Genomic DNA, 72,089 nt, shown 5'->3' with positions numbered 1-72,089 from the left:
AGATTAGTTTTACTCTATCAGTAACAAAATCCCTAATAGAGTTCAAGAAAGAATTTCCTTAATTATTCATCAAAAATGTATAATATTGTCTTATACTACTGATCTTTATGTACTCCTCTTTGGAATGAAATACAAGCTTGTTTGCATGGAATACGCCGACATTATCAAAGGTAACAAAATTCGCGCTTTATGTTACACTAGCCACTTGACCTGGAGAAAAGAGTGTAGTAGTCTGTATACAACTTTATTGTCTGCAGGACACCAGATGCTAACTTCTGGCAAAGTTTACAAATTTTGTGTTTACTAGAGGAACTACGGTAATTTTACAAGTACATGATATAGTGAAATAAAATGGTATGAAGTTTATATGAACATATACGGTAATTCCATAATTCATTCATAAAAGTGTATAAAGCATGATAACAATTCCTTATGCATAAACAACCTAACACTTAATGACATCTTATGCATTATAGATAAATGTTAATACTGCATTCCTATTCAAAATGGAAAAATATAGAAAAATACAAATGGCGGGAACATGTGCTTCACATGTGCTTGACCGAAACAAGTAACTTTCATAATTCAAGTAAATAATTGTGTGACCTAACATATAATGATAATAAACATATTAACTGGATCTCAAATAATACCCTTGGTGATATACATAACATACAAGTGTGATAATCTAAAATAATTACCTGGAGAAAAGAGTGTAGTAGTCTGTATACAACTTTATTGTCTGCAGGGCACCAGATTCTAACTTCTGGCGAAAAAGAGTTCAGTGAAACAGTCGATAAAAAGAAAATAGAGTTATCGCTCTTCGCCCATAATAAAATTTGGTACCCCCCGCAATACCACACGTAACACTCTCCCCCCGAACAACAAATGTCGTCCCGACATTTAACAAAAAACACAGAAATCATTTTTCTTTTGACTAGATCAGATTGAGACTAGAACATCAATATTAATGAATGATATCTACTTGCATGCACTTGCAAAAATAAAAGTTTTCCAAGTAGGATACATGAACTATTCAGAACAATACTGTTGTTTACCACTAAATAAATCTCATCATGAGAGTACTACATACCATAAGTATACCTCACAAATCTACATACATTCCATGAATGCAAAATCTAACACATAGCTGGCCAAGCATTTGTGTTCCTTAACGAAATGTTAAGATGGTAAATATAAAGAGTTTTCATACAGTGGTTTTCAACAATGTCAAAAATAAAAATGACTAGCATTTTAATACAAAATCATACCAAACACATTACATCTACTCTGACTCCGACGAAACAACAAATCAACCTTACACCTTACATTTAACTTTGACTAACTCTTAACTTAAAACACCGTCATAACGTATAAATGCTGGCATGAGATGTACATATTTTGACATCATATTAACAAAATAGATAAGATTCATTCCTTAGAGTTTATACATATATTGGGTGTAGATATGTATTGACACTGTTCTGAACTGCACGGATCGTTGGTTCTCCAGGTTTATCATATGTCAGGGTTCTTGGAGGTCGGATGACACGAGCAGGTCGACCGGTAGGTAGATCCCCATCATCATCTGAAACCGAGATAAACTCTTCACTCGAAGGACCTTGCGAGCTCCCAATCAATATTGACGACTGTGAGGAACTTTCTGTGGCAACTGTGGATGTTTCTTGCTGAGTGATTGGCACAAACTCTTTTGCTGTAGGATTTAGTCTAGGATCGCTTCTTGCTGCTTCAGACTGATGCCCCCAACACACCTCATCAGAATCGGAGGAGTCGCTCGACAATTCTTTTGGTGACTGACCATGTGTTATCTTACTTCTTGTTTTGCGCTTCGGTTGTGGTTTTACAACCACAGGTAGGTCATTGCACGGTAATAACAAATTACGATGAAGTCGACGCAGTCGCCCTCTGTTGCCCTCTGCTTGGACTTCATAGACTGGTGAATCTCCTATTCGTCGTAGTACTGTGTGAACTTCAGATTCTCAGTAAGACCTCAGCTTTCCAGGACCACCACGTTCCAATAGATTCCTTACAAGAACACGATCCCCTTTGACTAATGCAGCACTTTGAGGTTTCTTGTCATAGTGATCCTTTGCACGCTGGCTGGCTTTGCTTGCAGTTTTAGCTGCTATTCGATAAGCTTCTTCTAATCTATTTCTCCACTCAGTCACCCAGTCTGATTTCTTCGCTGTTAACTGATCATCAAGTCCAAATATGAGGTATATTGGTAATCTTGGATGACGACCAAATACTAGATAGAAAGGAGAATATCCTGTGCTGTCATTCCTCGTACAATTGTATGCATGGGTCATCTTGTTAAGATGATTCTTCCAATTGCGCTTGTGATCTTTAGGTAGAGTTCTTAACATACCAAGCAGTGTACGGTTCAGTCTCTCTGTTTGACCATTACCTTGGGGATGGTAGGGTGTGGTTCTAGAATGTTTCACCCCAGTTAAGGTCTGTAATCTAGAAAAGAAACTGTTTTCAAACTCCCGACCCTGATCATGGTGCAATATATCAGGAAACCCAATCCGCATGAAGAAATCGTTGAACATTTTCTCGGCAGCAGTGCGTCCAGATTTGTTCCTAGTAGGGTAAGCGGCTGCAAAGCGTGTGAAATGGTTTACCACGACCAGAATATACTCGTATCCGCCACTGCACGATTCCAAATGCAGGAAGTCTATCGATACCATCTCAAAAGGGTAGGTTGTTATTATTGGCTCGAGAGATGCAACCGGCTTAACATTTGGTTTTCGATCCTTGATACATGGACACCTTTTTTGTATAAACTCTGCTATATCAGATGCCATCCGCGGCCAATAAAATCGCTCCTGGGCAAGTGCGACAACCCTGTCAGTTCCTAAATGCCCCACCTTAGCGTGGAGTTCATCATACACATAATCCCTATACCTAGGTGGGAGGACAACTTGATGTTTGATCTAGTCAGTGGGTAATTTAACACGGCGCTTTAGAAGTCCCTGATCATCAACGTAGAGTTTCTTCCAGCTCCGTAACAGTTGTTTTTCTTGAGCAGAGAAGGATTTCTTTTCTCTTGCACTAGGTTGTTTCCCTTTTGTTACTAGCTTAATCACCAATGAAATAGTTTCATCCTTTTCTTGTGCTGCTAGCAGAGCTTCATGGCTGACCTTGACATCATCAGGTACATTAGAAGTGGATTCTGGTGTTGGACATACAGGTGAAACAAATCCTTGCAGTTTGTTACTGGTACGAGCTTCCACCATTTTAACTGTAGCCTCTACTTCATCCTTTGTAGACTCCATGGTACACTCAGATTGTAGGGTGGTAAAATCTAGAGACATACGGCTCAGTCCATCTGCATCCCTATTCCTTGGCCCTGGTTTATACTTCACAGAAAAATTGAAGTCTGCTAGTTCACTAATCCACCGAATTCGAGTGGCATCTAGCCTAGGTGTGGTGAGAACATAGCACAATGGATTGTTATCACTGTACACTGTGAAGTGTGGAGCATAATACAGATAGTCACGAAAACGATCGGCTATCGCCCACTTCATGGCCAAAAACTCTAGTTTTCCTGAGTGCATGTGGTAGTTTTTCTCCGCTGGTGACAGTGTTCTTGAAGCGTAAGCAACCACTCGAGGTATCCCTTGGTCATCCCTCTGGTAGAGTATGGCCCCTAATCCTTCTCCTGATGTATCCACATGTAGATCAAATGGTTTGTCAAAAAGTGGATAAACCATGACAGGTGGGTTTGTAAGAGCATCCACAAGGTCACTCAATGCCTCTTGGTGGGCTCTCGTCCAGCTGATCTTCACCTGGGAAGATACTTGTCCATTCTTCATCTTTACCCTCGACTTTCCTCTGCCTGCAAGAGGATTCTTGATTTTTGAATTCTTTACTAAGTCATAAAGTAGTCGGGCACGACGTGCAAAGTCTGGTATATACTTCCGATAGAACCCTAGGAATCCAAGAAGTTTTCTCATATCTCCAATACAAGTCGGTTTCCTCTCTTTTAGCATCAAGACTGCTCTTTTGTCCTCTGGGTCCATAGTATAGCCCTCACCAGTAGCTAAATGACCCAAGTACCTCACCTCCTGCTTAAACAGATAACACTTGGAAGGTTTCAGTTTTACCCTTCTCTCTCTAGGAAAAGCTGGAAAACCTGTTCTAAATGTGACAAGTGCTGCTCAATCGTGGATGAGTAAACTAGAGTGTCTTCCAGATAAGGCAAGCAAAACCGATCCCTTATCCCCTCTAGGCGGTCATTCATGAAGGTTTGAAAAGCAGCTGGAGCGCCAGATAAACCGAAAGGAATTCGCTCCCACTCATAGAGTCCCCAAGGTGTTATGAAGGCTGTAAACTTTTTACTATCTTCTGACATCACTCCTTGATGATATGCCTTTCCTTGGTCAAGTAGGGAAAACCACTTGCTGCCCCCGAGACTATCAAGTGCATCCTGGATTTTCGGTAAGGGTCTACTATCAGCCACTGACTTTTGGTTTATCTTTCGGTAGTCTACACAGAGACGAAGGTTGCCGTCCTTTTTCCGCACGCACACCAAGGGGCTGACAAATGCAGATTTTGACTTGCGAATGAAGCCTTTGGACAGCAGATCCTGTATGTAATCCTTCACCTCACTATACAATGCATTTGGAATGGATCTATAGGTCTGTCGCACTGGGCTGGGGTCTTGCATGCTAATGTCCATCTTCAAATCCGGAGCAAATCCAATGTCCGCCTCATCACACGAGAAAATATCCGAATACTCATATAATAGCTGCTTCACTTTTATTAGGTCTTCTGCACTGAGCTTGTCTGTAGGTAGAAGAACAGGTGGATTCCACTTTTCTGTGTCAGTGTTTAGTGTTTGTGTTCTTACTGGTTCCAACGTCACTGAGTTCATGCTGACAACGGAAGACACGGTCTCCAAAGTGCCTAGATGAGTATTCTTCTTCAGAATCACAACAGAGTTTGTACAGTTTTGGACAGGAATCCTAACGAAACTCAAAGAATGTTTATTTTCACTCACAGTTAGCAGTGTTTCGGTTATAATTAACCCATTGTCCTCAAAAACTGCCGGAGTAAACAATCCCTTCCACTGCCCTCCATGGTTCCGACCAATTCTGGAACAGGCACGTATGATCACAGAACTCTGGGGCGGAATTTCCTGTGTTGACGATCCACTATATACATTATATACCGTCTCTGTCTCCTGCAACATCTGAGATATCATGTTAACCGTCTTTGGGCTGATTCCCGGTAGTGCACCAGTAAGGGCGTTGTTTAGGCATTCATCTGAATTGATGTAATGACGAATGACGTTGTAACCAATGATTGGCCTAACTAATGATGGTGAGCTGGATACTAGGAAGGGAACCCTTAGGGAGGTGGTACCATGTCCTAGCTGGAACTCCAGATCTGTCCACCCCTCAAATGGAACTTCATCATTGCTAGCAGATGTAAGAATCAAATCACTGGACACTAGATCACTTACAGGGCGCACATCAGAGCTTGGACACTGGGCCTGGAGAAACTGACTAGAAATAATGGACACTTGGGCTCCTGTGTCCCATAATGCTTGTATGGGTACTTTATTTAGATAGCAAGTCACAATACATTTATCACCAATAAGTTTAACCAGTCTTAACTTTACACTAGGAGATATTGTTTCTACTTCACTTTTTGGCATCTCAAAGTCAGAATGAATGGCGTTCACAACACAGTGGGAGCTTCCAAACTGCGGAGTCACTGCCGGCTCCCTCGACGTGACCCCATCCCATTTCCCGACCTTTTCCTCTGTTTGCAGCCTGCTTTGAAGTGCTCCTCACTGCCACACACCCAGCAATGTGTGCATGATGATGCTGTGTTTAATTGCCTACACTTCTCACAACCCAACTGAAATCTGCGAGGAGCATCTGTATCTGATGGACTCTTAAAAGGCGTAGAATTTTGTTTCCTGATCTCTGCGATTTCTGCACGTAGTTCCTGAAGTTCCATCCAAAGAATACCCTCTCTGACATCCTTCTGTTTCTGTTCCTTCTTTGGAAGATTTTGAGCCTCCTCTGTGACAGAGTTAACCTTTGCTTTGGTTAATCGTCCCTTCCTCTCCTTTTCCCTGGCGACGATTGTGCTGAATTGCTGAATAAGTTCATCATCTTCAACTTTAGAGTCTAAAATTGGTTTCACTTCACGTCGTAGTGTCTCATCATTGAGTCCTATATACAAAGTGTGTAGGAACACGGGTGTAACGAGCTTATCATCATAATGAACCTCAGCCCCTTCTTCTTTCGATACAAACAAGATTTTTTGTTTCAGGCTTAAAAGTTTTAACAGAAAATATTGAGGTTCATCTTTCCCCTGTGTTGAATTTGTCAGGTGGGTATAGAGCTCAGTTGCAGATCTCTCCTCATAGTGGGACCGGAGAATCTTCCGCAGTGATGACAACGACAACTTTTCACGTCCCTCCAAATAACTTCTCAAAGGTAGAGTTGGTGAGATAGGTCGGGTGACCCCATCAATTATGTCTGCTTCACTGTACGATTTGCGAAGTCCGGCTTCAATTTGTCGAACTAGGCTTACAAATGAAAGTCTATTTGGGCGGTCTGAAATCTTACCACTTAATTTGAAGTCTTTATGACACAAGGGTGGATGTTGGTTCTTGGTGTCACTTGGTTTCGGTTCTGGAGCCTTTTCTGCCTTATCTGTCTTAACTATTATTTTCTTTGCTGTCAATGCATCATTCAGTAGTAATAAAGCAGTCGTGTTGCCGTCATCACTACTGTCCTCCTTATCCAGCCATGTCAAGATGGCTTTCACTGCCAGGGCCTTGTCTGCCTTGTTTGGCTCTGTGATGATCTTGTTGTCTTTTAAGATACCCTGAAGAGTCTCAACTGGTGCTTGGTACAGCTTGGACAAGACCTCAAACTCCAACTCTTGCTTTTCTCCCATGGGTATGGAAAATCCCGGACGAGCCCCCAAATGTTACACTAGCCACTTGACCTGGAGAAAAGAGTGTAGTAGTCTATATACAACTTTATTGTCTGCAGAGCACCAGATTCTAACTTCTGGCAAAGTTTACAAATTTTGTGTTTACTAGAGGAACTACGGTAATTTTACAAGTACATGATATAGTGAAATAAAATGGTATGAAGTTTATATGAACATATACGGTAATTCCATAATTCATTCATAAAAGTGTATAAAGCATGATAACAATTCCTTATGCATAAACAACCTAACACTTAATGACATCTTATGCATTATAGATAAATGTTAATACTGCATTCCTATTCAAAATGGAAAAATATAGAAAAATACAAATGGCGGGAACATGTGCTTCACATGTGCTTGACCGAAACAAGTAACTTTCATAATTCAAGTAAATAATTGTGTGACCTAACATATAATGATAATAAACATATTAACTGGATCTCAAATAATACCCTTGGTGATATACATAGCATACAAGTGTGATAATCTAAAATAATTACCTGGAGAAAAGAGTGTAGTATTCTTGTGCTGTTGTAAGCTTTTATTTCACAAACCTCTCGGAAGAGGGTAAAAAACTACAAACAAAACAAGGTACAGTGTTACAAAGGCAAAAAGAAAGTAAACATAGTAACCGTTACAGGTTATAAACAATTTGAAATACAGTTATTGACTGGACTAGAAAAACATCATTGACTAGTTTACGTAAAAAATACTGATACAGAATAAAGATGAAAAATTACGACAATTCTAGTCCTCCATAATTTTGTACACACGAGACATGTAAACAAAGCTAAACTTCACAACAGATAAACGTTTTCTGGCCCTAACGTTTAGCATAAATGATCAGTAGATACAAATACAACTAAAAGAAACATAATTATGTAAAACTTACTCCATGAGAGGGCAAGACATCGGAAAACAACAAAGAAATTCTGTGCCGCGAAAGTGCGGGAATACACAGAGCGAGACTACAACGAAAAAACAGAACGTCCGGAAACGAAATCTCCGGACACTACAAGTTTGTATGCAGGTTGCATCACTCTATTTATGTGGAGGTTCACGTCGAATCATGGCCGAAAGAAAATAATTCCTGGAACTTTGCATGTTTTATGGGACTTTCCTTATGAGGTAGGCTCTCCAATTTTTTATGAGATGTAAATTCAAGTATTGTGTTTGAAATTTTGTGAGTAAAAACCATGAAAGAAGGATTTAAATATTTTTTTGAATTTTTGTTGTAGAGGTGGGTGATTTGGCTTTTGACCAGCTGATTTTGCACGTGCTTGACTTCGATGTAAACAAACTCTCACGCCTTGCTGGATGGGTATGTATTTTTTGGTATGAAAATGCTCATTAAGAACTGTACTACATGATGTGAAAGTACAACTTCTGAAAAGTTTACTTTAAGGCAGCAGGGTCAGGTCAAAGGTGAGTAATTTTGGTAAGAACATATAGTCAAAATTAATAGAGTGGTGCAACCTGCAGCGAGGCAATCCGGGAGGTAAATGTTTACATATACACGTGTTTGGTGTACTTTTTTAAATCGAGATGGGGAGTCTGGGTAATTACATAGACATATTTAAAAAAAACAATGGATGCCACGTGGCGAGAAGAGAAATTAGCAGTTTTATTAGAGAAGGTAGATAGGGGTAGGGTCAATGGGTTGGGGTGTAATTTTTATGATGTTAACTTGGCTACAAACAGACGGGGTAGGGGGAATATCTATGGCAGAGTTAAAATAACATTTCCAGAGGGTACACGTAAAGTTTTATTGGCACACAGGCTCATGTACATGTTACATACAAATGCATTACACATTCCACATAATAAATATGTATCACACATATGTCACAACAGTCTTTGCATTAATCCACTTCATTTAAGTTTAGAAGCACCACACATAAATAACGAAAGGCAAACATGTATACATTTAGTACCTAAAGTCTGTCTGAAGCACCCGGGATATCCAGATTGTCTTTTTGAAAGTTAAATCGAGGTAAGTCAAATTTCACTCTACACTATTTTTTTTCCTGCTTACTGTAGGAGTGTTCGTTACTTGTCCTTGGGCTACACTGTGGTAAGGGGGGTCACTCATGCCCTTCAGATACCCTGTTTGAGTCTCGGTCCCTCTCTGGAATTATAGATTGAATTTTTCTCTCACAAGGACTTGTCTCCTGGTACGATAGGTCTTAGATCTTTTCCTCTGTTTGCTGTGTTCGTACAACTCTTGCTTTCTTTTCAGTTGCCGCATAAGACGAGTGCCTTCAGGAATTGATGAACCGAGTGCAGCACACTTGAGGGCAGTCGATTTTCCGGGTCCATGGTTCATCCGGTGTATATAGGAGAAGATCTGAGGCTCAAAGTTCCGAGAACAGGTAACATTCTTTGGGTTGGATTTTGAATACCCGCGATGTAGTCCCTCAGACTTCTGACTGTTGGTCCCATATCTGGTGGCTATGAGTGTTGTCCGGCTGAATCGGAAGTTGATGAGCTGGCGTAAGGTTTCCTCATCGTCATCAGTCGGGTTCAGTGTTCTTGCATGGGTTGGGAGGTAGTCTTTGGCCCAGTGTCTTTCGGGTGTGCCGCCACAGACGAAAGAGTGTTCGGCACAGGTCTTGCCACATCTGCCCGAGTAGCAGTGTATTATGGCATCCGTGGCATAACTCAGGGTGTTGACCAGCTTTCCTGCGTCACCTCGGAACTTCTTGACTGCTACGTCGTATTCTGCAGTGCATCTCTTCATGAAGTCCACCGAGAATTTTCTTTTGACGGCCAGTTTTTGGGCAGCTGTACGTCCAGGAAACATTTCCTCGCGAACTTGGCATTGTCAATTGCTTTTTTCTGGGACTGGGCTAGATGACGGGTGTCCCTCAAGGATTCTACCGCTTGACCAGACTCGGCCATGGCCCTCTCGACGCCCCGGAAAGCAGCACTATCCCCGTCTGTGGTGAAGTGGCTGATTAGTGTGGCCTCTTGATCGTTGAGAAATTCCCGTCAGATTTCCTCTGTTGCCTTGTCCTCCCTCCCTATGGGATCCTGTAGTTGTAGGTTGGCTGTGCATTTTCCAGGGTGTTCCGGGCATGGGATTCCCTGTGATCTTCTCTTACAGAGCTTGTTTTTGGTGATGCAGCCAATAATTTTTTTCTCTTCCGTTACATTTTCAGACATGGTATATGTTGCCTGGGTTGCTGGCTGAAAAGGATTTCTGTCTCGAGACCAGTACAGAGGATTATTGTACCGCCCATCACCTTCCACAGGTATTGGTGTCTCCCGTGGGAACCCACAGTTCTCGATGAGGTCTTTGAGGTGAGCCCTTTCTCTTCGTAAGTCCTCCTGAACCATTTCCACAATCATGGGCCCAACCTTGTTTGCATTTTGTTGTAAACAATTGGCTGAGGGTGCTGGACAGTTGAGGGCATGGAAAATTTCCTGCAGTCCAGTTCCCATGATGGGATTGTCCAGGAGGGCTACCCACACAGATAGGTTTGGCTTTGCTGGCTTGGGTCCACGTTTTCCGGTGTCGACTTCCTCGGAGAGTTTGGTACTCTGGCTGTGGTAAGTGCAGTACTTGCACTTTAGGCTCTCTACCCAGCAGACTCCCTTTTGTTGTTCAGCTGGGTAGTCAAATTGAAGGTTGGTTGGGCAGTTTGGGCTCTCTAGTTTGTGCTGGTGGTAAGCTAAGTTGAACATTTCACACAGTTTTCCCATGTGAAAAAGTCTGTATGTGTTCTTCTCGTTGTCGGGGATGCAGGGAGTTTTGGTCTCGTCACAGGTGCCCCTTGGCCGAGTTGCATGATGGTGCTTAAAGGCTGCCTACTGTCTGCATGGTCTTGTAATATGCATGCTCCCGTTTTACTGACTTCCTCCAGAGTCTGTTTCCTGGTGTATTTAATCTCTTTTCCCCTTCTCTCCCATCCTCCATGGGCTGACCCCCTGCGGCGGCCATCTTTTACTCTGAAATATCCACTTTTTGCCTTACTTTTTCCCTTCATTTTTACCAATTTTTGACTGTAATGCTAGTTTTGTCTTTCTCTTTCTGTTATCTGAAGTATAATGATTGAGTTTGATGTTTGAATGCTTAACATCTCCCAAAGTGACAATATGTATTATCTTGTTTCTACAGGACCCCCCTTGACAGCTCGACTTGACCATGTCCAGGAAAATCAGAATGCCTTGCTGGGTGCAGTGAGTAATGTTCTCCATCTTCCCATTACAATTAAAGATAAGATAATTCTACATGATACCAACTATATTTCAAAGGAATTGAACAACACATTAATTAAATTTGATAAGTTTAATCAAGAACATCATCACATTTCAATTGCAATTTTACACATCAAATCTCAATAAAATATAAGTATACCACACAAAATCACCAACAATTTTCCTATATACAAGGTAAGGCCTTCCACAACAATATACAAAAAAATCACTGTCATCCATTACAAACAAATAGGCGAAAAATCCAAATTTCACACACACACACATTTTCTATCAGAATTGCTCAAAATGGACTCAATTTCATCCAAACACACCTCATTTACCCAAGGCCTGTTTCACTTCATAAAGATCAGAAATAAAAAAAAAAATGAATGTACAGTCACACACACATATCATTCAACTTCTTTTTTATGAAGTTTATTGAAATTTAAAGAAACCATATTTTTATTGCAGGTTGCATCACTCTATTTATGTGGAGGTTCACGTCGAATCATGGCCGAAAGAAAATAATTCCTGGAACTTTGCATGTTTTATGGGACTATCCTTATGAGGTAGGCTCTCCAATTTTTTATGAGATGTAAATTCAAGTATTGTGTTTGAAATTTTGTGAGTAAAAACCATGAAAGAAGGATTTAAATATTTTTTTGAATTTTTGTTGTAGAGGTGGGTGATTTGGCTTTTGACCAGCTGATTTTGCACGTGCTTGACTTCGATGTAAACAAACTCTCACGCCTTGCTGGATGGGTATGTATTTTTTGGTATGAAAATGCTCATTAAGAACTGTACTACATGATGTGAAAGTACAACTTCTGAAAAGTTTACTTTAAGGCAGCAGGGTCAGGTCAAAGGTGAGTAATTTTGGTAAGAACATATAGGCAAAATTAATAGAGTGGTGCAACCTGCAACTTTATTGTCTGCAGGGAACCAGATTCTAACTTCTAGCGAAAAAGAGTTCAGTGAAACAGTCGATAAAAAGAAAATAGAGTTATCGCTCTTCACCCATAATAAAATTTGGTACCCCTCCGCAATACCACACGAAACATTTATTTATCGGCAGTTTTTTTTTCTAAACAAGCAAGGTGCATGAAACTCTTACTTGTTACAAACAGACTCCCGAGAATCTGTAGAAGAAAATGATTATAAACTTTTTATTACAGATACAAAATTCATCATGTTGATAAACTGCATGAAGAAGGTAGTTTTCAGCCGAATTTTTCACACTTTTCTCCGAGAGGTTACAGTGTCAAATACATTCAGTATTTTATCCACTTTAATTTGATATATAGGTTTCCCAAGTAAACAACAGCGCTAACGAGCGCTTTCAGAAATAAAATCATGCATATTTTAGTTCACCAGTAGAAATGACGTCGCTTATGAAGCTGACAAAACCTCCAGCTCGGAGTTTTGTTTACTGTAACCAATGGAAATACTTACGGGGGACAACTCTTTCAAGCTTCAAATTGGGGTACCCAATGGGGATTTAAAAAATAAAAATCTGAGACGTATTTAAATGTTTATATATTTTTTGACAAAACTCACCCTGATACTGTCACTAATGTAAAAATCTAAGGTTTGTTTTTCATTACCAAGTTTACAGTAAAGAATAGTGTTATCAGAAAATAAAATGAAATAAAAATAATAAAATTACCTGTACATATTTTTTTTTAAATGCATAAATGAATGATGAGTAAAAATACATATATTTATAAATATAGATAGATAAATGAATGAATAATGAACGTGAATAAATAAGTACTAAATAAAAAATACACAGAAAGTCAGTGAAATACACAAGTATATTTTTAATTTATTATGTGTATTAAATATAATCACTGCATATTTCATGTGAAATCTTTTGAGATTAAATCTTGCACATGTACATATGATTTTTTTTTTATTTCAAAGAGTAAATATTGTCACTGTACACAATTATATAAAAAGATAAAATCATGTTTCACTTTTAAAACTAAAACGACTTGTATATGTATACTTATATTTATTCTTCGTTTGGTTTTTGTTGTTGTTGTTGTTTTCTTTTTTTTTTTTTTTTTTTTTTTTGGAGGCAGTATTATTCTATATATCTTATGGTCATTTTCCTTGATTTGATTTATGATTTAATTGGTACGTATTTCATTACATATATAATGTACAATAGGTTTGAGTACTATTTCTGACGACTTATGAGGTTCTGATTTCCTTCTATGAGCTTTTTGTGATATGCCTTGTACTACCCCCAATTTTGAATTATGATGTGATTAACTCGAAAGATAGCATCGCACATTTAAAACTACCCCGTGGATAGAACATCACAAGGATTGTAACCTAACGGTAATTTTTTTTTTAATATTTAGAATAAATCTATAATTAAAGGAAGTATCATTTTTCAAAGTCCAGTAGGGGGATGGAGGGGGTGGGTGGGGGTGGGGTGGTAAGGATAGCTTGTCGGAGTTGTCTAAAATTCTTGAAAAGCAGAAATAAATACATAAATAATAATTAAAAAAACCACCAAATTATTTTCGCAAAACTTTCAAAATCCTAAATTTTTCAGATCTTCGGATGAGACTGCAAAAACCGAGGCCCCGTGTCACCGCAGGTGTGGCACGATAAAGATCCCTCCCTGCTCTAAGGCCATAAGCGCCGAGCATAGACCTAAATTTTGCAGCCCCTCACCGACAATGGTGATTTTTTTTGTCTAGGCTTCGATTTCCATTTTTAAAATTGGGGAGGGGGAGGTCGTTCATCCATCATTAATATATTGATTCAATATTCATAATTTCAATCTTACATTCTTCAATTGTCAGTTGAGGGGGAAGGGGATTCATATATTTTTTATTTGCTTTCCGTTATTTCTATACGTGTAAAGTTACCGGTAGTTATTTTCAAATGCAAAATTAGTTATATCGGTAAATTGCCACCCTCCACTTTTTTTTTTATAAAAGTAATGCATAGCAAGAATGTAAGCTTGCACTGATGGATTGAAACCATGTCATGGAAATGGAAAGCTACCCCCCCCCCCCAAACATTCTTTAAAAATTAATCGATTGATTGATTGTATATTGTTTAACGTGTCCCTCTCGAGAATATTTCACTCATACGGAGACGTCACCACTGCCGGTGAAGGGCTGTAAAATTTAGGCCAATGCTTGGCGCTTATGGCCATTGAGCAGGGATGGATCTTTATCGTGCCACACCTGCTGTGACATGGGACTTCGGTATTTGCAGCCTCACCCCAAGGACCGCCCCATTTAGTCGCCTTTTACGACAAGCAAGGGGGTACTGAAGACCTATTCTAACCCGGATCGTGCCAATACCTTATTTTGGTGTCAAAGCTTAAGCCTTTTGATCTTGACCTTGAATAATTCAGGGGTTTAACCTAGAGTTGGGTACCGCAGAAAATAAAGGTACCGCGGTGTACCGTGGGATTTGCAAAATACCGCGGTACATACCACGGTATACCGCAGATTTAATCTTTTAATTTATGATTCAATTTTAGTGGATTTTAGTTGTGATTTATTGTACATAATGAGCTGTTAGTAGTTTATTGATTGTACATTGCATTTAATTTATTCAAATATAAACGATAAGCAAAATATCGTATTTAAATCTTAAACCAGTTAACAGAACAAAAGTCTAATCCAAACATAGAAGTATATCGTACATACAGTATTGCAGTGTCTCTGTATCATGACTAGAATCGACTGTGACTAGACTACTGACTGGAACGACTATCAAAATAATTAATAGGTGGAAACCTGTGGATTTTATTTGACACGATCTCAAAGTCTAGAAGTTCGTAGAGTCGCGAATGACGGAAACTTCTACATGTAGAATACGCCTGTCCACTTCTCTAAAGAGAATAACGAGAACATGTGTGCACGAACGTGTTCTTGTTCTTCGACCACAATTCCTACATTATTGCACCTCAAACCCATTAATTCGGCGTTCAGAATCGGCAGGATTTTGTACTCGCACGACGAACGGTGGTTTCAAACGCACAAGTCTGCATCTGCCATTTATTTTTTTTTTACTTGGGGTTTGCCTAATAGGCGGAAATGGTATTCGACCCGCATAAACCAAACAACATAAAAACAATTTTTATAATCTACCTTATATATTAAAATAATAAATTAATGACATGTTTTCTATTGTTTTTTTCTTTAATTGTGTACAGTTATTAGACTTACCTTTCATTGCATCACAAAGAGGGAACAATGTAAATAAAGTGAGTCACTGCGTACACAAATTTCTTTAATTATTTTTTCTTGTTTCAATTTTATATTTTTGTTAAGAGTTATCAGACTTGAATATACCGGTAATTCCTACATTCTTGCACCTCAAACCCATTAACTCGGCGTTCAGAATCGGCAAGATTTTGTACTCGCACGACGAACGGTGGTTTCGAACGCACAAGTCTGCATCTGCCATTATATTTTTTTTACTTGGGGTTTGCCTAATAGACGGAAATGGTATTCGACCCGCATAAACCAAACAACATAAAAATAATTTTTATAATCTACCTTATATATTAAAATAATAACTTAATGAAATGTTTTCTATTGTTTTTCTTTATTTTTTATTTGTTTTCATATCATTAATAATCAAATTATCGTGTTTTACACTTCGTATGTTTTATCGATTGTGTACAGTTATTAGACTTACCTTTCATTGCATCACAACGAGGGAACGATGTAAATAAAGTGAGTCACTGCTGTAAACAAATTCCTTTAATTATTTTTTCTTGTTTCAATTTTATATTTTTGTTAAGAGTTATCAGACTTGAATATACCGGTATTTCGCCTCGTGTACTGCGGTACATACCGGTACCAGAAAAATACCGGTACACCGGTATACCGGCAATAACGCGCACCTCTAGTTTAACCTACTTTTAAGAAAACTGAACCTATCTTACCTTATGAACTATATAAGATAGTGCTTTCACAATATGCATATAAATTACCTTTGATAGAGACTTCAATTTTATGCATGATATTTGACCTTGGAGTTTGACCCAAATTTCAAAACTTCAGTGTTACTCAATTGTAGCTTTCAGGGCTCTCATACATTCCTTGTAACATTTTTTTTTCGGTATCAAAGTTTCTAAGTTTGTGACCTTAACCATGGATTTTGAACTACTTTTAAGAAAACCTAACCTATCAAATACCGCCTGTGCTTTCATAATACAGTACACTTATATAAATTCTTTATGGTAAAACCGTTAATTTATTACTATGATGTTTGACCTCGGTATGTTTGTTTGACGTCCCTTTGAGAATTTTTCACTCATTGAGACGTCACAAGCTGTAGGTTTGGACCTATGCTTTATCAGCACTCAGAGCCGAAGCAGTGGGGGTTCTTTAATGTGCCAACGCCTGCCACGACGCGGGACCTCTGTTTTTAATTAACATGTACTGTTTAGTTATACAATACTTAATAAATTATGTCTACAATGTGCGAAATAAACTCATGACCGAATACTTATCATTTCCATTAGTGGAACTCTTCAAATTAATGGCGCGTAAAGTCGTGCTACCGGGACAACATACGTAAACATTACTTGGGCATTCATAATATAAATTATGGTATCGGATACATATTATATATAACCGACTGCAAACCACAACACTCATTAAAATTCTAAAGTCAAATTTAGGAATTGGTTATTCTTACAAGAAAACAGGCTAACTTATTAAACTATGTGAGGGAGTGCAGGTACTAAATCTGCCAAATCTGACCGATATAAAGCTACAATTGCAAGAAGAACTGTGAAGGGAAACCCCTATATGCATATCCAACACAAGAACTTTTCTTGTAATCAATGTGATTAATGTGTTTTTAAAAGTTATTCTGTCAGACTATGAAGACATTCTATTTTATCATACAATTAGGACAGGTTCATATGGCATGGACTTGGTAATCGTACACGAACACCCCCCCCCCCCCTCAATTTCCATATTTTAGAACAAGTTATATATATGCCAAACATTTTTAAAGACGTTTATAACATTAATTAACACAACTAATGCGTTTCCAAACTGCATTTAAGCTATTTTGAAAATTACAAAATATTGATGGATTTAGGACAGAGAACATCATTGTTTGGAATTTTTAAAATAGGTGTTGCGGAGTTTAAAAACATGTAATATTTTTAATACGATTGTGTTAGAATATTTGAAAAATGCAGTTTGACCAATGGTTATTTTATTTCAAAATACACCATGTATTTTAACTCTTAAAAAAAGGGGGGGATATAACCGTTTCGTTTATGTCCCAGTGATCTCGCACTTGCTCGCGAGACTTGTGCATGTTCTTACCAATGACGCACAAGAGTCATCAAAGCGCGATAACTCTAACGAGCTGGTAATGAGAAGTATGGTAAGCAATTTGTTTACGCTCTGTTTTCTATAAAATACTTTATATAAATTAGTGAAACGTTAGCGTAACGCACCGTGTCGTGAACATCGTGTCATTAGATTACGATTATCTATTCATTCTAAAAGTATGAAAGTTTCAATCATTACTAGATGTTTAAACAATTAATAGTCCATGTAATATGTATAGATTTTTATTGAAATATAGATGCATTGGTCATTGATTTCAAACACATATTTTGTAGAAAAGTGGTCACAAACAACTTCACAACCATGATATTTCGCAATATATTTTTAGTAACAACATACGACCTGTTATCCCCAAAATGCGATTTTCTTAATTTACATTCGATATGCTTCAAAATGATATATGATGCAAATGGTAAATATCTTATATAAAATTTGACTAGTGGATGCTACTTGTAGATTGAGAGCATTATATTACATTTGAACAATAGCATATTAGGCATAATTCGATCCGCGGACTTTACGATAGTATTTATTCTGTAGATGTGACTTTTAAAAACGGAATAAATAACATGATTAGTTCACATGTGTAAAAATATAAAAGTATTAGTAACTAGTTAGTCCGTGTACCGACTGTCTATAATTATATATCTTTATACATATAATCATGATAACGATATTGTTAAGTACGCGGATCGAATAACATGATTATGCCAAAAGTTACCTGTAGGTGTTCAATAAGTTGACAATTACAGTCAATTAGTATTAGTAAAGGACAAAAAAAAAATGTGCATAATATTGTTAAACCTTAATAATTGCTGGCGCATTTGTCCAGCGCTTCAAAATGGTCAGTAATTGTCACCTTATTGGACGGTGCCAGGTAAATTACACAACGCGTTAGATATGTAGACTAAAAACATGAGAAAGACGACGAAATTGCTAAACAGAAACAAATACAATTATAAATTTCTCTATTGGAGAATAACTGATATACCTAAACGATAATTTTCTCTTAGCATATTCATCTGCTCCTTTTGAGGTCAGATCATATTAGTTATCTTCACCTTTCATTACGGGAGGCAATGCCCTAAAAATGCCCTAAAATGTCCCGTGGTCACCTAAGTGGCAAAAGTCCTATTTAGGCGTAAGGGGCCGTACCTAGACCCTTATCGCAGCTATTTAAATAGAGTATATATATTTGGCGCCTCCGTGCCCCGAATCGATGCTTATAATTACCTTTTTGAGGTCAGATCCTGTTAAGGAGGTCGCTGCAATAGAATGTCCTGTGGTCACCTAAGTGGCACAAGTCCAAGTTTAGATGTAAATTGCCGTACCTAGACCCCTATCACTTATAGTTAAATATGGTATATTTGGCGCCCCTGTGCCCCGAATCGGTGCCTATACTTACCCTGTTGAGGTCAGATCCTATTAGGGGGATCAATTCCTAGTTTAGGCGCTAGGCGCCGTACTTAGACCCCTTATCGAATATAGTTAAATAGTGAAAATAGGGTATATTTGGCGACCCCGTGCCCCAAATTGGTGCCTATACTTACCCTTTTGAGGTCAGATCCTATTAGGGGGTCAATGCCCTAAACTGTCATGTTGTCACCTAAGTGGCACAAGTCCTAGTGTAGGCGCTAGGTGCCGTATATTGAGAGTACTTTTTTGTCGGGTTCGTTATACGTACATTTTCTAAGCGATAACTTTTATGAAAAATCCTCATTGGCTGCTAGCTTGACTTGGCTACACGTCATTCTTAACAGGAAGTTTTGCATATGACTCCCGTTGAGGGCTCTGCGAAAACAGGAAAAGAAGTCAGCGGTCTCTCTATTATTTGTCTGTGCTTCCACAAGAAAGTAATGTTTACTATAGGATATAAATCTTCAAAACAGGAAGAGTTTCGTGAACATGATAACTGTTTTGTTGAAGAAAGACAAATTCTGTGATTAACTCTTATCGCGATTACACAGCCACATTACACACGTAATGTATGTTGTCTGTGCAGCTCTGTATACAGCAAGTACACATGACATGTCAGTTTTATGTGTCATTTCCTCTTTTCCCAAAACGTTGATTGGCATTAATCAATCATTCATAATAAAGACAATAATGAGAATCATATAGTAATAATGGAAAATGGGGTTTGATTATAGCTAGTCATGTACATATATATATATTGTGAGGTTTTGGGAAATACAGATCTGATGTAACATGCATTATCATCTAATCGTAATAAATATATAATCAGAAATTATTTCTTGAACTCCCCATTACATGTACACGAACCTTCTTTCCGAAATAGTTGAACGCTTTCTAAAGAAATGTTATATTTCTATAAACTGCTATATATATATATATATATATATATATATATATATATATATATACACACACACACATATATATATATATATATATATATATATATATATATATATATATATATGTGTGTGTGTGTATTTTCGAGTACAATTTAGAGAGTTCATATATACAATATTAATTTAATTTGTTGGTATTTCTAATGTTATATCCATGTTTGAACACATCTGATGAAAAGCGCATAAAATTATTAGAATCTGTTATCATGAATGGACAAATTTTACGGGCCTCCACAGGGCGGTCGGTATGGATACGCAAGTTGTAAGTAAAGCTCTGTGCCTTTCTACTGCGCTATTTTAACAGATCGGTTGTGAAATAGAAGTGTTTCTTAGCAAAGGATTTGTTCATGTATTAAGACAAATTTATCAGTAAGAACAAAATAAAGAAAGGAAACGTTTCCTGATAACCATGGTAACATAAAGTCTGAACTGCGGAACAAAGGGCATTATGTAAAAAGAAAGATTGTATGTACCATAATTTTACGTACCTTTTATATTCTCATTGGGATTCATTTTCAATGTTTTGAAATAATGAATGTACAATGTATTATTATTATTATCTGAAACATGTTTACTTCGAATTTTTAGATGAAACAAATGGTTTGAGAGCGTTCTTTTGACACTTGCGTCATTTCGTTTTTTCGTTTGTATATATTGATCACTAGGGCACCTGCAAAACTGCGAAACAAAATCGAAACGAGCCTAGGCCTAAGTAGGAACGAAACGAAACTAACCTAAGCCAGGGATAGTTCCAGGCAATATCTCCAGGGGACCCAATATATTTTAGGTTAAGACTCAAATTTTCCAAGGGGGGGGGGGGGTTCCACCATTTTTTGGGTGCAAATTTATGGTAAAAAATTGAAAATTCTAAAATTACATGGGTGGATGGGTACTGCGCAAAATATTTTAATACAAAATGGACGAAATATCACCCCGAGTCTTCGTTTTCATTTTAAAAACAACCTAGGATCTTTTAGGATAGCATATGTGAACATGAACATGTAATAAATTGAGATGGTAAAATGAATATTTGCTAAATGTCATACGTCAACTTTTCCGATCATCTTTGGTATGAGTTTCGTTCATATGTTGGTCTCTCTGTCGGTTCGTCCGTTCGTCCGTCTGTAAACTTCTTCAATTTCTACTTCCTCTGTAGAATCACTCGGTCAATTTTAACGAAACTTTGCATGAAACATTGATGATTAAAGGAATTCAAAATTGAACTAATGAAGGACCATGCCCTTTCGAAATGGGGAGATGATAAAAACAATGAAAAAAGGGTGTGTGTTTTACAAACCCTTTTACCAAGAACCACTGCTCCAGCAATGTCGATATCTACAGGAAAGCCCTTTTATATTTCATGAACTTTTTCAAATTCACACCATGGACATTGTTCTATGTTGAGCAGAGTAGACTAAAAATCCTAAAGAGGTTTCGAAAATGTTTCAAGTGCTCTACTATTCTTTGGAAGTAATCATACAAATACTCGTGATTCAGCTGAGCTTTTCTGACCAAACCTTGATTGTTTTCTAGGCCTCTACTTATCTCTACTGTCGTAGACTTTTCATATTTTTACCCTTTTTTCCAGAACCATTGGGGAATTTTAACCAAACTTTGCGACGGACAATAGGTGATCAGAAAAGCTCACTTGAGCTTTTAGCTCAGGTGAGCTAAAACGTTTTAGGCGTGCATGTTAAAAACTTTTTCAGAATATTTTTCGTATGGGAATAAAGTATGATGACGTCGTCAATTTTTACTTCACTATCTGAATGAAAATGTTTTGTGTTAATCAAATGGAGAGACAATTTCGATTTCTCTTATGATAGATGGTTATCTGTTTAACTAACAAATTCTGAGTTGCCTAAATAGGTGTTGTTTTACAGGCACGAAATATTCTGATTTTACATTCTAAATATATGATTGTTTTACATAACATTCGGCTGATTGAAATGTTTGTTTAATAATAACTATTTTCAAAAATCCCAATCAAGGGAATTAGGAAATTAACTATGCATTCAGGATATAAAAGAAATGAATTGTCAGAAAAGGATTATTTTCAGAATGGAAAGAAAATGTATGGGTATGGTCCGCCGTAAACGTAACCGGAATGAACATAAGGGGGGATCTAATATATAGTAGGTTTTCCTGGGGGTCATCTGGCTATAAAATGAGGCAAATCTTACTATATAGCCATATTTCCGTTGGTAAAGATCTACTATATAGCCATTTTCCCGGGGGGACTAATATACATGTATATAGCTATTTTTCCGGGGTGGGATGGGGGGTGGGTGGGTGGGTGGTGGTGGCTAGGGGGAAAGGTTACTATACAACACCAGATTACATTACATGTAAATTAAATATCCTATTGGGAACGACCCTGTAAATTACTTGTAATATCTCTTTCGTGTAACTCACATAAATGCATATATCAATAAATGAATAAAGAAAATGGACAAGCTTGACGAACATCAATTCTATTCAAAAGTGGACCCCGAACAGGAATCAAGTTTTTATTTACAATAAATAAGCCGGCAGTATCGTACTAAAACATAGTCTTAGATATTTCATATTACTTAAAAAAGAAAGGGTATAACGATCATACTTCAAAGCAAAATATGTAATTAAAATTCTTAAAATAAAAATTGTTTTAAGGCTGCATAATCATGTACATATGATATTTAGCGAACGCACACACAATTACACTGATGTCTGGAGTACCCAAGGTCATAATTATACCAATGTCTGGAGTACCCAAGGTCACAATTACACTAATGTCTGGAATACCCAAGGTCACAATTACACTGATGTCTGGAGTACCCAAGGTCACAATTACACTAATGTCTGGGGTATTTAAGGTCAGAATTACATTAATATCTGGAGTATCCAAGGTCACAATCACACTGATTTCTGGAGTACCCATCACAATTACACTGATGTCTGGAGTACCCAAGGTCACAATTACACTAATGTCCGGGGTATCCAAGGTCAGAATTACACTAATATCTGGAGTATCCAAGGTCACAATCACACTGATTTCTGGAGTACCCATCACAATTACACTGATGTCTGGAGTACCCAAGGTCACAATTACACTGATGTTTGGAGTACCCAAGGTCAAAATTACACTAATGTCCGGGGTATCCAAAGTCAGAATTACACTAATATCTGGAGTATCCAAGGTCACAATTACACTGATTTCTGAAGTAACCGTCACAATTACACTGATGTCTGGAGTAATCAAGGCGTATTGCAACGCGTATATAATTGATACGATGTTGTAATTTTCCCATAGTAGCCGTACATATGTAACTTAGTGTTGGAGTCAAAACAACTTTTAACAAATAATGCGTATTTTACACGGTGAAATTGGAAACTACTTCTTCAATCGAGGCGCATATCAGCATATGTTCTCTCCAGGAACATGTAATATCTGTATTACCGGACTGAATATAATACATTTATTACATATGTACATTTAAGAATGAACACACCCTATGTTTCATCTAGCTTGTTTTAAACATGTATAATAAAACATTCAATATAGCGAAATGTACACGAAGTTAATACGCTAAAAAAGTGATGTTTTGAACATCTTTTAATTGTAAGTGAATTTACAAATGGATTGAGCAGACGTACTTAAAACCTAGGACATTTTCTCACACATGCATACACATATATTGTATAACAATCTAGCTTGGTATGCATGGTAAAACGGTCACTTTAAATATGATATACTCTAGGGTAATTTTATCAATCAAAGAAAAACAAATAATAACGCACACAGCATACCTAATGATGAACACGACCACTATGCTTAATAAAAGCTTGTAAAATAGTAAAAAAAAAAAAAGGTTTACATTATCACTAAATTAATTGTCGCCAAAAGGGAAGATCATAATACCAGTTGCTTACTCCAAATAAACCATTACAAAACAATTTTTTGGGGGTTTCTTTATACCCAGGGCATACAATAAGAAGTATTGTTATTCATCTTTGAGTTTTCCACAAGTACATGATGTCACAACAAGACATCAAAGTGTTATTTTCTGTTAGTTTCTTAAGGTTGATCGATCCTCATGTGATTGCATAGGTTTTTGCAAAATCATTATTAAATTAAATTTTGCGCATGATAGAACTATCTTTCAGAGGAATTTCATTTACTGAATGAAATAAAAAAAAAATGGTAAACGTTTGATACTGAAAAAGTTTTTATTTTCTATAGATAATCAATTACTTATAATTTAAAAAAATGTTGTCAAGGGCAATGACTACTATGCTGGAATTTCCTCTACTGCATGTCTATGGCACAATGATTTCCCTAATATCAGCAATTAATTTTCATATATATATGAATTAGCAGTTTTCTTAAACTGTTGACATTTGAAATTTGTCATTTCAGCAAGTTTTTTTTTTTTTTTTTTTTTATCGATTTTCATTATTCTGTTTAACGAAAATGTGTGATTTTTTAATGTTGATGTATACTTCTGTTTTTGTATGTCTGACATCTTTACGAAGGTGGCAACATACACATTTTCTTTGGTTATTGATTAAATTAAACTATATTGAGTGGAAATTGATAGTTTTTCCACTTTTAACCATTAATATTGATAAGTCATATGGGGGTCAATCAACCTTAAACGTTCAAACAACGTGTATTGGGAACCCAAATTCAGTTTGACGGAACTAACATTTCTATATACATGTAATATTGCTTGTGGTCTAATCCGATATTCCTCTGACTTTTACCCCCGCTTTCATGTTGTGACAAGTACGGGGAGACACATGTTAGAATATAGTCTGAGTCCGAGGAATCTCGAATTGCTCGTTATAACATAAGGTTATCGATGTTATGCATACTATCAAACCGAAAGTCTGGATTTTAGCTCACAGGAAAACACCACATTTACCAACGTTTTTCGACCGATCAGATTCAGTTATTTTGAATGACAGTAGAATGCCACTTTGGTACACTAAATTTGATGGATTGGGCGTTATTTAAACTTCTACACTGTACAGTTTATGGTGATTATGTGTGGAGGATTTTTTTTTCATAAGAGATCTTTATTTTAAACTGAATTTAAAATCATTGGGTGACTGATTTCTGTTCATACATTGCAAAGTAAAGGGCAACAATGGCACACAATAACTCATTTTAAGATAAACACACGTTAAAAGTCCGTGTAGTACTACCGTCTGTATATATAGGGGCAAATTCTACCGGGAACCATCCTGTAAATCACAGTGTACCGGGAACCATCCTGTAAATCACAGTGTACCGGGAACCATCCTGTAAATTACAAATTGCATCGGAAACACTCCTTTACACTACTTATGATATATATTTCGTATGTCTCACATACATGTATATATATTTATAAATGAAGAAAGAAGATGGACAAGCTTGGCGAACATCAAATCTATTCAAACTTTGCACTGAACACGAATCAGGAGTTCGCTTGCAATATATAAGCCGACAGTACGATACTAAAGCGTTGGCTTAAATATTTCAAATAACTTTTAAAAAAAATGATTTTCAAGATCACACTTCAAAACAAAATATGTAATTAAAATGTGTTAACAAAAATTGTGTTAAGGTTGTATTATCGTGTATACAAAATATTTAGCAAACGCGCACACAATTACACCGATGTCTGGAGTATCCGAGGTACCATACACGCACAACATCCAGCAATATAAGATCAGTATTTATATTGAGAAAGCTAATGCCTTATACACAAATTGTAAAGTGTTTTGCCTGTATTTCGAGATTGCAGTTCTGCATGAATTCAAACATATTCCATCTCGGGAATGACAATGTACAAAGTACATGTAGGACTATTAGTGATGCTACAACGGATGATGTCACAATGAGACATCAAAGCGTTATTTTCTGTTAGTTTCTGAAACAAATCACTTTCCCTTTGCGTATCATTGTAATGCACTGCGGTATCTGTTTTAAACGCGCAATCGACCCAAATTCAGTTTGATGGAAATAACATTTCTATATGATAGTGTTTCTTGTTTAATTCGATACTTCTCTGATTTTTACCCGCGCTTTTATGTTGTGACAAGTGCAGGGAGACACATTTCAGAATATTGTCTGAGTCCGGGGAATTTCGAATTACAAGTTATAAAGTAATGTTTCTTCATGGCATGCATACTATCAACCTGTAGGTGTGGAAAACGCTATATTTTACAAACGTTTCTCGACCGACCAGATTCAGTTATTTTGAATGACAGTATAATGCCACTTTGGCACACTAGAATTGATCGATTGGGAGTTATTTAAACTTCTACCCTATACAGGCTATGGGGATTATGTGTGGGTTTTTTTATCATAAGAGATCTTTGTATTAAACTGAGTTCAAAGTTATGGGGTGAGTGATTTATGTTCATACATTGCAAATTAAAGGGTAGCAATGGCGCAAAATAGCTCAATTGAAGATAAACATAAGTTAAAAGCACGTTTATTACAGTATATATAGCACTTACATGCTCGGGGCATGTCTAAGTCACGCTGTGTTTGTATATTGGGGGAAAATAATAATGACTTTAAAACAACAGTATTACCTAACAGAGAAAGTGTTTGATATCATTATACAAGTAGGCCTACATATTAGAATTATGCAATGTGAACTGATTGAAATATAGATGAAAAAATACATGCAAAAACAAAATACACTGACACATGCTGAACTCTCCAGATACTGGTGAAATAGACATTCAATGCTGTATATGTTTCAACTAGTGTGATTGTCTTCTGAAAGCATTAATGTATGTTCAGCTGTATCGTATTACTAATATGTATTTAAACCCTTCCAATTGATCACAAAACACTAGACGAAAGATTAAATCCGTGTAACAAATCAGGAAGAAAAACGATGATTTTAAGACTTTTGCGATTGTCAAATCTCACAAAATCGTTTCACCAATTGTAATATTTTACACATTTTACAGCATAATTTTCCTGGAAAAGTTGACAGTGGCGGATCCTGAATTTGTTGATAAAGGCGGCATGTAGTCTTTTTAAGAAAATGACGTTTTTAAGAAAGTTAGCTCTTGAGTTTTTGAGCACAATTGCGCAGGATGCAACAACTAAATATTTTCTGGTTCAATACTGATCCCATTGGTGCAGACATATTACACATCTATCACTGAACCCTATCCAGTTGAAAAAAAATGTGTCAATTCAATTTTGGAAGGGTTTTGCGGGGACTATATTTTGTGACGGCAGCATTGATTAATCAAAACGTTCTAAATCTGTGTGATATTGCAATTTCTAGTTCATTTGATATATCTTCTATCTTTATACACCTATACGTGTATTTCAGTTTTATGATCTATGATACAAGTAGTTGAGACTTTAAGCTAGATCAATTGTTTTAATTCATTAATTTGGTTGATATATTTTTCCAAATATAACACCGATTCTTCGAAAGGTCTAAGCTAATTTACTCGAACTTTTGTATATTTTTTTTATTTTGCCAATAATTTAAAAATTTGGTCTCCAACCCCCGCTTTTTTCTTACTTCAATTTTAAATTGTAAGACAAGACCTTGAAAACTATGTAAAATTTTAGAGATTGACATTTTTCCTAACAAGTCTTTATAAACTCTAAAATTTGATGTTATGATTTTTTTTTCTGATATCCTGTGCAAAAAGGTCATGATTTATTTCAATTACCTGTATTAAACTTTTTTTATTTGTATTGTTAGAAGACATGAATATGTATATATTTTATCTTCAGCTGCTTTCCAAAGAGAACGGTATGGAAATAATAAGTCAACTGCATGCAATATATCTATTAATTTCATTTAGATCTATACTTAGTTATAAGTAAATGTAACTACTTTAAAGTGCTATTTCCCATGAGGCGCTCCCTTTAACGACGTGTTATATCATGATATGGTGGGAAATGGTGGATCATGAATCTCCACAATAGATCAAACGTAGACAAGCAATGTATAGTGATCATTACCTCAAGCAAGGACATGTAGAAAGGTAATGTGTGCTATGATTTAACTGTAAAGTGAATTTATATGTTTAGTATATTATCATGATTCACTATAAAAAGAGAATCAAACGACAAACAATCGATGTTCATCTACTGGTATTGACAAAGTATGTGTGGGTTATATGTAGAAAAGTGTGACCACGCAAGTTTAAACGATAAAAAACCTACAAATGTGTTTTCTACTTTTAAGTAGGAAGAAACAAGTAACAAACATGTCGGTTAACTATAGAAATGTTGGATGACAAGGTTTAAATGACCTTAAAGATAACTGAGTTCGAAATATGTTCTTGTTTGTTAACTGTAAACCAATCTGTCCTCCGTTATCTGATCGGCATTTCTTTTTGACATTTTGTATTGGATCATCTGCACTAGACGATGAATTAAACACGCATTGGTCTGTGAAAATACGTCGTCATAAACATTGAAATTAGTGAGGATTCCTCCTCCTAAAATGACGTCGCTTTTGGATACGCAGTCTAACCTTCAAGTGTCAACACAGTAGTCAACCGAGTAAGTACATCAGTATTGTAACGATGCAGATGCGCGCTCCTTCATGAAATCAAAACTAATTAAGGGGGTATTTTTTGTAAAACGGTAGACACTTATTTTTTTTTCAAAATACCAGTTCTGTATCATTTTCCATTTCAAATAGTTTTGAATAACAAAGAAAATGGTTGCTTCTTTCCGATTCCACATGGCCAGAAAATATTAGACTCATAGAACAAAAAATCACGCCATCCAATATCTTAAACGACATAAATCTTCAATGAAAGTATCATATATCAATGAATTATTGTTGGTTCCATTCATTTCTACAAGACATATAAGATCGTAATTGAATGTATCGAATATTTTTGTTTGAAGAGATAATGCTTGTATACATGTCATCGTTTTCGGGTAAGGAAATACCACAGCTCAGCGTCTTTTTACGTGCACGTTCAATTGTGACGTAACAGTTGTCTGAATAAAGTATACATGGGTCATTGACTGAAAATAAAGAACGTAATACTTTACCGAAATTATATAGATATTATTACCAACAGTTCAAGCTCCGGTCACCTCAGTATATTCCGTTACGCTACAACTCCAATTATCATCGCTGCCACAGGCTTTCAGATATGAACCGTGTTGACGGCATGACGTCACAGTTGCAAAAGCGCGGTGAGTTATAAAGCTGATGTTTAGAAATAAAATTATGATATTCACAGCAAATTGTTTACGAGATCATTCAATTTCATTGTGCATGTAGTGGTTCCTTAATGTCGATATCGGTTTCCTTGCATCTTACAGATTATTAAGTCTTAGATTATCATTTTCTTTCAAATTTCTTCAAATAAATATTCATAGACCGTTATTAATAACGTACTTTATCATATAGCTAATGAATAGTCTAATATAAAATCTGCGTAAAATCTAGAGAATGTTAGCGTTCAATATCCTGAGAATTTATTGAACGCTAACTTTGCATTGCGTAAATTGTATGCGCCCGAAACATTCCGAGTATGAGCGTTCAATATTGACGTTACCGTAACGACGTAAACAAGCCAAAATGGCAGACGACGGTCCTCCGAATCTGACAGAGCCGGTATTTTGATATTTACTTAAGCAAAATGGTTTACTGTACATAAATTATGATGTCCCCATTTACAAAATCAGTTTGCTTCATGAATTAATGACGGGTTAAATATTGAACAGTTAAGAAATGCATGTTGTTATTGCACACTGCCAATATTGATGAATTCTCGTCTATTTTGGAGTAGTTTGAGTGAAAGGGGATCTAATTTAACAACTAAATACTTTAGCTATATAATAAAAGGGTTATATAACTTATATAGGTGAATATTGGCACGAGTTGGCTGTCAAAATGCACGAGCTTGCGAGTGCATTTTGACAGCCAACTCGTGCCAATATTCACCAATATAAGTTCAATAACCCTATAATATTTAATCAATGAAAGAGAAAGTAAGTGAAGTAAGTATAATTGTAGAGTCAAATTATTTGATTCAGATAAATGGAATTTCGCTAGAATCAAATAAGAAAACGTCCATTAGTATTCATTTTAAAAGAATTTGATGCGGGCCTAATCCTTGTCGCTGTGTACACGATGTGGATTTTAAAAATCATAGTTTATACGTTTTCATCTTTTTACGTCAGGGATCCATATATGAGGCGCCGTTGATAAACTTTGACCTACATTTAGAAATTAGTGCACAGCAATATAAAGAAATTTACGTATATAGCTGGTGCACATTTATGAATATGGGTATATGTGAGGGGCAGGGGGTGGGGTTAAAATTTACTCACCATGCACCCAAATTGAACGAACAAAAATTGCAGTCACCATTATCTATATTTTAAAACGCATTAGCGTTTCTTCGCAGGTTGCATTTCAGACATATAAGTACAGGTTCATACATGTAGCTTTGCGTTAACAAAAGAAAAAAAAAGGGGGGGGGGAGTCAACAAGCAAAAAATGAAGAGGAGAGAGACACCCCCCACAAACACACACTGTTACTCTTGTTGGCATGAAACAACTTAGTTTATTGATTTTATGATACTTTTAAATAATATTGTCCATTGTATTATTTTACATGGAAGGCATATTTGTCAAGAAAGTGAAAAGGATGGGTACCCCCCTCCCAAGTTCTATTTGCTGGAAGTATAATTCTTTGTAGTATACACCATGCTCTGATGATGCTTGTAATTATATGACTCTTGCCCCCATATAATTATATAGTTTCTTACAGAATTGAACACATTTAATGATTTATAGCTTTTCAGAAAATATCTTTTTAAACATATAAAATCTTTTTGTAATTAAGACCAATTAGGAAAGCAAGTTAACTTCAAGCAACAATTCATTTCTTATTTCACTAAGACCGTTTCTAATTAGACAGTAAAAATTCTTGCAAAAATACACTGAATCTTTCAGCACCACTCTTTTTTCAGTCCACTTGTACTTAATTGACTTCGTTACTTTTGTACATGTGATAATTTCACGTCAATGTTCACATAAGAAAAAAAAGTATCTTATGAATTATATGAATTTGATATGGAATTATTTTTAAGTCCCCTGTAAACTGTCATTCAACAACAAAATACCCCACTGTTTGAACAAATCAAAATTCACACCCTTACATTGCATGCATAATTTGTTATATTGTAATGAAATTGTTCTTGGTATTTTCAAAGATTCAACAGGAAATAATTCTGAATCAAAACTCTTTTGTAGATAAACTCTTGCCTTAGAATTTTTTTAATGAATATACAGTGTATATTACATATATATTTGTGTATATTACATTATTATGCATTTTGTGTCCTTCAGTAAAATTTATGAAATTTAATAAAATGAACCCTTATATGGCCCCGTCATGTCCTCAAGAACCATGTTTTAAAACCCTATACAACAATGTTCACACAGTTTTGTCATTTCTGTTCCTGTTGATTTACAGCAAATTTGAAATTCAGAAAGACCCATTCTATTTTGCATTTATTTCTCCTTGGAAGGGGTCCAGGATCCCCCTTTATAAATAAAAAAATATGTGAAAAGCTAACTTTGACAATTTTCCCTACTACAGGTATACCAAGAAAATCAATAAATATTATACATGTATGGTATGTCATCTATACACTGTACATGCATCTATGCATATGTTCTTCATTAAATTTTCCTTCCATGAGGCTTTTTCAGTATGTACTGTATGATAACTACAGGTATCTATCAAACACATATAAATGATACTTTCAGAGAATTTATCATGTTTTATTGGCAAACACTTCACATGTTTATCATTGGTACACTATTGATAGCCTCACTGTCATACATATATATATAATATGTAACATTGGGAAGGAATTTTTGTCTCTTTCTCAGCTTTCAATCCCTTTATACTTCTTGCACATATTTGGAAACAGGCAAAAAAAATGGCATTTTTTTTTCATATGTCAGGAACTGAAATGAAGAAAAGTATTTGTTATATTCAAATGTTGTTTCAGAAATTCAGACAACTCAAAATTCAATAAACATGTATATATCAATAATGTATCACAGTGCAAAGCGATGGACTGTGAATTCTGTGATAAACAAATTTTAAATTACCTTGTTGCAATAATAAATTCTAAAGCTTAAGTATATATTGCTACTTGCACTATCAATGCTGCAGATGTTGACATGCAGAGGCATTTCTCAGAATTAAAGATTTACCTTAAAAAATCAACAATCATGATTTCTCACTGTTTTCATTTTAAATTAAACATTTCTATGTATTAAACACAAGTACTAGTACCTCATTCCAATAAGTTTAATTCAAATTGGTGGAAATCCTTCACATCTTGTAATTCCTCGTCGTCGGTTACCCATGGATGCTTCCCATAAGTTCTTTCCTTTGTCAGATTGTGGACTCAAAATCATGGTTTGCGATTGCGATGATGCAATTCCTATAAAAATATAAACCATGTCTTATTTATATGCTCATAGTTTATACATTTCTGATCCAATTTAAACAAATCTGTATGGTTCAATGTTGCAAAATTGCATTAATACAAATTTAATCTGAAAACAATCTGCAACACATTACATTTAATGATGATGTATACAATATGATGTTTACATCTGAAGCAGGAAAAATTTCTTACATTGGTTTTAGCCGAATTGCCATTGGTTGACTTTAACTGCATACATATGTAATGATTTATATTCCTTACATCATGGATTTTCAGTGACAAACAAAGCATAATGTATGAACACTTGGTTAATACTTTGTACATATATATGTGTACATCCTGTCCAACTGTCTCACCATAGAAATTTCACATGTTTAGTGATGAAATTTCTGTGGTGAGAGTGTATTTATCAATTTCTCTGTATGTTAACTTTAGGTTCTGTCATAATATAAATTCCCACATGTATTCATCATTGAAATTATTTCATTACTACATTAGCCATAGACCTTATATCTCACTTACAATATATCTTAATTAATACTGGATTGTTAATTTCATTAAACAAATGTCAGGTTTTGAACTGGAATCTATATTAGACATGTGTTTTAATTGAGTTACACTGCATATGAATTTGTTCTCTTTGGATTTTCTGTCTTGAGCCACTAATTATCTGTATTGGTGTGTAAACACAAGGTGTGAATCTAGTAAGGTGTGCAAAGTTATATGTATGATTTAATCTAGACCATATCATGGTCATTGATAAACTCATATGACTTTTTTAAAAATCCTGTACCAGATTTATATGTTCACTATGTTCAACAACAAAAATAATTTTGAAAGTGCACCTCCACAATGTTAATTTGGGGGATCATTTCCCATAAAAAAAATTGTTTGCATAGATCAACAGATTTATTGATATAAATCTGAATTACCTATAATCAAAGTAATGCAATAAAGATCTAGTGATTGATATTAGCGATTCATCAAACACATTGATTTTAAAAACAATTTCAAGATTGTTTTAAAAACGAAATTAGGCTTTTAAAAATATCTTCAATAGTCAATCTTTAATATGTGCCTGTAGTATTTCACTGAAGATGTACGTACACTTAAACTTTATCAACATGTATCATTCTCTATGGCACTACGGACAGCTGACGGACTTTTCAAAAGATTCGAGATCTCTGAGAAAATTCGAGTCACTAACCTGGTTGTATGAATGTTCTCGCTTTATCTGGACAACGTATCCATCTGTAAAGAAGTCCCTGGTGTATCTGTCTTTCTTGGCTGGATTCCCTCTCAAATATGACAGCAATACGCAAAAGTGTGGCCCTGATACGATAAAAATCGTCCTCCTGTTTCCACAGACGCCTCGGCATCATCATCACTACGTCGATGACGCTCCGCTCAAAATTATAGTTCAATCATTCTCTACCCAGAGTTCCGTGCGCTCCTCGCACTACACCTCTGTCAACGGCTTTTTACAGAAATCTTGTAAAAGTTTCTTTGATCCAACATTTATGTTTTGGACTAAATATTTAGTCATATTATGATATGTTTTTGGTGCAATCAAATTGATGCTTACTGTAAATTGTTTAAAATCACCGTTTTCTGATCATAAATTTGGAACTACTTCGTAATATGCGTATGAATGTAGAATATACAGGTGGTGGAGATTTAAATGTAAACATGGAATCAAAAGTAAGAAAGGCTGTAAAAATACGATAAAACTTGTAAAATAAGAGACAAACAGCTAAATGGTAAATATATATGGGCTATGAAAAGAGTCTGCTGTATCACCTGTTGCCTGAACTTTTAAAGGGAAAGAAAACCGAGAATGACTGTTTATATCATGTGATTATATTATCACGTGGTTCCAAGCGTTGACAGAGGTGTAACGCGCCCTCTGGTGAGAGAATGATAGTTCAATGTCAAGGCCAGTAGTGTCAATTTTTTTAATCAGACAAAACGTTACACAAAGTGTAGAAGAATTTATTTCTACTAATTCTGGAATAAATAAACCCCACGTGACCACCTTATCTGGTATTTTAGAAACTGAATCACACGCGTATAGTAACTTGTGTTTTTCTGAAGAAGTTTGGAAAGCCTGTGGCAGTGTCATTATTCGTAGGGGAAAGTAGTCCCGGAGAATTGACACTGTACGGAGTTTGACCAACAGTTATGGTCGAAATAAAACATGCTGCGTTTAAATTTCTTAAGTCTTCCTTCGGTTCCTGGTGCAAAATTTCGGTTAGTAATAGGTTTAATCCTGTTCAGCTGGCGATGTTAGGCGTTAAGCGTTTTTAGAACAACCCGGAAAAAAATCGGACGGGTTTGCCCAGTTTATGAAAGTTTCGTTCAACGATTTGACTCGTTTATGGCGGACATTTGAAAATGGCGAGTTCATAATTTAATTCCTACCCCATCATACAAAGGAGTATATCGCACTTGGTATGTAATTTAGGCTACATAAATACTTTTTTCTTGAATATCAATTTTTACAAATATTCTGCTATACAATGTCAGTTTATACTTCTGTTTACCCAAATTACTTAATGAAGATATATATATATGTTGGTAGTATCTTTATTTGATAAGCATAAACATCACCATGATTATATAGAGTATATAGTAGATGTAACGTAATGGGCATAAAAAAAATTACAAACTGTTGCAAAAGGCCACCCTAAACCAGAAATAAAACATTGAAATTGCTTTACCTGAGTATGACTGTACATAAGTCCATTTGAGGAAATTTTGTTTAAGGTGGCCCTCTTGTTGAAAATGGATAAAATATGAAAAAATCGTTCTCAAAATTTGCCTTGGGATATAGCAGCCTGTCAAACGTTAAACCTTTAAACTTACATACCTCGGTGGCCTAGTGGTTTATGTGCTCGGTAAACTAAACTTAAACCATACATTCCGAGTTTAAGTCCAATATCCCCCCTCCTTTTTTTTGGCTTTTCATTTTTTGGGGTAGTTTTCTTAAGGGGAGGGGGGTGTTATAAATGTGATACATATATTATAAGAAATATTAATCATTATCATCATAACTTTCAATATTTGCAAGTTACGACTTAAAGTAAAGGAATTTATTTGGAGATCACTGTAGTTCCTTTTGTTTACACTAACATGTTCCTGTGTGCACAATATTTTCAAACCGTAATGTGGCTGACGAAAAGCTAAACAAATACTACAAAAAAGGGCGCAAATGCATAGCATATAAAAATAGGTCAAGGGAGGAAATGAACTGTCATTCACAGTTTGACTTCTCAAAAATAAATATAAAAACTCATGTAGCAACTGTCATATGATAATTAGGCAAAGCTTAACACTCGAATTATCAACTAACGGCAAATGAACTAATGAAATATATTAAAGGTGCTGCAGTCATGTCAGGAAAAAAACAGTCAGTTAAGTAATGCCATATGTAAAAGGGTTGTTGTGTAATATGAATGCACCTATGAAAATATTGTACTGTTCATCATTCCAAAGAGGAAAATGGTTTATTGATTAAAGCACGACACATATAAATGTCAGTAATGCTAAACTGCGGCAGTTATATATCTTCATTAACAAAACATCAAAAACGTTGGTCTTATATTTAAATATAACACGCCAGTCTATTATTGGAAACCGATGTTTTCCATTTAGATTTCTGAGTGGGTCGTTTCGTCAGCAAATGCGCTATACCTCTTTCATGAAGATTGTCTATACTCTAAAGCCCCCACCCCGTCCAAGAAATTTCACATGTATTTGGTGGAGAGAGAGAGAGAGAGAGAGAGAGAGAGAGAGAGAGAGAGAGAGAGAGAGAGAGAGAGAGAGAGGGGGAGAGAGAGAGAGAGAGAGAGAGTCACTCATATTTACAAATGGATATCTGTATTGGGGAACAGCAATTAAACAATACATGTATTCTAGCAAAGTTGAACCTTAAAACTGTCCACCTCAAGGAGTGTTTGAAACTGGCTGTAAGATTAGTTAGACATGCAGGGCTGACTGCTTGTAAAAGTTGTTGGAACTGACAAATACCTACTAGTCCTGAGAAAATAATTGCAGTTTTAAAAACTACTTTTATATGTACAGTGTATTACTACATGTATCTATCTTCTAAAGGCTTGATTCATTTCTAGTACATTATATTTTATTGTAATTTTGATATACGGTAGAATATGTAGTAAGATGTATTTAATTAACGAGTTCTATCCATTTTGTAACAGGTACAATGATGACGTTGATTCATCTAAATTTTATTTAGCGGAAATTTTATCACGTCCGATCGGTCGTCTATTCGCCCGTCGTAAATATTAAAATTTATGCGTCTCGGGCGGTCGGGCGCACGATTATTTCAAACACTGCAACGGGCTCAAGACTCTAAATGTAAAAAGAACAAGAGAGTGAAGTTGGTTGAAAATTTAGAAAGTAGCTGACGTTTCAAGTAAATCTGCGATATAGATTAAAAAATAATTATAATTTTAAACTGCGTTCATGTTTTCGATTTTTTTTTTGTGTTGGGAAAGTGAGCATTTATATGTTTTTATGAGGTGCGTGTGTTAAATAAACATAACTATATTGTAAAATAGAAACCACCTTAGTTGTATTTCTGGTTAGAATATCAAGACATGATTAGACTATATGAAATTGAAAAATTTAACCTTAATGAGATTCAAAAATAAAATTATAGTATTATATTTGTTTATTTATTGTTACAGCGATCATGCGATCGCAAAAGAAAAGAATTTCAAAATCAGTAGCCGCGCAACACAATTAAGGTAGGTCGATCCTCATGTGACTTATCAATATTAATAGTTAAAAGTGCAAAATCCGTATTCATTTCCATTCATTATAGTTAAATTTAATGAATAACCAAAGAAAATGTGTATGTTGCCACATTTTTAAAGATGTCAGACATAAAACACCGGAAGTATATGTTAACATCAGAAAATCACACATTTTCGTTATACAGAATAATTATAATAGATAAAAACTTGTTTGAATGAGAAATTTTAAATGTCAACAGTTAAAAAAGTTTAATTCGTAGACATGCATAAATTAATTATGGATATTTGGGAAATCATGTATAATAGACAAACAGTAGAAGAAATACCAGCATAGGAGTTATTGCCCTTGACAACATTTTTTAATTACAAAGAATTGATTATCCATGGAAAATACAAACTGTTTCAAAATCAATAGTTTACCATTTTAAAAAATATTTTATGGAGTAAATAAAAATTCTCTGAAAGATATATCTCTATCAAAGTTTAATTTGATAAAGATTTTTGCAAAAACATATGACATCACACGAGGATCGATTAACCTTAAGATCTATAGCACAATATATGTACGCATTTATATATACTTAAAGTTTTGCGATATGTATTTTGTAAATAAATGATTATTTTGTCCATACATAATTGATTTCCCCTTCAAAACAAAGTTGTTTTGAGTTCTTTTTGAAGTGACACATGAAAAGTAAATGAACAATGTTGTTGAATGACGTCGCGAATATTTATATTCAACAATTTTGAAGATAAGCGATGTATAATATTGGAAGGACCTCTGGCATTCCGAAGCTCGTTTTTTGTCACAGCTGACTATTATTATGATGAAATAACAATATTGTTGAGTGATTATGTCATTTATTGAAACAAATGACGAAAACAAAATCATAGTTGAATTTTTTTACAAAATTAATTGGCTGGGACCAATTATAAAAAAGAGCACTAAATTTACAACTGCGCAAATAAACATATACATTACACAGATTGACCCATCCAATATGCAACTAAAACACTAATGATGTCAAAAAGGTGGCGCACAAAAAGGGCCGTGATTATGTCATTTATTGAAACAAATGACGACAGAGAGAAATACATCATAGTTGATTTTTTTTAATTAATTGACTGGGACCACTTATAAGAATACAACTAGATTTGCAACTGCACAAATAAACAGTTATACATTACACAGATTGATCCCAGCCAATATACAACTAATGATGCCAAAATGGTGGCACACAAAACAGGCCACCAAGCAATGAGACATGCAACGAAGTGCATGTAAGTTGCTGCGCCACCCAAGGAATGCCAGATGAAAAATAATAAAAGTATCCCGATCGAATGATAAATATGGCTAATTGAATATAAGATACATATGTTGTAATTATCTATAGTAAGATAGATTAGAAAATAATAAATACTAAGATCCATAATATGATATAACTTATACAAGATAAATTTAGCTGGGGGCAAACCAGTGAAAATGCAAACGCAGTAATGAAACAAAAAACCAAAGCAGCAGACAACCTCTGACTGCTTGGAGAAGGGAACTTTCTTAAAATGACACAGAACTTACAACAAAAATGAGCAGCAGGCAACTTCTGACCTGCTCCGCATACAAAATGTTATCTGCATCTATATACCAACGCTAATGAGCAGCAGACAAATTCTGACCTGCTCCATATATGAAATGCTACCTACAACTATATATTGAGTAACAGATAACTTCTGACCTGCTCAATTAAAAATGAAAAATAATATCTAGGAAATTAACAGGTCTATACAAATATTGAGCAGCAGACAACTTCTGACCTGCTCAGGGTAATCTTGTTATTTAAAGAAAAATAAAACAGATTTGAACAGCAGACAACTTCTGACCTGTTCAAAAACGGGGTTTGACTCATGAAATAGGGGTGAAACTTGTATGTACTGGTAATGACCTGTTGAAATTACATGCCGGAAAAGGATTGTTCTTGGGTTTAAATTCAAGATTCTTGACGACAATCAAATATTGGCCAACTGCAGTATTTACATGGGAAATGAATATATGCGGATACAACGTTTAATAGCATTTGACTGCCATCTGCCAAGCTGCTGGATGTAATTTTCAGAGTAGCCTAATTTTGCAGCTTCTGTTGCGGCTCCAATTCGAAAACTGTGACCTTTGTACTGAAGTGGATTGAGATCACAGTATACAAGAGCCAATTTGAGTTGTTGTACTACAAAGGAGTGCATGACTGAGGCTCCAGATTGAAATGAAAACAAAAGACCAGATGTATTCCGAAAGGTATTGATATACAATCGCAAAGCCCGTACCAGGCATGTGTTAGAGTTTTTACTTGGAGATAGCATAATCGTAATAATAAGGTTGATTATTTTATATGGTTTTGAAATGCCTGAGAATGATTTATACCCCTTGACCTTGAAGAAAGCAAATGTCCTTACGCTGTACGACAAGATCCAGAAATCTGTCACTACGACAGACTAATTCGCCGAGTCTAAAGAAACCACGGAAAGCTAAAAGAAATATTGCTCGTAAGAGTAACACACATTCCGTTTCCACCGCTGTATGCTGTAAAGCAACCAGAATTTGCTGTAATGTTGGTATAGTAATAGGTAACCTAGTATCTGAAGACTTTCGCAAATTTTGAGTACCTTTGAGGATTTTGCGAATAACAAAATGCTGAGTGGGATCAATTACATTGCACAATTTGTGAACGTAGCTAATTGCAGAAATATGTGAACAAATAGTGGGTGAGCTGAGGTGTTGCAGATACAATTGGCTTATGTATTTGCACATTAGACTAAAAGAACAGGGGGAAATAAATGATGTGGAAGCTGAATTACAGAATTCAACTAGTAATTTCCAGCTCCGCAAGTAAGCTTTTCTTGTTGGTGGGGATAACGCTTCGCAAAGCAACCTCAGAGATACTGATGCTAAATGTAGATCAAGTGAGGTGGTAGGGTGGCAGGTTGCTGATCCAACCAAGGGGCTATCGCTCTTGCTTCCTGGAATTTAAACCGTGACAAGTGATCAGCAATACAATGGTCTCCACGAATATGTTTTTCTTTGAAAAATATATTGTGTGACAATGCTGCTAGAACTAACCTTCTAACTAAACGCATGATTGTTTTCTCTTTACTTGACTGTTTATTGATGATTTCAACTACAGCCATATTATCGCAAAATAACAGGATCCTATGATTCTTTAACTTATGACCCCAGAATTAAACTTTCTTCTTATGTACAAATCTCATATCCTTTTCCTTTGTATATATGAATATGTGTAATACTCTAATGATGTAATTTCTGTATTGTTCATGCAATCTCCCATGGGAGGAAATAAAGAAAGAATGAATGAAAAAGAGCAAGAACAATAGGGAAAAGCTCCTTTACAGTTATATGATAAGGCATGTGTTGAACAAGCCAATCACCTGCAAACCAACTCGATCCTAAAACAGCCGCGTACCCTAATGCACCAGATGCATCACTGTATACATATTGAGCTTGTTTGCATAAATCCACTGATCATGTAAGAAGATAGCTTTGCCATTAAAATTTTCGGTGAATTGTTGCCAAGCTTTAGTGTCATTTTGTGCCTCAGAAGTAAGCCGTATGGGATGTTGTGGCTTTTCTACGTTACAAGTGAGATAAGTGAGCCTTCTTAAAAAGGCGCGACCAGGAGAAACAACTAAACATGCAAAGTTGAGAAGTCCGATAAGAGACTGGACATCATGTAAGGATATTTTCTTTCTCCTACACGTTGAAACTATTACATGCATTAACAAAATACAGGCACCTGGTGAATCCTCCAAATATTAAATTTACATTCACTGCTCTGTTTCAAATAGTTTCTTTTTTCCTGAAATAATTTATGCATGTTGAGTTTGATTGCATTACTAATATGTATTCTCATCAAATTGATCATGAACACATCAGGCAAGAAATCGCATTCATATAAGACATAAGGTAGAAAAGATGTTTTCACAAATTTTTGAATAAGTAATTGCGATTGTCGAATCTCGTGAAGATTGTCTCATTAATCATTACATTTTCAACATACCAAGATATTAATTCATTCTCCATGTATCGTTTTTCCATTGAATTAATGGTTAATTTTCCCGGAAAGGTTTCAACATTTAAAAAAAGAAATAAAAAAAAAAATCAAGCGCTTTGTACGTCCGAAACATATGATTTGATTAATTTTCCCGATGATAAATGTTGTCTCCCTTTGGGTGCCTGTTTGCCATAGCAAAATCACTATTCTGCTTTCGTTTTATTTAGCGTTATAATTACTTATATGTCAAGTATTTTTGCGAAGAAAACGGTATGAACAAATTATTAAGATGATTTTGAGATAAATAGTCATTTGATATTCGAATTCTACTTATTTATACGTATACATTGTATCTGTAACTATTTTAAAGTACCACTCCCCTTGGGGTACCCCTTTTTCAATGACCTGTTTGATCAAAGCTCCAAACAGATCAAAGATAGACAGGTAATATGGCATGTCAAACGTTGCAATATTTGATCTTTTCCATTTGCATTGTATAATTTCCATTTGTATTGTATATTTTTCCATTTGTATTCTATATTTTCCATTTGTATTGTATAATTTTCCATTTGTTTACTATATTTTCCATTTGTATTACATGTATATAATTTTTTTGCGTGTGCATTGTATAATTTCCATTTGCATTGCAAAATATTTCATTTGTATTCCATGCGATGGATTGTTTATTTTGATTTGTTACGAAGGGCGCCACTTTATGAGGCAGGAGGTCTGGGCCGCCTTGAGGCGGCCCCAGTGGATCGAAGGGGCAAATGAAAAATTATACAATGCAAATGGAAAATATAGAATACAAATGGAAAATTATACAATACAAATGGAAAAGATCAAATATTGCAACGTTTGACATTCCATACAGGTAATGCAGATTGATATTTAAAGTCTATATGATTAGCATTATAAAAGTATTAAATCAACAAATGGTCAATGTTGATTATTAACATGCGTTAATTGTACGCAGAAATAAATAAGGAAGTTTACGTGTTGGTTAAATATAGAGAGGAAGTTTAGAATGACGATGAAGATAAATAAGCTTTGAAACATGCTCTCATATCTCAATCGTAAACCCATTTCCGATCGATGTCTTTTTGTCATGTTGTTTGAAATCATCTTCACAAGCCCAGTACTCTCATCTGTGGAAGATGACAGTGGGTTAAAATACATAATGACCTGTGAAAATAGTCATTGTGGTGTAAACATTACAAATCGGTGAGGACCGAAAATACGGAAAATGCTTTCCTGGTCCGCGGGGGTCCCGCATTCGCTCCGGGGTGCCTATACGGAGCTAGATAGAGCACTGCTGATATTTTTGTTAGAAAGAGCATGGAATTCTAAGCAGGGTACCATGTTCGATTGTTTTTTTTGAAGCCCCTTTAGGGCCATAGAAAGGGCGGCTCTATATAGACTCTAAAGCGGATTTCTATATGAAAAGGGTAGCCCTCGGTATTTTAGCTCTACGGGGACTATCCTAGTAAGTATAGACATGTTCTACCCCTCAAAATACTCTAACAGAATGTATCTATTTGGGAAAAATAAATTAAAGTCGATTAATTAATCCTCCGAGGCAGAAATCACCGTCCAATTTGCCGCATCTACCGAAAATACGGAAAATGCTTTCCAGGTCCGCGGGGGTCCCGCATTCGCTCCGGGGTGCCTATACGGAGCTAGATAGAGCACTGTTGATATTTTTGTTAGAAAGAGCATGAAATTCTAAGCAGGGTACCATGTTCGATTGTTTTTTTGAAGCCCCTTTAGGGCCATAGAAAGGGCGGCTCTATATAGACTCTAAAGCGGATTTCTATATGAAAGGGGTAGCCCTCGGTATTTTAGCTCTACGGGGACTACCCTAGTAAGTATAGACATGTTCTACCCCTCAAAATACTCTAAATGAATGTATCTATGTGGGAAAAATAAATTAAAATCGATTAATTAACCCTCCGAGGCAGAAATCACCGTCCAATTTGCCGCATCTACCGAAAATACGGAAAATGCTTTCCAGGTCCGCGGGGGTCCCGCATTCGCTCCGGGGTGCCTATACGGAGCTAGATAGAGCCACGCCGATATTTTTGTTGTAAAGAGCATTAAATTCGAAGCAGGGTACCATGTTCGATTGTCTTCTTTAGCCCCATTAGGGCCACAGAGAGGACGGCTCTATAAAGACCCCAAGGCGGATTTCTATATGAAAGGGGTAGCCCTCAGTGTTTTAGCTCTACGGCGACTGCATAGGTATGTATAGACATGTTCCACCTACCAAAAGAATTATAAAGAATATATCTATTTAGGAAAAAGAAATTAAAGTCGATTAATTAAGTCTACGAGGAAGAAAAAGCCGTCCAATTTGCCGCATTTACTGAAAATAGCGAAATTCGCGTTCTGGGCCGCAGGGGGTCCCGCATTCGCTTCGAGGTGCCTATACGGAGCTAGATAAAGCCACGCCGATATTTTTGTTGTAAAGAGCATTAAATTCTAAGCAGGGTACCATGTTCGATTGTTTCTTGAAGCCCCTTTAGGCCATAGAAAGGGCGGCTCTATAAAGACTCTAAAGCGGATTTCTATATGAAAGGGGTAGGCCTCTGTATTTTAGCTCTACGGGGACTACTCAGGTAGGTAGGGACATGTTCTACCTACCAAACGATTTCTAAAGATTGTATCTATTTGGAAAAAATAAATTAAAGTCGATTAATTAACTCTCCGGGGAAGAAATGGCCGTCCAATTTGCCGCATTTACTGAAAATAGTGAAATTCGCGCTCTGGGACGCAGGGGGTCCCGCATTCCCCTTGAGGTGCCTATACGGAGCTAGATAGAGCACTGCTGATATTTTTGTTAGAAAGAGCATGAAATTCTAAGCAGGGTACCATGTTCGATTGTTTTTTTGAAGCCCCTTGAGGGCCATAGAAAGGGCGGCTCTATAAAGACTCTAAAGCGGATTTCTATATGAAAGGGGTAGCCCTCGGTATTTTAGCTCTACGGGGACTATTCAGGTAGGTAGGGACATGTTCTACCTACCAAACGATTTCTAAAGATTGTATCTATTTGGGAAAAATAAATTAAAGTCGATTAATTAACTCTCCGGGGAAGAAATGGCCGTCCAATTTGCCGCATTTACTGAAAATAGCGAAATTCGCGCTCTGGGACGCAGGGGGTCCCGCATTCCCCTCGAGGTGCCTATACGGAGCTAGATAGAGCCACGCCGATATTTTTGTTGTAAAGAGCATTAAATTCTAAGCAGGGTACCATGTTCGATTGTCTTTTTTAGCCGCCTTAGGGCCACAGAGAGGACGACTCTATAAAGACCCGAAGGCGGATTTCTATATGAAAGGGGTAGCCCTCGGTATTTTAGCTCTACGGGGACTATCCTAGTAAGTATAGACATGTTCAACCCCTCAAAATACTCTAAAAGAATGTATCTATTTGGAAAAAATAAATTAAAGTCGATTAATTAATCCTCCGAGGCAGAAATCACCGTCCAATTTGCCGCATCTACCGAAAATACGGAAAATGCTTTCCAGGTCCGCGGGGGTCCCGCATTCGCTCCGGGGTGCCTATACGGAGCTAGATAGAGCACTGTTGATATTTTTGTTAGAAAGGGCATTAAATTCTAAGCAGGGTACCATGTTCGATTGTTTTTCGAAGCCCCTCTAGGGCCATAGAAAGGGCGGCTCTATATAGACTCTAAAGCGGATTTCTATATGAAAGGGGTAGCCCTCGGTATTTTAGCTCTACGGGGACTACCCTAGTAAGTATAGACATGTTCTACCCCTCAAAATACTCTAAATGAATGTATCTATGTGGGAAAAATAAATTAAAATCGATTAATTAACCCTCCGAGGCAGAAATCACCGTCCAATTTGCCGCATCTACCGAAAATACGGAAAATGCTTTCCAGGTCCGCGGGGGTCCCGCATTCTCGCCGGGGTGCCTATACCGAGCTAGATAGAGCACTGCTGATATTTTTGTTAGAAAGAGCATGAAATTCTAAGCAGGGTACCATGTTCGATTGTCCTTTTTAGCCCCTTCAGGGCCACAGAGAGGACGGCTCTATAAAGACTCCAAGGCGGATTTCCATATGAAAGGGGTAGGCCTCTGTATTTTAGCTCTACGGGGACTACTCAGGTAGGTAGGGACATGTTCTACCTACCAAAAGATTTCTAAAGATTGTATCTCTTTGGGAAAAATAAATTAAAGTCGATCAAATAACCCTCCGACGAAGAAATGGCCGTCCAATTTGCCGCATCTACCGAAAATACGGAAAATACTTTCCAGGTCCGCGGGGGTCCCGCATTCGCGCCGGGGTGCCTATACGGAGCTAGATAGAGCACTGCTGATATTTTTGTTAGAAAGGGCATTAAATTCTAAGCTGGGTACCATGTTCGATTGCTTTTTTGAAGCCCCTTTAGGGCCATAGAAAGGGCGGCTCTATGAAGACTCTAAAGCGGATTTCTATATGAAAGGGGGAGCCCTCGGTATTTTAGCTCTACGGCGACTACATAGGTATGTATAGACATGTTCTACCCACCAAAAGAATTATAAAGAATGTATCTATTTGGGAAAAAAAAATTAAAGTCGATTAATTAACTCTACGAGGAAGAAAAAGCCGTCCAATTTGCCGCATTTACTGAAAATAGCGAAATTTGCGTTCTGGGCCGCAGGGGGGTCCCGCATTCGCCTCGAGGTGCCTATACGGAGCTAGATGGAGCCATACCGATATTTTTGTTAGAAAGAACATTAAATTCTAAGCAGGGTACCATGTTCGATTGTGTTTTTCAGCCCCTTCAGGGCCACAGAGAGAGCGGCTCTATAAAGACTCTAAAGCGGATTTCCGTATGAATGGGGTAGCCCTCGGTATTTTAGCTCTACGGGGACTACATAGGTAGGTACGGTCATGTTATACCCACCAAAAGAATCATAAAGAATATATCTATTTGGGAAAAAGAAATTGAAGTCGATTAATTAACTCTACGAGGAAGAAAAAGCCGTCCAATTTGCCGCATTTGTTGAAAATAGCGAAATTCGCGTTTCGGGCCGCAGGGGTCCTGCATTCGCCTCGAGGTGCCTATACGGAGCTAGAAAGAGCCACGCCGATATTTTTGTTAGAAAGAGCATTAAATTCTAAGCAGGGTACTATGTTCGATTGTCTTTTTCAGCCCCTTTAGGGCCAGAGAGAGGACGGCTCTATAAAGACTCCAAGGGGGATTTCCATATGAAAGGGGTAGGCCTCTGTATTTTAGCTCTACGCGGACTACTCGGGTAGATAGGGACATGTTCTACCTACCAAAAGATTTCTAAAGATTGTATCTATTTGGGAAAAATAAATTAAAGTCGATCAAATAACCCTCCGACGAAGAAATGGCCGTCCAATTTGCCGCATCTACTGAAAATACGGAAAATGCTTTCCAGGTCCGCGGGGGTCCCGCATTCGCGCCGGGGTGCCTCTACGGAGCTAGATAGAGCACTGCTGATATTTTTGTTAGAAAGGGCATTAAATTCTAAGCAGGGTATCATGTTCGATTGTTTTTTTAAGCCCCTTTACGGCCATAGAAAGGGCGGCTCTATGAAGACTCCAAGGCGGATTTCCATATAAAAGGGGTAGGCCTCTGTATTTTAGCTCTACGGGGACTACATAGGTAGGTATAGACATGTTCTACCCACCAAAAGAATTATTAAGAATGTATCTATTTGGGAAAAATAAATTAAAGTCGATCAAATAACCCTCCGACGAAGAAATGGCCGTCCAATTTGCCGCATCTACTGAAAATACGGAAAATGCTTTCCAGGTCCGCGGGGGTCCCGCATTCGCTCCGGGGTGCCTATACGGAGCTAGATAAAGCACTGCTGATATTTTTATTAGAAAGAGCAATAAATTCTAAGCAGGGTAGCATATTGGGTTGTTTTTACAGCCCTTACGGGGCCAGAGAGAGTGCGTCTCTATAGAGACTCTAAACAGAGCAGAAGGGGTAGCCCTCCATATTTTAGGTCTACGGGGACTACCGCGGTAGTTAAAGACATGTTCTATGCACCAAAAGATTCATAAAGAATGTATCTATGTGGGAAAAATAAATTAAATTCGATGATCTAACTCCCCGAGGAAGAAATGACCGTCCAATTTGCCATATCTACCGAAAATACCGAAATTCACTTCCTGGGCTGCGGGGGGTGGGGCGCATTCGCGTCGGGGTGCCTATACGGATCTAGATAGAGCAATGCTGATATTTTGGTTGTAAAGAGCATTAAATTCTAAGCAGGGTAGCATATTTGGTTGGTTTTTTGGCTGCCTCTTTAGGGTCATAGGGAGGAGCGGAGCGGCCATCGAGGACAGCTCGCTTTCTCGGCAGCAGCAAAATCAGAGACATCATTTGCCGAGGCGAGGAGGGGAGCGACCGTTGAGGACAGTTCGCTTTCTCGGCAGCAGCAAAATCAGAGAAACATCATCTGCCGAGGCGAGGAGGGGGGCGACCGTGGAGGACAGCTCGCTTTCTCGGCAGCAGCAAAATCAGACATCATCTGCCGAGGAGCAGGGCGGCCGTCGAGGGGAGCGCTGATCTCTCAGTGGTCTACTGCGTTTTTCGTAGTGTAGGTGTATTTGTATTATTAACAAAAATTTAATTCTATATTCGATTGAATTGGTATATTAATGATACTGTAAAAAGTGTTTCCTCATCTAGGCACGAGCGGGACGATCTTGGCACGTGCCAGGTAATTTACAGGTAGCGTTGTTTATTCTGAGGCACGCGCCCTTGTGTATTCCAGGTAAATCCACCTCATGCAGGCACGTGCCAGGTAATCCAGTGGTAAACTTTTATTCTAAAGCACATGTCCTCTTTTATATCATGGAAAACAGTACGAAATACTTTTTAGATTAAATAGCTAGAATAATATATAGCTTCACATATTTCTATTCATCTTTTTATTGAGAGGGGTAGACTATCCCCACTGAAAAATCGAATTTTTTATTTATCAAGGTATGTTTAAGTTCTTTATATCATTTTATTCCACGTGAGAAGACGAGAAAAATGATATCAATATCATAATTATAGCTTTAAAAATAAAAGTTCCAGCTCTCAATATGTGTGGAGAACCTGGAGTCGGCCTTTTTTTTTATGTGGCAGATTCGGACACAAAAAAGGCCGTTTCCAGGTTTTCCGATCCAAAACCCACATATCTATACATTAAATTGTTCGTCTCGACGAGACGAGAAAGAATATGTAATTAGAATTTCAGTGGCTCCAAAAATAAAAAAGTTATTGACTGAAAACTTTAGGAATTGGACTTAGACTTTTTGTCGACGAGTAAAATGCAATCCTTATAGGGGGTGATTGTCTTATTATACACACTACAGCATTGTTTTTTACACCATTTTTCTCGTCTCAACGAGACGAAGACAATGATATCAAACACACGGAAATTGAACAATAAATAGGAATTTCACAGGCAAATAAGTAGTCATTTTTATCGTTCCTAGCAGAATATCCTCCTGTCAAAAATCGAATTTTTTATTTATTAAAGTATGTTAAAGTTTTTTATATCATTTTATTACACGTGAGAAGACGAGAAAAATGATATCAATATCCAATTTATAGCTTTATAAATAAAAGTTCCAGCTCTCAACATGTGTCGGAAACCTGGAGTCGGTTTTTTTTTATGGCAGATTCTGCCAGAGTTGAGGCCGACTCCAGGTTTCCCAATCCAAAACCCAGATATCTATACATTAAAGTGTTCGTCTCGACGAGCCGAGAAAGAATATGTAATTAGAATTTCAGTGGCTCCAAAAATAAAAAAGTTATTGACTGAAAACTTTAGGAATTGGACTTAGACTTTTTGTCGACGAGTAAAATGCAATCCTTATAGGGGGTGATTGTCTTATTATACACACTACAGCATTGTTTTTTACACCATTTTTCTCGTCTCAACGAGACGAAGACAATGATATCAAACACACGGAAATTGAACAATAAATAGGAATTTCACAGGCAAATAAGTAGTCATTTTTATCGTTCCTAGCAGAATATCCTCCTGTCAAAAATCGAATTTTTTATTTATTAAAGTATGTTAAAGTTTTTTATATCATTTTATTACACGTGAGAAGACGAGAAAAATGATATCAATATCCAATTTATAGCTTTATAAATAAAAGTTCCAGCTCTCAACATGTGTCGGAAACCTGGAGTCGGTTTTTTTTTATGGCAGATTCTGCCAGAGTTGAGGCCGACTCCAGGTTTCCCAATCCAAAACCCAGATATCTATACATTAAATTGTTTGTCTCGACGAGACGAGAAAGAATATGTAATCAGAATTTTGGTGGCTCAAAAAATAAAAAAGTTATTGACTGAAAACTTTAGGAATTGGACTTAGACTTTTTGTCGACGAGTAAAATGCAATCCTTATAGGGGGTGATTGCCTTATTATACACACTAGAGCATTGTTTCTTACACCATTTTTTTCGTCTGAAAGAAACGAAGACAATGGTATCAAACACAAGGAAATTGAACAATAAATAAAAATTTCACAGGCAAAAGGTAGTACTACCATTTTTATCGTTCCTAACAGAATATCCTCCTGTCAAAAATCGAATTTTTTATTTATTAAAGTATGTTAAAGTTTTTTATATCATTTTATTCCACGTGAGAAGACGAGAAAAATGATATCAATATCCAATTTATAGCTTTAAAAATAAAAGTTCCAGCTCTCAATATTTGTGGAGAACCTGGAGTCGGTTTTTTTATGTGGCAGATTCTGCCACCAAAAAAGGCCGTCTCCAGGTTTTCCGATCCAAAACCCAGATATATATACATTAAATTGTTTGTCTCGACGAGACGAGAAAGAATATGTAATCAGAATTTTGGTGGCTCAAAAAATAAAAAAGTTATTGACTGAAAACTTTAGGAATTGGACTTAGACTTTTTGTCGACGAGTAAAATGCAATCCTTATAGGGGATGATTGCCTTATTATACACACTAGAGCATTGTTTCTTACACCATTTTTTTCGTCTGAAAGAGACGAAGACAATGGTATCAAACACAAGGAAATTGAACAATAAATAAAAATTTCACAGGCAAAAGGTAGTACTACCATTTTTATCGTTCCTAGCAGAATATCCTCCTGTCAAAAATCGAATTTTTTATTTATTAAAGTATGTTAAAGTTCTTTATATCATTTTATTCCACGTGAGAAGACGAGAAAAATGATATCAATATCATAATTATAGCTTTAAAAATAAAAGTTCCAGCTCTCAATATTTGTGGAGAACCTGGAGTCGGTTTTTTTATGTGGCAGATTCTGCCACCAAAAAAGGCCGTCTCCAGGTTTTCCGATCCAAAACCCAGATATCTATACATTAAATTGTTTGTCTCGACGAGACGAGAAAGAATATGTAATCAGAATTTTGGTGGCTCAAAAAATAAAAAAGTTATTGACTGAAAACTTTAGGAATTGGACTTAGACTTTTTGTCGACGAGTAAAATGCAATCCTTATAGGGGGTGATTGTCTTATTATACACACTACAGCATTGTTTCTTACACCATTTTTCTCGTCTCAACGAGATGAAGACAATGGTATCAAACACAAGGAAATTGAACAATAGATAAGAATTTCACAGGCAAATAAGTAGTCATTTTTATCGTTCCTAGCAGAATATCCTCCTGTCAAAAATCGAATTTTTTATTTATTAAAGTATGTTAAAGTTTTTTATATCATTTTATTACACGTGAGAAGACGAGAAAAATGATATCAATATCCAATTTATAGCTTTATAAATAAAAGTTCCAGCTCTCAACATGTGTCGGAAACCTGGAGTCGGTTTTTTTTTTATGGCAGATTCTGCCAGAGTTGAGGCCGACTCCAGGTTTCCCAATCCAAAACCCAGATATCTATACATTAAATTGTTTGTCTCGACGAGACGAGAAAGAATATGTAATCAGAATTTTGGTGGCTCAAAAAATAAAAAAGTTATTGACTGAAAACTTTAGGAATTGGACTTGGACTTTTTGTCGACGAGTAAAATGCAATCCTTATAGGGGGTGATTGCCTTATTATACACACTAAAGCATTGTTTCTTACACCATTTTTTTCGTCTGAAAGAGACGAAGACAATGGTATCAAACACAAGGAAATTGAACAATAAATAAAAATTTCACAGGCAAAAGGTAGTACTACCATTTTTATCGTTCCTAACAGAATATCCTCCTGTCAAAAATCGAATTTTTTATTTATTAAAGTATGTTAAAGTTCTTTATATCATTTTATTCCACGTGAGAAGACGAGAAAAATGATATCAATATCATAATTATAGCTTTAAAAATAAAAGTTCCAGCTCTCAATATTTGTGGAGAACCTCAGCCCTCATGAAAATTTTAGTCTGAAATTTTCCTGAAACATTTCTGAAATTTTCCTGAAACATTCCAGAATTGTCTGTCTGAAACAAAAGTCTGAAACATGCCTGTAATTGGAACATTCTAGGCATGTTTCAGACTTGGTGTTTCAGCCAATTGCAAGTGATGTTTCAGCCAAAATTTCAGCAATGTTTCATACAGTTTTCAAACTATAAGTAAGCAAGGTTTCAGAAATATTCAGCAATTATTCAGTGCCGTTTCAGCAATTATTCAGCACTGTTTCAGAAATTATTCAGCACTGTTTCAGAAATTATTCAGCACTGTTTCAGCAAATATTAAGTACTGTTTCAGCAATTATTCAGCACTGTTTCAGCAATTATTCAGTGTTGTTTCAGCAAATATTAAGTACTGTTTCAGCAATTATTCAGTGCTGTTTCAGCAAATATTCAGTGCCGTTTCAGCAATAATACCCCACCTATTCAGCAATGTTACAGCACTTATTCAGCAAGGATATGCTAGCTTTTCATCCTGCAATATACTTTAAAAAATAATCGAGACAAATATATTTCAATTTTTATTTTTCATTCAAAATATCAAGTCTTAAATTGTCTTTTTCAGGCACTACCTTTTTTATAATTTAAATTTCCATTTACTGTTTACTTGGTATTACATCCTACCGGGTCTTCCCACCTCTCTGATTAGAAATAGCTAGCTGTTGTAGGCCTTATAGTCCACTATGAGGTAATCATTCTGATTGTCATATAGATCTATAGGCCTTGTCTGTATCCAACGAATTTTTAGGATAATCCACTTCTTAATTTGCTTGAATCCATCTGAAATTATACTAGCATACATGTACATTGTAAACTTAACAATGTGTTTAATCTTATAAATAATGATCGAAGTTCATATAAATTCATGATCTTAATTAATTCAACATGGAATGCTTCAAATTTATGTGATCGAAAGTTCTGATTTTTACATAGTACAGACACTTAATTAATAGGACTATTAGGTTAACATTAACACAAAAATTCATACCTCGAACTGCTAACAAAATGGCGTCGAAGATTCAGGCCAGGGAAACCAAGATCTGGAGGTTTTCATGCTTATGCATTCTCCCTCAAGGTATTTACTAAAATCTTTTCTTGGATCCTTTATACAGGAGAGTGGAATCGCATTAAATTCATCTTCACCCACTCATACAACGATGGCGTTATGATTTCAATACATGGCTGTTGATCAAACGAAATTTTTCCCGCGTGCAATACTTCCGTCTGCGATGAATATTAAACTGGTACCCTTATCGACCTCGCCTATTTCGTATGTAGGTAGCATCGATCAGCGGGGAACCAGTTTACAAATATTTTAAAAAAAATATTGTCAAAAGTATTATAGCTCTTAAAATAAAGGATATATTCCAATATTTCTCCTATAAAATTTTTTTATCGATTTTTTTAATACTTTGTAATTGATTGACAACTTCCGTCAACATCAGAAGAAAACACAGAAGATGGAGGCCGGAGGGGCAGTGCAGTGAGAAGATTCTGCCTTACTTAACATGTAAGTTTCAAAACCAAAATAATATAGGCTTAAATTATGATTGAAAATGACAGTCATATAAATAAATGGCACTTGGTTTCAATTTTGAAGTAGAGGTGACTGTCTAATGAAAGTCGCCGATTTTTTTTGATTTATTTTTTTAAACTTACGATTTTTGTTAGACCTAGGACACCCATGTTTTCTTATGTAACAGTGTGTAAAGATTTCAAGCTAAATGCACAATTGAATTTCACTGCCCACAGTTATAACAAGTAGGGATTACACACGTTGTAATTGTAAAACGACAAAGTTACGACGACCCGAATTTTCTCAACACAATTTCGCAATCTCTTGCTAGTGCCATTCTTCCATACTTTCACAACGTCTCGTAGGTTGAAAAATTCAAAAAATGCTTAATGCAGTTTTGTATTTGATTCCAATTGCAAAAATATACTATGGTAAAGCAGTTTAAGTATATCTATGACACAAAATGCTCTTGAATTCATACATTGAAATATTACGTCATTAGACCTGAATTACGATTATAAATCAAATATACAGCATGAGTAATACAGCAATAGATACTCAAGAATTTGCTTGAAATGTAGGACTGTGTGATTGTATTGTTATGGAGCCTCTAATTAATATATTCATATATTGTTATTATATTTTTTCAGTAAGTCATTCTTAGGAGAACTTCTTAGTAGATAATAAGCAGGCTGACTCTTTATAAATTGGGAAGAGGAAGGAGTCGGAACTGTACATTCTGGAGGGAGTGGCTTGTGCTGAGTTTTATTTTTTAAGGAAACTTCCATTCAACATGTTCAACAACAGAAAATTTGTGAATTAACCCACTGTAGAGTGCCAAAATCTGTTGCAACAGAATTATAGTTGCAGATTAATCTAATAGATCTGCCTGTGATGACCATGATTGGAACTATATCTTGTTTAGTAAATGGACTTAAATAATGATCAACTCCAAAAAGTACCAAAAACTGTTACAACAGAATTGCTACAGTATAGATGCCTGTGATGACCATGATGATCGAGACTAATATTTTTGATGAAGTGTTAAAGTGTATACACAGACACAAACATGGGCATAGTTAATTTGTTTTGTATTATATAATGTCCATTATGGGTTGATTTCATTGTCATGTCATATATTATGATTATAGTTTAAATAATTTATCTCCAAGGAATTTGTGTTTTCTCAGCATGATAAGTTGTCGCAATATTGCAGAGTTTCAGACAGTTTCAGCAATTTGAATGTTTCAGATGGAACTCAGCAATTTTAATTGATGTTTCAGACTGTCTCAGCAACTTGTCTGAATGTTTCAGTAATTAAGAAATGTTTCAGCAATGCTCAAGGTGTTTCAGCATATGTACTGAAACATTTTCAGCATTGATTCAGCAAGAAACATTTCAGTAAGCAATGTTTCAGTAATTAAGAAATGTTTCAGCAATGCTCAAGGTGTTTCAGCATATATGCTGAAACATGTTCAGCATTGATTCAGCAAGAAAAATTTCAGTAAGCAACGTTTCAGATTTGTTTCAGATATCTTTCAGCAAATTTTCAGCAAAATATTTTCATGAGGGTGGAGTCGGTTTTTTTATGTGGCAGATTCTGCCACAAAAAAAGGCCGTCTCCAGGTTTTCCGATCCAAAACCCAGATATCTATACATTAAATTGTTTGTCTCGACGAGACGAGAAAGAATATGTAATCAGAATTTTGGTGGCTCAAAAAATAAAAAAGTTATTGACTGAAAACTTTAGGAATTGGACTTGGACTTTTTGTCGACGAGTAAAATGCAATCCTTATAGGGGGTGATTGCCTTATTATACACACTAAAGCATTGTTTCTTACACCATTTTTTTCGTCTGAAAGAGACGAAGACAATGGTATCAAACACAAGGAAATTGAACAATAAATAAAAATTTCACAGGCAAAAGGTAGTACTACCATTTTTATCGTTCCTAACAGAATATCCTCCTGTCAAAAATCGAATTTTTTATTTATTAAAGTATGTTAAAGTTCTTTATATCATTTTATTCCACGTGAGAAGACGAGAAAAATGATATCAATATCATAATTATAGCTTTAAAAATAAAAGTTCCAGCTCTCAATATTTGTGGAGAACCTCAGCCCTCATGAAAATTTTAGTCTGAAATTTTCCTGAAACATTTCTGAAATTTTCCTGAAACATTCCAGAATTGTCTGTCTGAAACAAAAGTCTGAAACATGCCTGTAATTGGAACATTCTAGGCATGTTTCAGACTTGGTGTTTCAGCCAATTGCAAGTGATGTTTCAGCCAAAATTTCAGCAATGTTTCATACAGTTTTCAAACTATAAGTAAGCAAGGTTTCAGAAATATTCAGCAATTATTCAGTGCCGTTTCAGCAATTATTCAGCACTGTTTCAGAAATTATTCAGCACTGTTTCAGAAATTATTCAGCACTGTTTCAGCAAATATTAAGTACTGTTTCAGCAATTATTCAGCACTGTTTCAGCAATTATTCAGTGTTGTTTCAGCAAATATTAAGTACTGTTTCAGCAATTATTCAGTGCTGTTTCAGCAAATATTCAGTGCCGTTTCAGCAATAATACCCCACCTATTCAGCAATGTTACAGCACTTATTCAGCAAGGATATGCTAGCTTTTCATCCTGCAATATACTTTAAAAAATAATCGAGACAAATATATTTCAATTTTTATTTTTCATTCAAAATATCAAGTCTTAAATTGTCTTTTTCAGGCACTACCTTTTTTATAATTTAAATTTCCATTTACTGTTTACTTGGTATTACATCCTACCGGGTCTTCCCACCTCTCTGATTAGAAATAGCTAGCTGTTGTAGGCCTTATAGTCCACTATGAGGTAATCATTCTGATTGTCATATAGATCTATAGGCCTTGTCTGTATCCAACGAATTTTTAGGATAATCCACTTCTTAATTTGCTTGAATCCATCTGAAATTATACTAGCATACATGTACATTGTAAACTTAACAATGTGTTTAATCTTATAAATAATGATCGAAGTTCATATAAATTCATGATCTTAATTAATTCAACATGGAATGCTTCAAATTTATGTGATCGAAAGTTCTGATTTTTACATAGTACAGACACTTAATTAATAGGACTATTAGGTTAACATTAACACAAAAATTCATACCTCGAACTGCTAACAAAATGGCGTCGAAGATTCAGGCCAGGGAAACCAAGATCTGGAGGTTTTCATGCTTATGCATTCTCCCTCAAGGTATTTACTAAAATCTTTTCTTGGATCCTTTATACAGGAGAGTGGAATCGCATTAAATTCATCTTCACCCACTCATACAACGATGGCGTTATGATTTCAATACATGGCTGTTGATCAAACGAAATTTTTCCCGCGTGCAATACTTCCGTCTGCGATGAATATTAAACTGGTACCCTTATCGACCTCGCCTATTTCGTATGTAGGTAGCATCGATCAGCGGGGAACCAGTTTACAAATATTTTAAAAAAAATATTGTCAAAAGTATTATAGCTCTTAAAATAAAGGATATATTCCAATATTTCTCCTATAAAATTTTTTTATCGATTTTTTTAATACTTTGTAATTGATTGACAACTTCCGTCAACATCAGAAGAAAACACAGAAGATGGAGGCCGGAGGGGCAGTGCAGTGAGAAGATTCTGCCTTACTTAACATGTAAGTTTCAAAACCAAAATAATATAGGCTTAAATTATGATTGAAAATGACAGTCATATAAATAAATGGCACTTGGTTTCAATTTTGAAGTAGAGGTGACTGTCTAATGAAAGTCGCCGATTTTTTTTGATTTATTTTTTTAAACTTACGATTTTTGTTAGACCTAGGACACCCATGTTTTCTTATGTAACAGTGTGTAAAGATTTCAAGCTAAATGCACAATTGAATTTCACTGCCCACAGTTATAACAAGTAGGGATTACACACGTTGTAATTGTAAAACGACAAAGTTACGACGACCCGAATTTTCTCAACACAATTTCGCAATCTCTTGCTAGTGCCATTCTTCCATACTTTCACAACGTCTCGTAGGTTGAAAAATTCAAAAAATGCTTAATGCAGTTTTGTATTTGATTCCAATTGCAAAAATATACTATGGTAAAGCAGTTTAAGTATATCTATGACACAAAATGCTCTTGAATTCATACATTGACATATTACGTCATTAGACCTGAATTACGATTATAAATCAAATATACAGCATGAGTAATACAGCAATAGATACTCAAGAATTTGCTTGAAATGTAGGACTGTGTGATTGTATTGTTATGGAGCCTCTAATTAATATATTCATATATTGTTATTATATTTTTTCAGTAAGTCATTCTTAGGAGAACTTCTTAGTAGATAATAAGCAGGCTGACTCTTTATAAATTGGGAAGAGGAAGGAGTCGGAACTGTACATTCTGGAGGGAGTGGCTTGTGCTGAGTTTTATTTTTTAAGGAAACTTCCATTCAACATGTTCAACAACAGAAAATTTGTGAATTAACCCACTGTAGAGTGCCAAAATCTGTTGCAACAGAATTATAGTTGCAGATTAATCTAATAGATCTGCCTGTGATGACCATGATTGGAACTATATCTTGTTTAGTAAATGGACTTAAATAATGATCAACTCCAAAAAGTACCAAAAACTGTTACAACAGAATTGCTACAGTATAGATGCCTGTGATGACCATGATGATCGAGACTAATATTTTTGATGAAGTGTTAAAGTGTATACACAGACACAAACATGGGCATAGTTAATTTGTTTTGTATTATATAATGTCCATTATGGGTTGATTTCATTGTCATGTCATATATTATGATTATAGTTTAAATAATTTATCTCCAAGGAATTTGTGTTTTCTCAGCATGATAAGTTGTCGCAATATTGCAGAGTTTCAGACAGTTTCAGCAATTTGAATGTTTCAGATGGAACTCAGCAATTTTAATTGATGTTTCAGACTGTCTCAGCAACTTGTCTGAATGTTTCAGTAATTAAGAAATGTTTCAGCAATGCTCAAGGTGTTTCAGCATATGTACTGAAACATTTTCAGCATTGATTCAGCAAGAAACATTTCAGTAAGCAATGTTTCAGTAATTAAGAAATGTTTCAGCAATGCTCAAGGTGTTTCAGCATATATGCTGAAACATGTTCAGCATTGATTCAGCAAGAAAAATTTCAGTAAGCAACGTTTCAGATTTGTTTCAGATATCTTTCAGCAAATTTTCAGCAAAATATTTTCATGAGGGTGGAGTCGGTTTTTTTATGTGGCAGATTCTGCCACAAAAAAAGGCCGTCTCCAGGTTTTCCGATCCAAAACCCAGATATCTATACATTAAATTGTTTGTCTCGACGAGACGAGAAAGAATATGTAATCAGAATTTTGGTGGCTCAAAAAATAAAAAAGTTATTGACTGAAAACTTTAGGAATTGGACTTAGACTTTTTGTCGACGAGTAAAATGCAATCCTTATAGGGGGTGATTGTCTTATTATACACACTACAGCATTGTTTCTTACACCATTTTTCTCGTCTCAACGAGATGAAGACAATGGTATCAAACACAAGGAAATTGAACAATAAATAAGAATTTCACAGGCAAATAGGTAGTCATTTTTATCGTTCCTAGCAGAATATCCTCCTGTCAAAAATCGAATTTTTTATTTATTAAAGTATGTTAAAGTTCTTTATATCATTTTATTACACGTGAGAAGACGAGAAAAATGATATCAATATCCAATTTATAGCTTTATAAATAAAAGTTCCAGCTCTCAACATGTTTCGGAAACCTGGAGTCGGTTTTTTTTTTATGGCAGATTCTGCCAGAGTTGAGGCCGACTCCAGGTTTCCCAATCCAAAACCCAGATATCTATTCATTAAATTGTTTGTCTCGACGAGACGAGAAAGAATATGTAATCAGAATGTTGGTGGCTCAAAAAATAAAAAAGTTATTGACTGAAAACTTTAGGAATTGGACTTAGACTTTTTGTCAAGTAGAAATTAGTCCCTTCAGGGGCTTCATGTCATTTATACTCGACCTACAACAGTGTGCTTTACATCATTTTCTTTGTCTCATTGAGACGAGAAAGAATATGTAATTTAAAAATATATAGGGTTGATAATGAAAATTTTATGCCTCAAACCTTTTACAATTTGGACTTAGTCATTTTACAGCGAGTTATAAAAAATGCTTTTTGGGGCTGATTTCCTTATTTATTGTCACACCTTAATGTTTCTTATATCATCTTTTTCGTCTCAATGAGGCGAAGCAGCTGATACCAGGTTCATATTTCTAGCTTGATCAATATAATGATGAGCCTCCAAAAGCATTTTCAGTCATTCCTCGGAAAAAGTCTAAGTCCCAAATCAGGTTATCAGGGGTCAACATTTTTATTATTCATGTTATATAAAATATGATTATATATTCCTTCTCGTCTCTTCAAGACGAAAAAAATGATATAAAGATCTTTTAAATATCCTGAATAATAAAGTTTTAGGACATGAATATGTCTTTCTTATTTACCCTCCTAAAAGGGACATAATCTCAATAGGAATGTAAAGTATTTCAGGTGGCAAAATTTTTATTACTTGAGCTATGTCATTGTGCTTTATATCATTTTCTTCGTCTTAAAAAGACGAGAATGAATATGTAATTAAAATAAATGTAGGATGAAAAATGAAAATGTTATGCCCTAAACCTTTTACAATTTGGACTTAGTCATTTTACAGCGAGTGATAAAAAATGCTTTTTGGGGCTGATTTCCTTATTTATTATCACACCTTAATGTTTCTTATATCATTTTCTTCGTCTCAATGAGGCGAAACAGGTGATGCCAAGCTCTTATTTCTAGCTTGATAAATAAAATTATGAGCCCCCCAAAGCATTTTCAGTCATTCGTCGGGAAAAGTCTAAGTCCCAAATCAGGTTATCTGGGGTCAACATTTTTATTATTCATGTTACATAAAATATGATTATATATTCCTTCTCGTCTCCTCAAGACGAAAAAAATGATGTAAAGATCTTTTAAATATCCTGAATAATAAAGTTTTAGGACATGAATAGGTCTTTCTTATTTACCCTCCTAAAAGGGACATGATCTCAATAGGAATGTAAAGTATTTCAGGGAGTAAAAATCTTATTACTTGAGCTATGTCATTGTGCTTTATATCATTTTCTTCGTTTTAAAAAGACGAGAAAGAACATGTAATTAAAATAAATGTAGAATGAAAAATGAAAATGTTATGCACTAAACCTTTTACAATTTGGACTTAGTCATTTTACAGCGAGTGATAAAAAATGCTTTTTGGGGCTGATTTCCTTATTTATTATCACACCTTAATGTTTCTTATATCATTTTTTTCGTCTCAATGAGGCGAAGCAGGAGATATCAAGTTCATATTTCTAGCTTGATAAATATAATGATGAGCCCCCAAAAGCATTTTCAGTCATTTGTCTGAAAAAGTCTAAGTCCCAAATCAGGTTATCTGGGGTCAAGATCTTTATTATTCATGTTACATAAAATATGATTATATATTTCTTTTCGTCTCAAAAAGCCGAGAAAGACTATGGTAACAAAATATTTTTTGGATGACAAATACAGGACTGAGGGCTAACCCTAATTTTAAATCTCGCAGAGCTAGGGTTATGGCCCGTGCCTGGAGTTGGGGGTACCCTTTGGTCGGAAAAAATATTTGATGGCATATTCTTTTTCGCCTCATTGAGACGAAGAAAATGGTATAAAGCTCAATGTCATAGCTCAATCAATGAAAATTTGGCTTTCAAAAATCTATTAATTTCCTCATAAGGCATAAGCCTAATACTCTTATAAGGAAATTAATAGATTATTGGAAGCCATATTTTCATTTATTGAGCTATGATATTGAGTTTGATATCATTCTTTTCGTCTCAAAAAGGCGAGAAAGACTATGGTAACAAAATATTGTTTGGATGACAAATACAAGACTGAGGGCTAACCCTAATTTTAAATCTCGCAGAGCTAGGGTTATGGCCCGTGCCTGGATTTGGGGGTACCCTTTGGTCGGAAAAAATATTTGATGGCATATTCTTTTTCGCCTCATTGAGACGAAGAAAATGGTATAAAGCTCAATGTCATAGCTCAATAAATGAAAATTTGGCTCTCAAAAATCTACTAATTTCCTTATAAGGCATAAGCCTAATACTCTTATAAGGAAGTTAATAGATTATTGGAAGTCATATTTTCATTTATTGAGCTATGATATTGAGTTTGATATCATTCTCTTCGTCTCGAAAAGACGAGAAAGAATATGTAATTAAAATAAATGTAGGGTGGATAATGAAAATGTTATGCCCTAAACCTTTTACAATTTGGACTTAGTCATTTTACAGCGAGTGATAAAAAATGCTTTTTGGGGCTGATTTCCTTATTTATTATCACACCTTAATGTTTCTTATATCATTTTCTTCGTCTCAATGAGGCGAAACAGGTGATACCAAGCTCTTATTTCTAGCTTGATAAATAAAATTATGAGCCCCCCAAAGCATTTTCAGTCATTCGTTGGAAAAAGTCTAAGTCCCAAATCAGGTTATCTGGGGTCAACATTTTTATTATTCATGTTACATAAAATATGATTATATATTCCTTCTCGTCTCCCCAAGACGAAAAAAATGATGTAAAGATCTTTTAAATATCCTGAATAATAAAGTTTTAGGACATGAATAGGTCTTTCTTATTTACCCTCCTAAAAGGGACATAATCTCAACAGGAATGTAAAGTATTTCAGGTGGCAAAATTTTTATTACTTGAGCTATGACATTGTGCTTTATATCATTTTTTTCGTCTTAAAAAGACGAGAAAGAATATGTAATTAAAATAAATGTAGGGTGGATAATGAAAATGTTATGCCCTAAACCTTTTACAATTTGGACTTAGTCATTTTACAGCGAGTGATAAAAAAAAGTCCCCCACACCAGCGTACTGGTGCAGAGGACAAGTTATTGGGAGAAAAAAAAAGTCCCCCACACCAGCGTACTGGTGCAGAGGACAAGTTATTGGGAGAAAAACTATCTTTATCAGGAGACTTAGTGATATAAAGAAGTTCCTATTTGAGCTATATGTGCATTCCGTAGGCTAAAGTCCAAAATCAATTATGGCCACCTAAAATTAATATTTTTCAAGATACCCCAAAACTGATTGCATATTATTTGGGCCTTTTTTGAGACGAACAAATTGATATAAAGAACTTTGATGTACTCCAATAAATAAAGGAAAAAAAAATTCATGGCAGATTTTACCATATGCAATGAATTATATAGGAATTACATGGTTTTTCGGGGACAAAATCTATATTAATGGTCCTATCCCATGATATCTTATGTCATTTTCTTCGTCTTAACGAGACGAGAAAGAATATGTAATCCAATAATTGTTAGGGTGATAAATAAAGATTTTACCTCCCAAAAACTTGTGATTTTGGACTTAGAGTTTTTTCGACACGTGAAAAATACAAGTTTTGGGCTGTGGTTTTCTTATACATAGACCTAGCTCTATGAAGTTGACATCATTCTCTTCGTCTCGTTAAGACAAACAACATGATATAAGACACTATAAGATAGGACAATTAATAAATATTTTGTCTCCCAAAAGCTATGTATTTCCTATGTAATTCATTGCATATGGTAAAATCTGCCATCGAGGACATATTTTTTTTATTTATGGTCCTATCTCAAAGTTCTTTATATCATTTTGTTCGTCTCGTTGAGACGAAAAGAATGATGTAAAGAAGTCTGACATTGCTTGATAAATGAAAGTTTTTCCTATTTGGCCTATGTATACGTCTCGGACGCTATAGAGTCCAAAATCAATTATGGCCACCTAAAATTAATATTTTTCAAGATACCCCAAAACTGATTGCATATTATTTGGGCCTTTTTTGAGACGAACAAATTGATATAAAGAACTTTGATGTACTCCAATAAATAAAGAAAAAAAAAATTCATGGCAGATTTTACCATATGCAATGAATTATATAGGAAATACATGGTTTTTCGGGGACAAAATCTAAATTAATGGTCCTATCCCATGATATCTTATGTCATTTTCTTTGTCTTAACGAGACGAGAAAGAATATGTAATCCAATAATTGTTAGGGTGATAAATAAAGATTTTACCTCCCAAAAACTTGTGATTTTGGACTTAGAGTTTTTTCGACACATAGACCTAGCCAAATGAAGTTGATATCATTCTCTTCGTCTCATTGAGACGAATAAGATGGTATAAGATACTTTAAGATCGAGTAATAAATAAAGATTTCACATCCGAAAAACTGTGCATTTTTAAGTTTTTCCATGGGCGTGGCCAAATATATCTCATCGCATATATTTTTTTTATTTATTGTCCTATCTCAAAGTTCTTTATATCTTTTTTTTCGTCTTAACGAGACAAACACGAATATCTAATCCTATTTCTGATCGGATAATTATGAAGCTTTTTCTGAATGAATAAGTGATATTTTCCTCGGTTTCCGGATTTCCCGGACTCTCCTCCGGATAGGGGTGGGGGCATATAATTGGAAACCCCCTCTCCGAGGTGGGACTAAGATGCCCTTATGATATACACCCATAATAATACCTACTACCCTCGTTAAAGGCCTCCACGGGGCCTATGGCAGAATCTGCCATGAGTTTTTTCCGATTTTGTCCGGATCATTTCCGCTCCGGGTAAGGAAATTTCCAAAAACCAAGTCCATGGTCCGGTAGCCTACCTCCAAGTCACCCCATATACCAAATTGGGTTGAAAAATAATAATAACTAGTATCTTTTTCAGGGGGCTGAAAATGGCTATATTTTAACTAAAAAGCCCTACCCCCGGGGTGGGGGTGGGGGAGAAAATCGAAACCCCCCCTCCGAGGTCGGACGAAGGTCCCCTAATGATATATACCCATACTAATACCATACCCCATACATGAAGGCCTCCAGGGGGCCTATGGCAGATTCTGCCATAAAAATATGGCAGAATCTGCCATAGAAATCCTAAGGACGGCCTCAATAAACTGTGCAAGTTTTGTTATATATATCTAAACAAAATATTTACGAGTAAAAAGTTATGATTTAAAATGTGGAAAAAAATGCACACTTTTTAAAACTCCATTTTCGACCCCTACCGAGCTTCCATACTAGGCACTTCCAGAAATTTTTAAAACCCAGGTGCACAACTACAGCATGTCGTCTAACATCACTGAAAATTTCAGCACTCTAGCTTTTATCGTTTTTGAGTTTTTGTCTGGACAAAATGGTCATTAAAAAATCGATAAAAGGGGGATAACTTCCAACCGGAAGTGATTTTTCAAAAATTGAAACGGCGGTACAAACTTCAAATGGCAACGCATCAATCCTGAAAATTTGAAGCAAATCGATCCAGCCATCTCCGAGAAATCTTCTGCACAAAAATCGGTAAGGAGAAAAAAAAAAAAAACTAGATTCGATCTCGTTGCGAGCAACGAGTGGGTCTTCCGTCCAAATTTAGATGTGATTAGATAAGAATTTGACTGACATTTTCGTTCATAAATAATGATACAAATATATTGTCTAGACGAACAATTTAGCTTTGGTTATGTTTTACAAATATTGATCATTTAAATGTTATAAATTAAAGACTCTCTCTACCTCTCGGCAACTAATTAAAGGGGTCAGCTTTTTTTCGAGAAAAAAGTTAATAATGTTATTTACTGCGATACAGATTCAACTGATCAGGCGAGTCATGCCGCCTGGAGGCCTATTTTTTTTATATCATTCTAGATATATCTCGCAAAACTGAACAAATTTTGTTCTACATGTCCTATGGAAATTTTCTTAAGAAAAAAGTTATTGATTGCGATATTTATCATTTATCAGACTGTTAAGGCGAGTCATAAGGCCCGTGGGCCTTTTTCTTGATATCGTTTGAAAGATCTTGCAAACCTGAACAACTTTTGGTCTACATGTTTTATCAAAAGTTTCTCCAGAAAAAAGCTATTGATTGTGACACTAATCAAACTCTTCAGGCGAGCCATGAGGCTCGTTCGCCTTTTTCATGATGTTGTTTGAAAGATCTTACAAAACTGAACAACTTTTCCTCTAGATGTCTCATTAAAAGTTTCTTGACTAAAATGTTATAGATTACAACAATAACCCAACTGTTCAGGTGAGCCATGAGACCCGCAGGCCTTATTCTTAACATCGTTAGTAACGCTTGCGAATCTGAACAACTTTTGTTCTACATGTCTTATCAAAAGTTTCTCGAGAAAAAAGTTATTAATGTTATTAATTGTGATACAAATTCGACTGTTCAGGCGAGCCATGACCCCTGCAGGCCTATTTTTTGATATCATTAGATACATCTTGCAAAACTGAACAACTTTTATTCTACATGTTTCATCAAAGTTTCGTGACGAAAAAGTTAATCATTGTAACAGAAATTCAATGGTTCAGGCGAGCCATGAAGCCCATGGGCCCATTTCTTGATACGGCACGAAAGATCTCAATAAACTGTACAACTTTTGTTAGATATGTCTAAACAAAATATTTACGAGTATAACGTTATGCGACATTTATCACTGTTAAGGCGAGTCATAAGGCCCGTGGGCCTTTTTCTTGATATCATTTGAAAGATCTTGCAAAACTGAACAACTTTTGTTCTACATGTCTTATCAAAAGATTCTCGAGAAAAAAGTAATAGTGACACTGATCAAACTGTTCAGGCGAGCCATGAGGCCCGTTGACCTTTTTCATGATGTTGTTCGAAAGATCTTGCAAAACTGAACAACTTTTGTTCAAGATGTCTTATTAAAAGTTTCTTGACAAAAATGTTATAGATTGCAACAATAACCCAACTGTTCAGGTGAGCCATGAGACCCGCAGGCCTATTTATTAACATCGTTAGTTAACCCTTGCGAAACTGAACAACTTTTGTTCTACATGTCTTGTCAAAAGTTTCTCGAGAAAAAAGTTATTAATGTTATTAATTGTGATACAAATTCGACTGTTCAGGCGAGCCAATGATGCCCTGAGGCCTAGTTTTTGATATCATTAGATAGATCTTGCAAACCTGAACAACTTTTATTCTACATGTCTTATCAAAAGTTTCGTGAGAAAAAAGTTAATCATTGTAACAGAAATTCAATGGTTCAGGCGAGCCATGAGGCCTATGGGCCCATTTCTTGATATGACATGAAAGATCTCAATAAACTGTACAACTTTTGTTATATATGTCTAAGCAAAATATTTACGAGTAAATAGTTATGATTTAAAACGTGGAGAAAAATGAGACACTTTTTTAAACCCCATTTTCGACCCCTACCGAGCTTCCATACTAGGCACTTCCGGAAATTTTTTAAAACCCAGGTGCACAACTACAACATGTCGTCTAACATCACTGAAAATTTCAGCACTCTAGCTTTTATCGTTTTTGAGTTTTTGTCTGGACAAAATGGTCATCTGAAAATCGATAAAAGGGGGATAACTTCCAACCGGAAGTGATTTTTCAAAAATTGAAACGGCGGTACAAACTTCAAATGACAACGCATCAATCCTGAAAATTTGAAGCAAATCGATCCATCCATCTCCGAGAAATCTTCTGCACAAAAATCGGTAAGGAGAAAAAAAAAGAATAATAATAATAACTAGTGATCCTAATTGTTCGCGAACAATTAGAGGGCTTTCCACCTGCAATGATTTTAAAAAAGACATTTAAGAATATTTAAGATGATGTACGAAACTCAAAATGACCAAGAAAATTTCATTAATAATTTTCACGATGACCTTGACCTTTGACCTTGACCTCATTTTGAAGGTCAAAGGTCATCGGTCTTAATGCAAGTGATCCCATGTCTCTATCTATATTAATGTAAAAGCTATAAGCTTAAAAAAATGTTAATCAAGATATTTAGGGGCAATAATTTGTTAAGGGGTTTTTGGTTCCTTTCGGTTAGCTTCTCAATGCTAAAAATACTTTGAAAGACCTTGAAAATGAAAAAAAATTAATTTTGGTGATGACCTTGACCTTTGACCTTGACCTCATTTTGAAGGTCAAAGGTCATCGGTCTTAATGCAAGTGGTCCCATGTCTCTATCTATATTAATATAAAAGTTATAGGCTTAGATAATGATATTGGAGACTTTCAGGGGCAATAACTATGCTTAAGGGTTTTTGTATCCCTTTGATTATTTTTTCTTTGCAAGAGGGTTTTACTGTGAATTCATTAGCGAAGGTTTCGTGTCTCTATGACTTTCCGTTAAGTAGGAGTAGCGATAACAAGGTTTTCGACGCGAGTCTCCGAAATTCACAGAAGGGTCAGAGTTCAAAGTTGTAATGCATACTATCAAAACCAATCAAGAAGTCAATACTTATCCATATAATATTTCAACGCTATCTTAAGCAGGAAAGAGAGTATAAAAAGTGCTATTTTTTCCTCTTTTCTGATGACCTTGACCTTTGACCTTGACCTAATTTTCAAGGTCAAAGGTCACCGATCCTATTCCAGTTGGTCCCATGTCTCTACGACAAACCGTGCTCAAGCTCGACATGTTTTACGAATAAATCGCAAAACATAGAGAGGCATTAACTCCCCTTAGGGGACACCGAACCCCTTCATTTGAAATTCTTCGCTTCTACTAATTACCCTCTATGTTTTAGAAAAGGTTTCATCCTCCTATCATTTACGGTTACAAAGTAGAAGTGCTAACAATGATTTCTGCGAAAGGTCAAATAACTCCGTAAGGGGTCAAAGTTCAATTACGCAGGGTGAACTGTATTCGTTTCTCAAGAAGTACTATATGATGGACTATAAACTTTTTCGATAAGTCTTAAGACGAAGATTTTTTTTGACGGCAGGAAAATAATAATAATAACTAGTGATCCTAATTGTTCGCGAACAATTAGAGGGCTTCCCACCTTCTAGCGGTTTTTCAGTAGTGTTGAAATGCTAAAAGCCCCCCCCCCCCTACCCCACCCCACCCTCACCCAAAAAAAAAAAAAAAAAAAAAAAAAAAAAAAAATGGATTTGGCTAGAAAAGAAATTCAAATTTGCCGCCTAAATTTGAGTGTTGAGGTGTGTTCAATGCTTGGTTTCGCATTAAGTACCCGTCAAATTTGAGGGAGAAAAGGGGTGTGGGTGTTGGGTAGCCAGCACATATGCACATATCAGGTAAAAGTGTAATGGGACTTGTGCAGGTGTTTGGGGTGACTTTAGACCTGTTAGATGTGATATTTGGAGGTGCAAAGAAACCGGATGTGCCATTTTCCTAGATTGTAGTAACTGCTGGTGCATGCTGGGAGTCTATACAAGCCTCATGTTGTCAGATGTTGTGAAGATGCACTGGATTTGACCGTGTGTGTTGTGGATTGTGGAATTGAATATACAGTTTGTAATGGCTCATCCTATGTGTTCTAATTCACGGAGACAATGTCTTTCAGTCATTTCACCCAAGGAGGCATGCATATACGGATTGATAGGCTTTGACAACAAACAACCAAAATGGCGGCCGGTGAATTAGAAAGTGTCTGAGTGCATGTAGGATATCTGAACGGAGAATAGGAGTACTGCATCCCATCTGATCCTGCAGGTAAGTGTTTATTTGTTTACAATGACAGTCAGGATGGAATGTCAATGAGTTCAACTGTCAAGTAAAGTTGCATCATCATTATAAAAAAAAAAAACTTAGTCTTTATGTTGATGCAGGCAGACAATTGAATCTGGCCTATGTCTTTTCATGAATGTAAATGGAATTCATGTTTGATTGACAAGACAGTCAAGAAATGGAAGAAGTGGGTGTAGGTCAGATGTGTAGGTGTAGGTCAGATTAGCTAGAATCCTGTAATTGTTGCATGGCATGAGACCGGTCAAAATAGTGTATTGAAACAGCTGATCACAATCAGATCACTTGAAGGGTGGGGGATTTCTTCCTTGGGGACGACAGGCGTGATGGGTGGGTTGGCCTTACTCGTGGAGACTGGCCCCTGGATGCGTGACCTTGACCTTTGACCTTGACCCACTTTCAAGGTCAAACCTCAAAAATCCTGTTGTTGGGCATGAAACCGGTCAAAATAGTGCATTATAAACAGCTGATCACAGACAGATCACTTGAAGGGTGGGGGGTTTCTTCCTTGGGGACGACAGGCGTGATGGGTGGGTTGGCCTTACTCGTGGAGACTGTCCCCTGGATGCGTGACCTTGACCTTTGACCTTGACCCACGTTCAAGGTCAAACTTCAAAAACCCATGGGGGAGAAAGTGTGACCTTGACCTTTGACCTTGACCTGATTTTGAAGGTCAGAGAGGTCACGGGGCTTCGTTTAAGTGGTCCTGCGTCTCTATCTACATCCGTGAAGAAGTTGTGGGCTCGAACGACGACGTCGGAGACTTTCGGGGGGCGAGAACCGTGCTTCGGGGTTCTCGGTTTCCCCCGGTCAACTTCTCTGTGCGAGGGTCTTTTACGGTGAAATCGTCGGTCAAGGTCTCGCCTCTCCACGACTCGCGGTCTGGTAGGAGTAGCGATAACGGGGTTTTCGACGTTAAGTCGCCGCCTTTCGCAGAGCGGTCAAAGTTCAGAGTTGTAATTCAGGATTCCGAGACCGGTCCAGAATTCCATGCTGACCCATGTGATATTTCGATGCTATCTGAAGCGGGAAAGAGCGTATAAAAAGTGCCATTTTCTGGCCATTCTGGATGACCTTGACCTTTGACCTTGACCTACTTTTTCAAGGTCAAGGTCACCCAACCCGTCCCAGTGGGTTCCGTCTCTCTACGACGAAGACTTTAGGAGTCGTCAATTTGTAGGGGACAAATCGCAAAACATGAGGGGGCATTAACTCCCTTTAGGGGACACCGAATCCCTTCATTTGAAATTCTTCGCTTCTACTCATTGACCTCTATGCTTCAGCAAAGGTTTCATCCTCCTATCCTTTACGGTGAAAAAGGAGTAGCGATAACAATGATTTCTGCTAACAGGTCCGATAACTCTGTAAGGGGTCAAAGTTCCATGACGCAGGGTGAAATGTATTCGTTTCTCAAGAAGTGCTCTAGGATGGACTCTAAAGTTTTTCGATAAGTCTTAAGACGAAAATTTTTTTTGACGGCAGGAAAATAATAATAATAATAAACAGAACAATAACAATAGGACTTTCCACAGAAAGGTGGAAAGCCCTAACTAGTGATCCTAATTGTTCGCGAACAATTAGAGGGCTTTCCACCTGCAATGATTTAAAAAAAGACATTTAAGAATATTTAAGATGGTGTACGAAACTCGAAATGACCAAGAAAATTTAATTAATAATTTTCACGATGACCTTGACCTTTGACCCTCACCTCATTTTGAAGGTCAAAGGTCATCGGTCTTAATGCAAGTGATCCCATGTCTCTATCTATATTAATGTAAAAGATATAAGCTTAAAAAAATGTTAATCAAGATATTCAGGGGCAATAATTTGTTTATGGGTTTTCGGTTACTTTCGGTTAACTTATCAATGATAAAAATACTTTTAAAGACCTTGAAAATGGAAAAAATTTAATTTTGATGATGACCTTGACCTTTGACCTTGACCTCATTTTGAAGGTCAAAGGTCATCGGTCTTAATGCAAGTGGTCCCATGTCTCTATCTATATTAATATAAAAGTTATAGGCTTAGATAATGATATTGGAGACTTTCAGGGGCAATAACTATGCTTAAGGGTTTTTGTATCCCTTTGATTATTTTTTCTTTGCAAGAGGGTTTTACTGTGAATTCATTAGCGAAGGTTTCGTGTCTCTATGACTTTCCGTTAAGTAGGAGTAGCGATAACAAGGTTTTCGACGCGAGTCTCCGAAATTCACAGAAGGGTCAAAGTTCAAAGTTGTAATGCATACTATCAAAACCAATCAAGAAGTCCATACTTACCCATAAAATATTTCAACGCTATCTTAAGCAGGAAAGAGAGTATAAAAAGTGCTATTTTTTCCTCTTTTCTGATGACCTTGACCTTTGACCTTGACCTAATTTTCAAAGTCAAAGGTCACCGATCCTATTCCAGTTGGTCCCATGTCTCTACGACAAACCGTTCTCAAGCTCGACATGTTTTACGAATAAATCGCAAAACATAAAGAGGCATTAACTCCCTTTAGGGGACACCGAATCCCTTCACTTTAAATTCTTCGCTTCTACTAATTACCCTCTATGTTTTAGAAAAGGTTTCATCCTCCTATCATTTACGGTTACAAAGTAGAAGTGCTAACAATGATTTCTGCGAAAGGTCAAATAACTCCGTAAGGGGTCAAAGTTCAATTACGCAGGGTGAACTGTATTCGTTTCTCAAGAAGTACTATATGATGGACTATAAAGTTTTTCGATAAGTCTTAAGACGAAGATTTTTTTTGACGGCAGGAAAATAATAATAAACAGAACAATAACAATAGGACTTTCCACAGAAAGGTGGAAAGCCCTAACTAGTGATCCTAATTGTTCGCGAACAATTAGAGGGCTTCCCACCTTCTAGCGGTTTTTCAGTAGTGTTGAAATGCTAAAAGCCCCCCCCCCCCTACCCCACCCCACCCTCACCAAAAAAAAAAAAAAAAAAAATGGATTTGGCTTGAAAAGAAATTCAAATTTGCCGCCTTGAGTGTTGTAGTGTTGGAGATTAAGGCCTTGGTTTCGCACGATAGTACCGGTCAAATATTTGAAAAAAAGGGGTGTGAGTGTTTCATAACCGGCACATATCAGGTAAAAGTGTAATAGGACTTGTGCAGGTGTTTGGGGTGACTTTAGACCTGTTAGATGTGATATTTGGAGGTGCAAAGAAACCGGATGTGCCATTTTCCTAGATTGTAGTAACTGCTGGTGCATGCTGGGAGTCTATACAAGCCTCATGTTGTCAGATGTTGTGAAGATGCACTGGATTTGACCGTGTGTGTTGTGGATTGTGGAATTGAATATACAGTTTGTAATGGCTCATCCTATGTGTTCTAAATCAC

At 36.1% G+C, this 72,089-nt stretch overlaps 1 protein-coding gene and 4 long non-coding RNA genes across 5 annotated transcripts; 2 read left to right on the top strand and 3 right to left on the bottom strand.

Moving 5' to 3' along the window:
• Window positions 1-5,580: 5,580 nt before the first annotated feature.
• LOC130052912 (uncharacterized) lies at window positions 5,581-7,974 on the bottom strand. The gene is made up of 3 exons (XM_056159127.1): window positions 7,880-7,974; window positions 7,488-7,562; window positions 5,581-6,996 (listed from the first exon to the last, which is right to left on the bottom strand). Exon 3 carries the CDS (start codon window positions 6,943-6,945, stop codon window positions 5,743-5,745), a length of 1,203 nt encoding a protein of 400 aa, XP_056015102.1. The 5' UTR covers window positions 6,946-6,996; window positions 7,488-7,562; window positions 7,880-7,974; the 3' UTR covers window positions 5,581-5,742.
• Window positions 7,975-52,118: 44,144 nt separating this feature from the next.
• On the bottom strand, window positions 52,119-52,944 carry LOC130052919 (uncharacterized). Its single transcript, XR_008801297.1, has 2 exons — window positions 52,599-52,944; window positions 52,119-52,390 (listed from the first exon to the last, which is right to left on the bottom strand). It is a non-coding gene; the product is annotated as an uncharacterized LOC130052919 (long non-coding RNA).
• Window positions 52,945-53,020: 76 nt separating this feature from the next.
• LOC130052918 (uncharacterized) lies at window positions 53,021-54,297 on the top strand. The gene is made up of 2 exons (XR_008801293.1): window positions 53,021-53,120; window positions 53,777-54,297. It is a non-coding gene; the product is annotated as an uncharacterized LOC130052918 (long non-coding RNA).
• Window positions 54,298-55,800: 1,503 nt separating this feature from the next.
• On the bottom strand, window positions 55,801-56,626 carry LOC125667284 (uncharacterized). The gene is made up of 2 exons (XR_007367119.2): window positions 56,281-56,626; window positions 55,801-56,072 (listed from the first exon to the last, which is right to left on the bottom strand). It is a non-coding gene; the product is annotated as an uncharacterized LOC125667284 (long non-coding RNA).
• A 76-nt stretch (window positions 56,627-56,702) lies between these two features.
• On the top strand, window positions 56,703-57,979 carry LOC130052917 (uncharacterized). The gene is made up of 2 exons (XR_008801292.1): window positions 56,703-56,802; window positions 57,459-57,979. It is a non-coding gene; the product is annotated as an uncharacterized LOC130052917 (long non-coding RNA).
• The last annotated feature ends 14,110 nt before the right edge of the window (window positions 57,980-72,089 follow it).

This window comes from Ostrea edulis, chromosome 3 (genome assembly GCF_947568905.1).
Source record: "Ostrea edulis chromosome 3, xbOstEdul1.1, whole genome shotgun sequence".
In the NCBI taxonomy this organism is placed as follows: domain Eukaryota; kingdom Metazoa; phylum Mollusca; class Bivalvia; order Ostreida; family Ostreidae; genus Ostrea; species Ostrea edulis.
Note: the sequence above shows the minus strand (reverse complement) of the source record. Positions and strands in the feature narration are given on the sequence as shown.

What these genes read in the sequence shown, in the direction of transcription:
- LOC130052912 (XM_056159127.1), bottom strand. Translation starts at nt 6,945, where the DNA reads ATGGGAGAAAAGCAAGAGTTGGAGTTTGAGGTCTTGTCCAAGCTGTAC.